General features: G+C 36.2%; 8 protein-coding genes across 16 annotated transcripts in view; 6 read left to right on the forward strand and 2 right to left on the reverse strand.

Annotated features, from left to right (window-relative positions):
- The first annotated feature begins 11,806 nt into the window (after positions 1–11,806).
- On the forward strand, positions 11,807–13,234 carry LOC121795141 (NDR1/HIN1-like protein 6). Of its 2 annotated transcripts, XM_042193597.1 has the most exons (3): positions 11,807–12,396; positions 12,860–12,952; positions 13,043–13,234. In XM_042193597.1, the coding sequence occupies exons 1-3, from the start codon at positions 11,839–11,841 to the stop codon at positions 13,103–13,105; spliced, it is 714 nt and encodes a 237-aa protein (XP_042049531.1). In that variant the 5' UTR covers positions 11,807–11,838; the 3' UTR covers positions 13,106–13,234. The 2 variants fall into 2 exon arrangements, with proteins under 2 accessions (XP_042049531.1, XP_042049532.1); XM_042193598.1 differs by lacking the exon at positions 12,860–12,952.
- Positions 13,235–13,726: 492 nt separating this feature from the next.
- Positions 13,727–15,261, forward strand: LOC121795121 (purine permease 3-like). The gene is made up of 2 exons (XM_042193568.1): positions 13,727–14,564; positions 14,754–15,261. Exons 1-2 carry the CDS (start codon positions 13,890–13,892, stop codon positions 15,096–15,098), a joined length of 1,020 nt encoding a protein of 339 aa, XP_042049502.1. The 5' UTR covers positions 13,727–13,889; the 3' UTR covers positions 15,099–15,261.
- A 9,207-nt stretch (positions 15,262–24,468) lies between these two features.
- On the forward strand, positions 24,469–27,458 carry LOC121795112. The gene is made up of 6 exons (XM_042193558.1): positions 24,469–24,796; positions 24,875–25,007; positions 25,677–25,780; positions 26,002–26,146; positions 26,237–26,377; positions 26,471–27,458. Exons 1-6 carry the CDS (start codon positions 24,756–24,758, stop codon positions 27,254–27,256), a joined length of 1,350 nt encoding a protein of 449 aa, XP_042049492.1. The 5' UTR covers positions 24,469–24,755; the 3' UTR covers positions 27,257–27,458.
- A 5,679-nt stretch (positions 27,459–33,137) lies between these two features.
- Positions 33,138–36,756, forward strand: LOC121795098 (protein ROLLING AND ERECT LEAF 2-like). The gene is made up of 4 exons (XM_042193543.1): positions 33,138–34,383; positions 34,544–34,719; positions 35,347–35,570; positions 35,755–36,756. Exons 1-4 carry the CDS (start codon positions 33,393–33,395, stop codon positions 36,545–36,547), a joined length of 2,184 nt encoding a protein of 727 aa, XP_042049477.1. The 5' UTR covers positions 33,138–33,392; the 3' UTR covers positions 36,548–36,756.
- A 1,010-nt stretch (positions 36,757–37,766) lies between these two features.
- LOC121795140 lies at positions 37,767–40,202 on the forward strand. Of its 2 annotated transcripts, XM_042193596.1 has the most exons (3): positions 37,771–38,424; positions 39,196–39,267; positions 39,985–40,202. In XM_042193596.1, the coding sequence occupies exons 1-3, from the start codon at positions 37,825–37,827 to the stop codon at positions 40,000–40,002; spliced, it is 690 nt and encodes a 229-aa protein (XP_042049530.1). In that variant the 5' UTR covers positions 37,771–37,824; the 3' UTR covers positions 40,003–40,202. The 2 variants fall into 2 exon arrangements, with proteins under 2 accessions (XP_042049529.1, XP_042049530.1); XM_042193595.1 differs by lacking the exon at positions 39,985–40,202 and having other exon boundaries at positions 37,767–38,424; positions 39,196–39,360.
- Positions 40,203–47,671: 7,469 nt separating this feature from the next.
- On the reverse strand, positions 47,672–49,254 carry LOC121795138. 2 transcript variants are annotated; one of them, XM_042193593.1, is made up of 2 exons: positions 48,936–49,254; positions 47,672–48,405 (listed from the first exon to the last, which is right to left on the reverse strand). In XM_042193593.1, exons 1-2 carry the CDS (start codon positions 49,141–49,143, stop codon positions 47,852–47,854), a joined length of 762 nt encoding a protein of 253 aa, XP_042049527.1. In that variant the 5' UTR covers positions 49,144–49,254; the 3' UTR covers positions 47,672–47,851. The 2 variants fall into 2 exon arrangements, with proteins under 2 accessions (XP_042049527.1, XP_042049526.1); XM_042193592.1 differs by having other exon boundaries at positions 47,672–48,411; positions 48,936–49,243.
- Positions 49,255–50,947: 1,693 nt separating this feature from the next.
- Positions 50,948–51,742, forward strand: LOC121796620 (transcription repressor OFP14-like; the record flags this gene model as incomplete). Its single annotated transcript, XM_042195433.1, has 1 exon — positions 50,948–51,742. A coding segment is annotated over one exon (705 nt), but the record flags the coding sequence as incomplete, so codon positions are not given.
- A 17,326-nt stretch (positions 51,743–69,068) lies between these two features.
- The window catches only part of LOC121795089 (regulator of telomere elongation helicase 1 homolog), a 12,360-nt gene continuing 9,935 nt past the window's right edge, over positions 69,069–71,493 (reverse strand). The window contains exons 18-24 of one of the 6 annotated variants that reach the window (XM_042193527.1): positions 71,361–71,418; positions 71,163–71,268; positions 70,861–70,925; positions 70,211–70,753; positions 69,977–70,122; positions 69,735–69,820; positions 69,069–69,560 (exon numbers count right to left, since the gene is read on the reverse strand). In XM_042193527.1, coding sequence (XP_042049461.1) covers positions 69,736–69,820; positions 69,977–70,122; positions 70,211–70,753; positions 70,861–70,925; positions 71,163–71,268; positions 71,361–71,418 — 1,003 coding nt within the window. In that variant the 3' untranslated portion in view covers positions 69,069–69,560; position 69,735. Of the gene's footprint in view, positions 69,821–69,976; positions 70,123–70,210; positions 70,754–70,860; positions 70,926–71,162; positions 71,269–71,360; positions 71,419–71,493 lie in introns of those variants that run through there. The other 5 variants (XM_042193529.1, XM_042193528.1, XM_042193525.1 and 2 more) reach the window with 5 other exon arrangements.

Genomic DNA, 71,493 nt, shown 5'->3' on the forward strand with positions numbered 1-71,493 from the left:
GGAGTAGATTTAATTTTCCAAGTTGCTTTGATGCTTCGTCTTTTGTAGCTTTTCAGATATGTTCTTTGCTTTATTTTCCATGTTGATTTGGTGAAGAAGATGAAGTTGTTAAAAAGTTTTTACTTTATCGTACACTTTGCAAGGGACTGACAGTCCCCCGTTTATTCTGTTTGTCTATTTATGGAAAGTCTAGTTAAGTTGATCAAGTAGATTGTTTAAGCTTAGCAAGTTGATCAATTTAGAACCTTAGTTAAGTTTAATTTTTCTTAAGTCAAGTAGTTAACTTAACCCACCCCTAGAAAGCGTGGCCGCAGCCATCCCCAAGTCGTGTCATGTAAACAAATGTCAAACGCGTCATCTCTGTGGGATCAATCCTTACTTCCGTATACTAGTTAATAGTATTGTGGGTTAAGGTTTTGAAAACACACTTTTAGCTTTCCACTGGATCCACTCACCGGCATTTTGCAGGTAGCAGGCACGTATAGGCCGGCCGGATCAGTTTGACAATCCAACTTGAGCAAGCCACAACGATAAACTAAGAAGATGAAGAGAGAACAATTGAGAGAAAAATACGAGTTTTCAGAGATGCATGTTTGATAGCAGTTGGAAGAGATGCGCACTTCAGATCTATAACCATCCCACACTCTTCACACTCATACATCATTCCATTTGTGTAATATCCACAAAGGCAGCACCGATGCAAGGACCGATCCTTGTCGCTTTCATACAATGTCAACTTATGATTTTTATCATCTGAAAATGAGCACTCACCATATTGAGAGGTGGATGATAATGTGTTGGGCAACATACAGCAAATCAGGTGGATAAAATATTTGCAATCACCACATTGGTAATATGGAGAAGAAGATATAGGTGTTACGCACACATTACATATCTTCATCTCTTCATCTTCATCATCGTCTTCCTCGTGATGATTCAGTACTAATGTTTTTCCCTTGCCCTCATCATCATCTAGCGACACCAAACTCAACGGATGTTTGTGATAATATGAATAACATGCGGTTGTGTCTGCCATCTTTATGGTTCTTGGAATTGTAAGAATATTTATATTCTTATGTGTCCTATGTATCTACTGGTTTAAAATTAAAGTTCAAGTTCATAATATTAAAAGCTAAAAGGGATTCTAATATTAAAGGCGACACCGTGATGGATCGGTTTCGATTAAAGAATTAGAATCGAGTATATTGATAACCCTCCTCTCTTGCCTCATAATTATAATAATATATAAATGTGTATTTATATGTGTGTAGATGTACACGAAAATGACACATGCAAATATATATATGGATTCATTATCAACATATATAATATATATATATATATATATATATATATATAGGGTAGTGATCTATGGAAAATACCCCTTAACCAAATAACTAGAGAACAAATCATAGCCACAAGATCAAAAAAATCAAGGGCTAGTATTAATTTTCGAATTTAAGGAGATATTAGTTCTCTCAATCACAAATTTACTCCACAATAACAAGGCGGGGGTATAATTGTCATTGCAGCCAATTTACGTCATTGAAGGAGAAGTAGAAGAAGAGCAGCTCATGGTGTTCAACCATGGCGAACAGAAGTCCTCAGCCCTACTAACCTAGAATCAACAATTGTTCTTCCTCTTCTTCCTATTCGTCACACTCCGATTCCACCCAATCCAAAATTCCAAAAGCTTCTAATCAAATCTACTCCAACAAAACCTCCAGCTCTAGTTCAAAAACTGGTGAATTCAGCTACAGGATTGAAAATAGTTATTATGACGACGACCGCGCTTGCCTAAAATGTAGTACGCAAAGGACGGTGACGTTGAGCGAGATCACGCGGGAGAAGGTGCAGTGCGCGGAAGGGGAAGGAGACGGCGGCACAGCCCAGTCATGGAGGGCGGCGGCGGCGGAGGGGCCGATGAGGGATGATTTGAGCTTCAGGAGTATGTGGAGGTCTGATTGTTGTGCATTTGTGAAAATCGATGAGAAAATGATAAAGATTAGGAAAACCAGGAACATTTTTCATGTTCTAGCGTGGTAGAGATATTTGGACGGATACGAAATGAAATGCAATTGGGAGTAATAATTTATACTCTATTCTTGTTTATAGATTTTCCTATAATGAATGATGATGGAAATGGAATTGTGGCATTTTGGTTCAGAGGTGGCCGCATTTGGAACTGTTTACTGAGATTCTTCTTCTAAACATGTCTAAAGAGTGATGTGTATTGTGAACAATAGTGAAGTAAAATCAGAATAAGAGTGATGTGTATTGTGAACAAGAGTGAAGTAAAATCAGAGTAAGAGTGATGTGTTTTGTGAACAAGATTGGTGTGTTTTGTGAACAAGAGTGAAGTAAAATCAGAGTAAGAGTGATGTGTTTTGTGAACAAGAGTGAAGTAAAATCAGAGAGTGAAGTAAAATCAGAGTAAGAGTGATGTGTTTTGTGAACAAGAGTGAAGTAAAATCAGAGTAAGATTGATGTGTTTTGTGAACAAGAGTGAAGTAAAATCAGAGTAAGAGTGATGTGTTTTGTTAACAAGAGTGAAGTAAAATCAGAGTAAGAGTGATGTGTTTTGTGAACAAGAGTGAAGTAAAATCAGAATAAGAGTGATGTGTTTTGTGAACAAGAGTGAAGTAAAATCAGAATAAGAGTGATGTGTTTTGTGAACAAGAGTGAAGTAAAATCATAATAAGAGTGATGTGTTTGTGAACAAGAGTGAAGTAAAATCAGAATAAGAGTGATGTGTTTTGTGAACAAGAGTGAGGTAAAATCAGAGTAACAGTGATGTGTTTTGTGAACAAGAGTGAAGTAAAATCAGAATAAGAGTGATTTGTTTTGTGAACAAGAGTGAAGTAAAATCAGAATAAGAGTGATGTGTTTTGTGAACAAGAGTGAAGTAAAATCAAAATAAGAGTGATATGTTTTATTGACTCGAATATTTTTTTATTCAACATCCAGACCTCGTTTAACTTTAATAATATATGCTCTTTACTGATTTCATTACTTGGTCAGTAATTAAATTATCTATTGTGTTTTTACAAAACTCAAAGAGATAAACATTAAAGCTTTAACATAAGAATTACTCCTATCTACACAAAATCAACGATAACCAATAATGTTTGAGGCTAAGCGTGGAGACAATATACACTCAAATTTTAAAATTAGATCAAGCTTGTAATTATCATTTAAGATTATAATAAGTGATCGTCCTATATAATTCAAATTGAAATTTATGATTATTGTTTGTGTGTAAACTGTATAATCCACCTATCACGATTTGTGCTAATTAAAACCCAAATGCAACAATCCCCTACTATATCGAATCCCAGGGTAAGACGAGGAGGTTGCATCCCCATCGATCAAGCTCATTCCCTCGAGCGCCTGCCACTTGTTGAGCACCTGAGGCAAGGTCATGTCGTAATCAATACCATACATGTCTTCGGGATCAGCAGGCTCGGATGGCTTCCACAGCTCCGCCAGAGAGGAAAGCTCATTCCGCCGCCAACGACGTCTCTGCCGCCCCCGCCGCAGCCGCGGTCGCCGCCGCATTTGTACAGGAAGCGGAGGGGGAGGGACGGAGCCAATGTTCAGATGCTCGAGAGGGAGATTGCCATTTTAGACGTGAGGGAGAGAACAAACCGTGTAATTTGATCCCAGATTTAAATTTCATAATGTAATTTACGAAAATACCCTTTGCCTATTTTATATTATTAAAATAAATAATATTTGTTCCATTAAGATGTGTGGTTGAGATTTGTTCTCTAGTTATACACTTAAGATTAGTTATATCTTGATCACTACCCTATATATATATATTAATGTATGTGTGCGTACATAAAAGTGTGCATGTGGTGTGGCGATTATATATATGAGTACATTGAATTGTAATGGATTTATGTGTATATAAGCATAAGTCACTAAATTAATAAACGGAAAAGTGGCGGTTAATTTGATAAGAAGTAATAGTTATTCAAACTAATAGCAGTTAATGATACTAATCGATACACCTTTTGGACAAGAAATCGATTGGTCATTTTTAAAGTAATAAATGAATCGTCACATTCATTCCCATGCAGTACGTGTGCATCTATAAAAGCCTCATGCAGGCAGATGAAAATACACTCGAAACAATTTGCATGCTCTCGGCAATTGTTTATACATATATATATTTACGGTATTTATATACATATAAATTAAAGTTTAGATTCTTTATCCATTAAAAGAATCGGTAAAGGCTTGAGGTCAAAGAGGGGATATTATCAATTATGGAGGATCCAGTCGAAGTTAGGCCGAACATCAATTGGTGGATTTCAACCTCTACATCAAAATAAGAAAGCATGGATGGAGGTTTGTGATTTTATCTCCACTTTATAGTATAAATGTTGTGGTTGAATTAATTCAAATTTAGACATAGATTTCATTATCGAGATCATTAAAGCATTGATATATGGCTTACAGGCATCCCATTGAATTGGGTCACATCACTTTGATCATCTATACTCCTGAAATCAACAAGTCATGTAATTCAGTAAATCATGCTTTGGTTAAGGTTATCGATATGGAGGGAGGGAGGGAGAATATAAAAATTAAAGTCGACTTACAAAACGTCTTGTGTTGTTGTGTCGGTGGTGGATGTAGCACACTTGAGATGTGCAACGTATCTGCAGTCACCACAGAAATAGAACCAACATGTCGCGTCAAAATCTTTATCACAAACATCACACTTGTATCTGTATCTGCGATGTTTCATTGGGAAACAAAAGGCTAGAGAAAGCGGGTGGTGGTGTTGGTGGCGATCTTGCGAGACAAGGATAGGCAACGAAGCACAAGTCGCGTGCAACCAGTATTCGCAGGTGTCCACGTCTTGATCAATGCCACAACCATCACACACATAAATTGAAAAGCTTGCTTCCTCATCAGTGTCGTTGGATGGATGTGACTCGGGTGTTGCAGCTCTACTCTCTCCTCCGACAACCCTGAATTTGTACATTCCACATTAATGTGGAAATCACAATCACCACACCTATACCCTACCTTGCTATCCATTGTGACTTCACAAAGATTACACATGTTATCTGGAAGTTGCCGATAATCAAATAGGTTAAGAGGATGCATAAGGTGAGAGGGATCCGAAAGTATTCGAGGTAACTCTCCCCATCTTTTATGGAGGATAACTCGAACACTACCACTACTATTACATTGATGTTGCTTGCAAGCATATGCTAACTCCCAATTACTTGCAACATTACCACACACGTAACATTCTAAACTCTCCCTATCATAATGTTTGGTGAGAAACAAAGGATGTTCATGAAAAAAATAAATTAAAGACTTCTCCATATTAAGAAAGACGAAATAAGTAACATAAATAGTCGAGAGCTATATATATGGGGAGAAAACTGTGTAAATGTTTGAATGAATATTTGGCCATGAGCACCACAATATATATTAGCTCAAAAAGAATATGTAAAAGGTAGATTGACATGAAAGCAAAGAACCCTTACACGTATATATATTCTTCACATAACATTTTGTGGACCCTCTATTACTTTAAATATTTTCCATTTCTTTTAAATTTATTGAATGCAATACCTTTTAGATATTAAAAAAAACCTTCGATACGATTTTAGATTTAAATAATTTTAACACAAACTTATGATTGTACAATTGTGATGTAATCAAACCAATAGGTGACAGATAGAATTTATAGTTCGCATATAAGAAGGATATATACTTGTACTCCCTCCATCCATGAATAGGAGTCCCGTTTACTATTTTGCACTTGTTTTATAAAAATGATAAATAGTTAAAGTGTAGAAATAGTAAAGTAAGAGAGAGAATAATGTAGACGAGACTCCTATTCGTGGACGGAGGGAGTATATAATTATGTCACGATATTGTTGCACCATAAAATGTTTAAAACTTTTCAAAATTATTTAAATGGGATATTTGTGTGTGCACATGTAATGCACATAATTTGTAATTTTGAGACTTGTGTTGTTTAGTTGAATGAATATGGTATGTGACTGTAACAAGTTAGAACCACTGTATGGTATATACACATGCAATTGTCTATATTACAAAAGAAATATACTTAGATTTATAGTAAAGCAAATATATTATCTCTTTTAAAGTATAAAATAGATATGTATCTATTCTTACTAAAGTTAATAGTGGGCCTTATATAAATTAATCTCCCAACCAAAGTTAAGTATCTTGATATTGATTCAGATTTGAAAAGTTAAGAGATATATAAATTAATCTCCCAACCAAAGTTAAGTATCTTGATATTGATTCAGATTTGAAAAGTTAAGAGATATATAAATTAATCTCCCAACCAAAGTTAAGTATCTCGATATTGATTCAGATTTGAAAAGTTAAGAGAGACTGCGAGTATATATTTTATTCGATACAAACTCTTTTCAGACTTCAAGTATATATTTTATTCGATACAAATTTAGGGATTTTGGGGCGATGAGAAATATTATACATCAAACAAGAAATGGTCGAAAAATAAACGCTGTGCAATTGAACACTATTTTTGTGTGTAAATAAACGTACATTTTTTACATTGAACATCAAATACTATACGGAATTGGAATTGGAATTGTTGAAATTGAAATGGAAGGAATTGATATGAGAATTGATATGTTTGGTAAAATGGGAATTGATATGAAATTAAATTGACGTGTTTGATGAATATACACACAGTGCACACACTACACACATTTCTCATATTTCACACACTACACATATTTCACACACTACACACCATTTCACACACTACACACATTTCACACACTACATACCATTTCACACACTACACACATTTCACATTTTTCACACTACACACATTTCACACAATACACAAACTACACACATTTCACACACTATACACATTTCACATATTTCACACACTACACACATTTCACATATTTCATACATTTCACACACTATACACATTTCACATATTTCGCACACTACACACATTTCACATATTTAATACATTTCACACACTTCATACATTTCACTTAGAGCATCTCCAATGCACGGATGTCCCATTCGGACATCCACTAGGACTTCCCAAAAACACCTCATGCCACGTCACTAGGACTTCTCATCCCACTGCCACGTCACTAGGACATCTCCTTCACAATCCGCTCTTCCCATCGCCCTTCCTACTAGGACTTCCCGCAATAAAAAAAATCACAATTATTTATAAACGTAACGGAATTATAATTTTGACACGGAATACGGGAAAATTGCGAATGCTTCATTAAAAAAAATTACATAAAAAAAAGAAAAAAATTACATAATAAAAAAGAAAAAAAATTACATAATAAAAATAACATAATACGGGAAATTTAGACTCGGCTCACTCCGCGTTGTCCTCGTCGCCTGTGCCGCCCTCGCCCTCGCCCTCGCCCGTGCCGCCCTCGCCCTCACCCCCGTCGTCCCCGCCGCTAATCTCGGCGCCATCATCTCCAATGGGTGGCATCCCCAAATCGCGCCGACATCCATCGATGACATCCTTCAACATCCTTTTGTACACAGGATCTGTTGTGCTATGCCACCTATGCATGGTCCGGACCAAACTAGTCGTTATCTGCGCGCGGGCGAGACGATCGTACTCTTCTGGGGGAGCAGGGGCCTCCGATTGGACCTCGAATGACCCGCTACCGCTGCTGCTTCCCCTAGCCTTTTGCCCAATCGGACGACGACGCCGGCGGGAGTCTGATTGAGGTAGCGGGGACACTTCCTCGATTTCCGGGAGCTCGTGCGAACCAGCACTGCTGCTGTATTCACCGGAAGCGTTGATCTTCATCCGCTTCTGCCAGCCCAATTTGACACCCCCCACAAAACTTTTGGGAATCCTTCACCACGAGATAGGCCTCCCAGTCGAAATCTTTGAACTTCAAGGATCTGTCGGGGTACTGCGCCAAGGCACGGTTCTTAACATCCTCCTCGGACATACCGCTGGTTGCCTGGCGGAGATTGTTTTGGTAGAGGCCGGCAAATCGACTAAGCTTAGGCCTCAACCGCTCCCACTGTTTCCGGCATTGTTCGGGCACGCGACACTTCGCCCCAGCCGGTTTGTGTGTGAGGTAGGCTTCAGCGACGCGATGCCACAGTCTGTCAATATGCTGGTTAGCACCGACATAGGGATCCTCGACTATTGAAACCCAAGCCTTCGAAAGCGCGACGTTTTCCCACACGCTCCAGACCGTCCTCTTTCCCGTCTCCTCATCATCTTCCTCCTCAGCCACCGTTCGCGACGAAGAGCCCGTGGCTTTCCCCTTGCCCTTGCCCCTACCCCTTGCTGCTGTCCCCACATCATCGGGAGTCTCCCTGACTGGAGATAGCCCCAACTCCTCAAAAGAGAAAGTATCCACGCCGGTGAACTGATTCTCCGGAACAAAACTGGAGGGGGTATCAGTAGACAACATATCGATAACCGGTCGATAGACATCGTCCGCTAGTGGTTCAGGGCCCCTGCCACCCCCTCCCCCAGGCATGGTCTGCATCATCCCAGGCATCATCCCACCCATCCCCATCATATTTGGGGTCATGCCCCCCATCCCCATCCCCATCCCCATCCCCATCCCCATCCCCATCATATTTGGGGTCATGCCCCCCATCCCCGCTGCCCTGGGCATCATACCACCCATACCACTCATCCCACTCATCCAATTGTACATATTGCAGTAAGGGGACATCATACCACTCATCCCACCCATCCCACCCATCCTACCCATTCCACCCATCCCCGACATTGCCGGAACCGTTGTCGCATTTCCGCTAGAGTTTCCATCCAGTTCGGCGGGAAACGCCGGAGTCTGCGACTCGCTCGTGGCGGGGGAGTTCCTGTCGTTCTCCATTAAGTAGAAATGAAATTTGTAGTAAAAGAAGAGAGAAACTTGTTAACACAAGTGGTGCGAATGAAATGAAATTCAACGAGCTGTATATATAGAGTTTTAAAAAAAATTAAATACCGGACATCCGACCCACGCCACAATGGCGGACGTCCGCCCGCCCGCCCGTCGCCCGCACGTCCGAGGACATCCGACGTCCTTACGGGACGTCCGTATCCGAGTTGAAACGCCACAATGGCGGACGTCCCGGTCGCCCGTCGCGGATGTCTGACCGGACGTCCGCCATTGGAGATGCACACATTTCACACATTTCACACACTTCACACATTTCACACATTTCACACATTTCACACACTACACACATTTCACACACTACACACATTTCACATATTTCACACACTACACACATTGCACAGATTTCACACACTACACACATTTCACATAATACACACACTTCACACATTTCACACACTTCACAAATTTCACACACTACACACGCCACACATTTGAACTGTGTAGTGTGTGAAATATGTGAAATGTGTGTAGTGTGTGAAGTGTGTGAAATATTTGTAGTGTGTGTAGTGTGTGAAATATTTTTAGTGTGTGTAGTGAGTGAAGTGTGTGTAGTGCGTGAAATGTGTGAAGTATATGAAATGTGTGAAGTGTGTGAAATATATGAAATGCGTGTAGTGTGTGAAATATGTGTAGTGTGTGAAATGTGTGTAGTTTGTGTAGTGTGTGAAATGTGTGTAGTGTGTGAAAAATATGAAATGTGTGTAGTGTGTGAAATGTGTGAAGTGTGTGTAGTGTGTGAAATGTGTGTAGTGTGTGAAATGTGTGTAGTGTGTGAAATGTGTGAAGTGTGTGAAATATTTAAAATGTGTGTAGTGTGTGAAATATGTGCAATATGTGAAATGTGTGTTGTGTGTGTAGTGTGTGAAATGTGTGTAGTGTGTGAAGTGTATGTAGTGTGTGAAATGTGTGAAAAATGTGAAATGTGTGTAGTGTGTGTAGTGTGTGAAATATGTGAAGTGTGTAGTGTGTGAAATATGTGAAATGTGTGTAGTTTGTGTAGTGTGTGAAGTGTGTGTAGTGTGTGTAGTGTGTGTAGTGTGTGAAATGTGTAAAATATGTGAAATGTGTGTAGTGTGTGAAATGTGTGTAGTGCGTGTAGTGTGTGTGTGTGTGAGAATATTTGGAATTCCACTACTTTTTATATGGAATTCAATTCCAATTCCGTGAATTTTTATAAAACCAAACACTGGATTTAAAATTGAAAGCTTCAATTCCAATTCCACACATCCAATTCCGTGTTCCAAACAGAGCCTACCTCTAGACCAATGCAGTACACATGGAATCATCAATCCAACTTTTTACTCCAAATTGCGAAATACTCCTAATTTTTGAGACTTCGCCTATTTTAATGCTCAGATGATCAGATCCAACCTTAGCCCATATGAAACCCACAATTACTAATCTTATATACTCATTTAGTACGGAGTATAGTTTTAATTATGTTTTCTCTAAATTTTCATATTACGTCCATCCAAAAATATAGGGTAAGTTGTAAATGACATATGTTTTAATGCACAATTGATAAAGTAAGAGAGAGATGAGAGGGAGGGGGAAATGTGGTGAAAGTAGTGTTAGACTATGTTTACAACCACTCAACCCAATCATCTACTTTTTTTAATATTTAATTAATTTCTATCTCCTCCACATCAACTTCCATATCATCAACATTCATCCAACCCAACCACACCATTTTTTATAGTTTATCAATGACCACACAACCAAACCATTATATATTTATTTTTTTATTATTTTTTTATTAATATTATGATTGCATAAAATATTTATTATTGCCCAATAAAATCTATAAAACAAGAAGGATAATATGATGAGAAATGGTGATTTTTTTTATGCAAAACTATAGCAAATGTGGTCTCTATTTATAGAGGATAAAAAATTATGGATTTTTGATATAATTTTTATAATTTTTTTATATAATATATTAAGAATATGTAAATATTAATATATATATATATATATATATATATATCAATGAGATTGTGCCATGTAGCACAATCTCATTGGCTGATGAAATTAAAAGCGGTGGAGACCGGCGGTTGGGGGTTGGCTTGGATAGACCGTGGTCTAGGAGAGAGAGAGGCCACAACTTTTAATTTTTCTTTTTTTTAAAATTAGAGTGATGTGGCGGTCGACCACTATACACCAATAAACATGGTCTTAGTGGATTGTGAGGTCCATATTATTAAGAGTATTTAATTTTTTAAAACTTTTTATATTTAGAAATTGGTCTAATTTTGGTGGACGGCTCAAAATGATAAAACTAGTCTATTTTTGTGAACGGATGTAGTATTAATTTATATTTTTCAAAATCACCCTTATAAATGAATTTTTTTAAAATAATAACAATAAAATAAATGTAAATACGTATATATTTATTTATTAGTAAATAACAATATAGTTTATGTAATTCTAACATCATCCGACAAAAATGTAATTATTTTTAATTTACTATTCATTCATCTCATAAAAATAGTTTTAATTTTTCACCCTTCGCTATAAGGAACAACCCAATAAAGAATGGATAAGGAGCGCAAAAAAATTAAACAATTTGATCACCAATCGTGACTGCAAAAATGGATGTATACTCTATGGTTAATCTTCTTAAATTTACTAGCACAAGCAAAAACAACCAAAATCAAAAGCTCATTCTTTCCTCCCAAAACGCCGTCGTTCACAAACCTTCATCCATGCACAAACACATAACAAACCAAAAAGTAACCTAAAAAATTCCAAAGAATCTGCAGCAAGAAACGAATCTGAACAAGATAAAATCCATACGAAAAACATCACATTCCTTTTCTTTCAATCAAAAACCTCAAAATCAACTATCATAACATCAAAAAAATGAAGAATTCTATCCCAAATGAGGAAATTACAAACATCATCCCACCATTCCTCAACTTGTCAGGATCTAAACATCCCATTCTCCTTCAACAAAGCCCTCTTATTCTTTCTCCTCTTCATCTTCTTGATCCTCTTCATCGTCGGAGTTCCTCTTCTTTGCATCTTCTTCATTTTAAAGCCAAAAATGCCCGATTTCTCCATCCAAAGAGTCGATGTGGAATCCTACAAGCTCGACTCGAGTTCCCAAAACTTCGTCGTTTCATCGGTTTTCTCCCTCAACTTGAAAGCCGACAATCCGAACAAGATCGGATTGAGCTTCGAAGCTTCTAGATTCTATGTCCTGAGCCAGGGATTGGTGGTCGGATTGATCAGGATTCCTCAGTTCCATCAACCTCCGTTGAGCAAAAACGTGAGCGTTCAAACACGAGTATTGTTTGAAAGCGTAAACGTTAGTGAAATTATGGATAGAAATTCAAGAAAATATCAATCTTCCAATGGAGCTTCTGATGATATTAGAATATTAGGCGATGTTGCTGCTCAAGTTCAGATTTTTAACGTCTTATTGCCGAAGATTAAGGTAAAATCGAAGTCCCATCATCATCTTTTAGGTCGAGCTAGCCTCAAAATTTTATTTTGAGAATTTTTTAGTGTAGTATTTCATGATTATAATGTCTTCAATTGTGTTGTTTTACTAGTGTAATTTTGTTAGATTTCAAGATCGATCATGCACTATATAATGATAATTAGGTAAGAAAAAAGTTGGGACCTCGTCATTCAAAATCTTGGCTAGGTCACTGCTTCTTGTATAATATATCAAGATTTTATCTTTGTGTATAATGTCTTCAATTATGTTATTTTTACTAGTGCTGTTTTGTTGGATTTCAAAAGCATGCACTATGATGATAATTAGGTAAGAAAAAGTCAGTTGACCTTGTTCAAAATCCTGGCTACGTCACTGCTTGTTTTGGTAGATGTTAAATTTATCTTTGTGTTATTCTAATTCTAAACACACTCTGTGGAAATATTTTTTGTGTTGTTAGGTTGCTTTGGATTGTGGTATAAATGTTAGTCAGTCGAAGTTGGCAATTAGCAATATTGAAGTGTACAGCATGAGATGGATTCCTAATCAATTGGTAGTGTCATTTCTCAATTTTATGTAGTTTATACGTAATTGGTTGTTAATTTGTTCTTGATTACTAATCAATAATCATTGTTGTTTGCAGTTTTCACTTCCTCTCAACTCACAGGCAGTCTCCAAGAAATGCTCTCTAGCTATATTGATGTAGCTGGATAAATATGAATTGATGCTTAATTAATTCTCTAGCATAGGAGTATTATTTTGTATGTATATATATTGGAATTTTAATTGTTTAAACTAACTGTATATTTTTTTCAAGGCTTACAAAGTAATAAGAATTCGTAGGCTCGACATTTTCATCTATTTATTAAAGTACTACTATAATTTATAGTATTTCACTATTTTTCTATACGTGCATTTCTTAAAACTCATGCAGAAATAAATTGAGATATTTAATCCCGAACCAAAAGAGTTTAAGATTTGAAAACATAAACTTAAAAGTAATGTAAAAGTGGTATGGAAAAAGAGTACCTTTCCATCCACTAGTCAACTCCAATAATTGATCATATTCTTACATACTATCTTAATTTTCTTTGAACATATAGAATTCGATGAAAATCGTATTTCCCTTCGATCAATCGGACAAGATAATAGCCCTTGAGATATGGAGTAATATATGATCATCAACTAAGGCGTACTCATATGGCTGATCATGAGATTAAATAAAATCTCGATAATTTGAAGACATGCTAAAATACATTGTCACGAAATGAGTCATCGAAATAAACGAACAAAGAAATATAAACATGACAACTGAGCGACCTTTCGATCTAAAATCACACGACAAGATAGACTTGCTTTTGGTCTCATAAGTCAAAATAAGAGACTATAGTTTTAAAGAAAATTACAAACCACAAAAAGAAGATATATACTTTGTTCACTAATTCAGAGAGGCAACGGAGGAAACCGAATCCACCACCGCCGCCGCAGCCATGAACATGAAACATATCTTCCTAATCACCAACTGCCTCCTCCTCGCCGTGGGCAACTGCGGCGGCCCCCTCATCATGCGCCTCTACTTCCTCCGCGGCGGCTCCCGCATCTGGTTCTCCAGCTGGCTCGAGACATCGGGCTTCCCCATCATCCTCCTCCCCCTCCTCGCCTCCTACCTCCGCCGCCGCGGCGAAAATCTCCACCACATCAAGCCCCGCCTCTTCGCGGCAGCGGCGGCGATCGGCGTCCTCACCGGGCTGGACGACTACCTCTACGCATACGGCGTCTCGAAGCTGCCCGTCTCCACCACCACGCTGCTGGTGGCAACGCAGCTGGGGTTCACCGCGGCGTTCGCCTTCCTGATCGTGGGGCAGCGCTTCACGGCGTTCTCGGTGAACGCCGTGGTGCTGCTGACGGCGGGCCCCGTGGTGCTGGGGCTCCACGCCAGCAGGGACCGGCCGGAGGGGGAGGGGGACCGGGAGTACTGGGTCGGGTTTTTTATGACGCTGGCGGCGGCGGCGCTGTATGGTTTGATTCTGCCGCTGGTGGAGCTGGCGTACAAGTCCGCGAAGCAGGAGATTACGTACACCTTGGTCATGGAGATGCAATTTGTTATGTGCTTCTTCGCCACCGCGTTTTGCACTGTAGGAATGATCCTCAACAACGATTTTCAGGTCAATGTTAAATATCTCACTTTGATTCAACACGAGTTTTAATAAAAATAAAAAAAAAATGAATAAAGTGGATTACTAAAATGTGACTGTGCGGGGTCCATTTACTAAAAATAGTGAAAATCTTGGTGATTATTTTACGGTTGTTGACTCGATTTCTTGTTGATTCTCGATCTTCGTTTAATTGAGCAGGTGATTTCAAGAGAAGCGAGAGAATACGAACTTGGAGAGGCAAAGTACTATTTGGTGGTTGTTTGGAGTGCCATAGTGTGGCAGTGCTTTTACTTGGGAGCAATTGGTGTGATATTCTACTCATCTTCACTTCTCTCAGCTATAATAATTCATGTCTTATTCCCTCTTACTCAGACTTTAGCTATTGTTTTCTACCATGAAAGCTTCCATGCTGAAAAGGGTGTTGCTTTTTTCTTAGCAATTTGGGGTTTTACATCTTATTTTTGGGGAGAGATTAGATACAACAACAACAACAAGAATATTCCTACCACTCTGGATTATCAAACTCATCATTTGGAAACTTAATTTCCATTTTCCTTGAGATGATTTGTACTAGTAAGTAGTAGTGTTGTACCATTATAGCATTATTTATTTTGTTTTGTTTGCCATTTCTAGTGGTAGACATGAATTAGGGACCTACTATGATGGAAAATTGATGTCTTGGGTTATAGAGACTTTTCTATATCAATTGTTAATTGATTAGTATCATAGATATATATCCATCAGTCAAATCGGGAGTATTCCCTGTAGAAAAGGAAGTTGTATGACTGCATAAAACAAGGTGACTTATTATAAATATAATTATATAAGCGTGACTTATTATAAATATAATTATATAAGCATGATTTAAAGTCCTTTGAAAATAGAATATTAAATTATCATGCACCAAGCTCCATTTTTCCCCATTATCTCAGAAATGTACAAAGCGACGTATTTTGGTAATCGACCAGAATATGATTATACTTCCTTCGTCCACGAAAAACTGTCTCATTTTTTCGTTTTAGTATGTCCAAAAAAATAGTCTTATTTCCATAAATGAAAAGTTTATTTCTCATGCTTTATTCACTTTTTCTCCTTTCTCCTATATTTTACCTACTTTTTCTTCTTCTCTCTTCTATACTTTATCAATTTCTTATTAAAACTCGTGTCGTTCACAAACGGGACTATTTTTTATGGAAGGAAGGAGTATATAGTAATATAAATGAAAGCTTGATATTTTTCATTTTTTATTAATTTGTGTAAATTCAAATATGATTTGGGAGGGAGAAATAAAGATATGAAAGCTATTTATAGGTTTTTCTTCTTGTATTTTTTTCGAACCCATCACTATTTCATTGTGTAAGCCCAAGACTAGGCCCAATTATGGTTCTTGGGCGGATAAATAAAGATATGAAATATATTTATAGGTATTTCTTCTTGTGATTTTTTTCAAACCCATCCCTATTTCATTGTGTAAGCCCAAGACTAGGCCCAATTATAGTTCTTGGGCAATTAATCTAAGTAGGAATTTTTAAAATGAAATAGATTTTAATGTAAAATTAATAAAGTAAGAGAGAAAGAAAAGTATGATAGTAGAAAATGGATCACACCTCAAGAGAGAAAGAAATTATAGTTCTTGAGAAAGAAATTACCTTAAATAGAAAATTTATATTTTAGGGAACGGACTAAAAAGAAAAGAGTTTTTATTTTAAGGGAACGGAGGGAGTAAAAGTTAATTGTTATCTAATTATATCAATTTATCTTTTTTTCAACATTCAATAATTAGGATAAAGCCAATTGCACAACCAGTTGACCTAATTCCATTATTCACCTAAAATTATATCCACCTGCCCAAAAATAGAAAGTTACAAGTTCATGATCATTTGATGTAACATTTCAACTTGTTTTCATCATTTAGTTTGACATCTTCACCTTAATTTCAGGTTACCAAATATTAAGGGAAGACCACAATTCTCTTCATCTATCCCACTTAGAATCATGATCAAATACAAATAATTAAAGACAACTGCAAAATTTACAAATTATTAAGTTCCGAATATATATTTCAAGGATTTGAATTTGTTCAACCATTCCACATAAAACAATAGCACACTCCACAAGAAGCTAGTGAAACTTCTCCTCCAAACCCTACTACAAATTGGAAGATAATTCTAATTATAATTAATTTAAGATGGTACCTTAATATATCCTCTGATTCCTTATTATAAATTATCCCATGTTCAGATAATTATTGTTTCTGCCTGATAATCATCATACAACAGATTTCATTATTTATTGCACGCAAATATTAATAATATTGTTCTCAAACAAGAATATGAATAAAATAAATAAATGATGGCATGCAACATGCATAATTGGACCGCTAAGCTAAATCACGTCCTACTTTCCGGTAAGGCGTAAAGCTAAATGAGTGACATCGTTGTATTCTCAATTCTCATAAAATGTCGAAGACAATGAAAAAGAAAAACCATAATTTAATTAGTAAGGAGATTCCCTTTAATAAATAGACCATGATTTTGAGTCACTTGAATTATATGAATATAAAGAACTATTATCAATAATCATGTTTTAAAAAGTAATTAGATTCAAACAAATCTAGCTAATTTAGTTGCAAAACAAGTTAACATCAAACTTAATAAAGCAGGAATCAATAGCAAAGGCAAATGCTTTATGAATTTTATGATGCATCAGATTTGGCTCGGTTATTGATAAAGTAAACGAATTTGTTATTTTTTAAAATCATTTTTAATTTTAAGTTAAAACCATAATCCAACGTGTATCCTACGGGGATGGATCCTCTGCTGTGGAGGGAGTAGGATGTTGTGCACCAAAACGACGTCGTCCATCCCCTTAATTCCCTAACTCCTTTTTCCTTTACTCTGTTACCCTCATTTCCGTTTCATTTATTTTTTCATTGGTTATACATGATGCCAAACCATTTTAATACTATTATATTTGTACTCTATATTTGGAAAAGGATTCATTAAAAGTTTCAAATTTTTTAACTAGATTACATTGTCATCGTGTGTTTAAACTATTTTATTTTTAGTATTCTTCACATTTAAAAAAGGTTAATTAAAAACTATTTTATTTTTAGTATTCTTCACATTTAAAAAAGGTTAATTAAAAGTTTAAAATTTTCATGATGCTTTTGTTTACTTCTAAAACAAAAACGTAAAGAAATATTTTTAATGATATGCATTTAAAGGGATTATTTATAATTTTTATTTTCCCCACGGAATTTTCATAATATTTTATACAAGTACTCCCTCCGTCCATGAATAAATGTCTCATATATAATAAAATGTGAGCGGAATGAGTTAGTGGAATATACCGCTTACCAAAAAACATAAAAGTGAAATGAAACATTTACTGGCGGACGGACGAAAATGAAAAAATGGAACATTTAATTACGGACGGATAGAGTAGTATTTTAGAAGTACATAAAGGCAAAACAATAAGATGGACTTTAGTAAAGCTTTCTACAACAATGAGTATGAAAAATACTATATCCGTCTCATAAGAATATGCACTTTTTTATTTTTAGTTCGTCCTAAAAGAATATGCACTTTCTAATTTTGAAAACGTTTTTCTCTCTAATGAGATGAACCTCATTCTCCACTAACAATATTTTATTTACTTTTTCTTTCTATATCTCTCTTACTTTGCCAATTTTGCATTAAAATTCGTGTCGAAGCCAAAGTGCATATTTTTTGGGAATGAGGGAGGGAGTATAGAATATTATCAAAATGAAAATTCTTATATTTGCGCATGGAAGCTTTTATAAATTATAAAGCTTATTTAAATAAATAAAAATTGTCATGTATCCTCCTACATTATATCTAATTAAATTCGAAAAAATTATGTGGAAGTGTTACACAAGACATAGATAAATAAAATAAAAAAGAAGTTTTCGGTGCTAAGAACCGACATGTTTGCCTAAGGAAATTAAAAGGAATTTGACGCAATAATAACCTTTTTATTTAAATAATAACTAGAGTTGGAATAAATTATATGGAAGTGCATCACTAAAGGGAATAGAAAATTAAGTCAAAGGAAAAAAGGAAACGGAAATGAAGGGAGTAAAGGAAAAAGAGTTAGGGATTTAAGGGGATGGACGACGTCGTTTTTAGTGCACAGAACCCTCTGCTGTACCTCCTCCACAGCAGAGGATCCAACCCTGTTCCAAATTCCGATCATGGATCAGCGCCGCTACATGAAAATTGAATAGAAATTATTATTTTATTGAATTGAACTATCAAAATAAAGTTGGTATAGTAGTGCTGTGTCCCATTAGAAGGTTCTAGAATGGAATTGGAAGTTACAGTGATGTGGAGAATGTGATGCTACATAATTAAGATATCTAAAAGCATAGAAATTAGAATAATGTCAATGCCATTATTAATCACTAAAATTAAAATGACATGTTAGGTTTTAATCAAAAGTAGATGAACCTAGTTTAGATATACAAAAAAAAAAGTGCACACATGAAATATGTGGACCCAAATTCATATCACCCAACCAATAAATTGTCGATTGAAAATAGATAATACTACACATGTTTACTATAATTAAAAATGTTTATTTAAACGTTTGTAAATATGTATGATTAAAAAAGGGCTTGTCAATTAATGACTCTAGCAATAACTGACCCCCAAATAGCGTAGAGATTCGGGCTCGAATAACGCATAAGTATGTAATGTCACGAGATTAGGGCATAACCCCGTCCCCATTTCCGGCCCCAAGTCCCCTCCACGTCATCATTCCTCTACAGTTGCGGCCCAGGCCCCAACTGCTGTAATCCTGGAGGTTGCGGCCCGGGCCGCAACTAATAAATGACACTATTCACAACTCCAACCTATTTTGAACGTAAAATAAAATACGTTGAGCAATTATAACACGAACAATTCATTTTTAATACAAAAATAATAAATTATAAACTAAAAAATATACAAAAAATTAGAGTAATAAAAAAAATGCAAAAAAAAATAAAAAATTTAAATTCTGCAATACACGTTGCCCTTCTCCATCTCCTTCTTCCTCTTCCTTCTTCTTCCCCCTCTCCCCCTTCTTCTTCTTCTTAAAAATGCAAAAAATAAAAAAAAATTAAAATTGATGAAAAAAACGTCGCCCCTCTCCATCTCCTTCTTCTTCCTCTTCCTCCTTCTTCCCCCTCTCCCCCTTCTTCTTCTTCTTAAAAATGCAAAAAAAAAAAAAATTAAAATCGATGAACAGTAGCGGCCCGTCACCGTGCAACCCCGTCCCGGGCCGGGACGCGGGACGCTCCCCAGGCCGGTCACGCGTCACCGGGACGGGCCTGAGCCGTGCCGCCCTTCCGTGTAATGCATGGGACGGGCCGGGACTCGCGAGATGCGGCCCGGCCCCTTGCGTTACGCATGCTCTTAATTCCCATCAACGAATTAAATCACTTCTTTTCTCGACTTTTTCGTTGGTTGGAACTAATCCTATGATTCGAAGGATTAAGTTTCGTGGGCTTTAAGGTGGAGGTCACGTGATTGTCAACAAATTCATTAAATATCACGTGATCAACATCAATATTCATCAATCAGCAGTCGATTATCAATAGTGATTCCTTTCCACGTTCGAATGTGCTTCTCCCTTAGATTTATTTGCAGATAATAATTAAACAGTAAAAATATAACAATAAATATTCTTCGTTATCACTAGAGCTCAACTTTAGTGACTGATTTTGATTTATATTACTGTGATTTGACCCCTTCCATCTCTAAGAAATAGTTTTATTTATTCTATTTCTTTTTTTACAGCTCGAGAAAATATTTTATTTTACTTTGACAATTAATGTTTAGTTATTTTCACAAAAAAAGAATAATTGGAAAATTTAAAATAGTGCAATATGAAAATGGGACTAGTGCATATTTTTAAGAGGCGAAAAAGTATAAAATATGGAATTAAATATTTTCTTAAAATCATAAAATAATCATGGTTAAGAAGTTAATTAAGTGGACGTGATTCTCTAACTTTACATGTCCCGTTGCCTCTAGAGAACAATAAAGAGAATAAAATAAACATTATAAAAACTGGCTACCTCTCGATCGGCCTCAAAAATGACTAGTACTACTATTATTCTACGTACTAAATAAAATTAGAAAGCTTCTCTTATTTACCTAGAGTCGTGTTTAGCCATTAATAAGTTTAAATACTTTATACTCTTCTTTTGATCAGTGCTTAATTGCTTCCACAAATCCGATTGTATATATCATGTCAATATTTTTTCTATAGAGTAGCATATGGAATCGATAAAGACTAGGATTTTTAAGCACTTTTTTCGCCCAAACTCTTTACTCTTTTATAATAAGTCAATTCTATTGTGTAATAGACCCTCTCAATAAAGAATACTTTATAATTAGTGGGGCTAAATTGGAATTCAGCTAACCCATTATCATGATGCTTATATGTTGGAATCACATATTTTGTTTTATTGCGTATACCAATCAGGAATTGAGTAAATAATATTATTCATGATTAAATTACTATATAGAATGAGAATATGACAATATCACTAAATTCAGTAATGAAATTTATAACATGATACAGAATTTGCATAGCAAGTACACAAAATTCATTTTTGTTTAGCGAATAAATGATCATTTATTTGTAATATAAGTAGTACTTATTATATTTAGTAAAATACCAAATTTAGTTCTTGAAACTATCATGCACAAAAATCCGCAAATATCAATTTCAAATTTTGTGTACATATTTATGATAATAAAGTGGTATTAATAAGAATTTCCTTGTTCCTTGATGCTAATTAATATTGAAATAATGGACTAAATCAAAACAATAGCACCTTAGTTTAGATTTAATAATACACATATATATGGTAGATATGTCATCGTACTTTATCTAAACATATTTCATATTTATTATACCTTCTTCTAGTTTATATATGTTCGATTTTTACATCACTTGTGTTACCACTTCTTTCTCTTCTTATTCATTTTAGTTATAAACTTAAATAAGAATGCAATTCACACGTCTAACACTCGTCTAACATTTAATTATTTTACTACCTCAAACCAATAGTTTTAACTATGCAATGGCATTAACCTACCTAATTCAACTTGAAGAGAATCAACTTAGTTATATCAATACATTGACATAAATACAATAAGCCCTTTCATTTAAAATACTAGTATAAAAAAGAGACAACTGAAAATTTTAAAATCTTACAATCTTCTTGGCCTTTCAAATTGAATGGAAGTACTTCAAATGAATTGAAAAAGAAAGACTAACTTTAATACATTAGAATAGGATGTCCCAAAAATAACATTTGATACAATTGAATTTGAAGAGTAATTTGTCTTTTCACGGATACCAAATGGTGTAAGCTTTTTATCTAAAATATGGTATAGCTACAAACATAATCGTTTCAAATTAAAAGTAAAAAAAATAGAAGAATAATCTATTCATGCAGTTATTGAATTATTGTTGGAGTAAAATACTACTAATTATTTGGCAAATTAAAAAGGTTGACAGCTAAGCATTGGAGTTAAAGAGCGAGAAGAAAAAGAGATTTTCCCAGCTGTACTATGTCAAGCCACAGGGCTGCGCCGCGTGGCAACTCGTGTTTGGTTACTTAGCATGTATAAATTCCCTATTAATTGAATTTATCCTAAAAAACAAACTAGATTCCTTTTAGTAGTCATCCGAATAATCAAAGTGAATCATACTGGCGCTAAGCTAAGTCGTGTTTTGTTTTTTTTTTCTGCGCTAAGCTAAGTCGTTTCCTAACACAATAATAACACGAATTTAAAGTGAAATGATAATAATACGAATCCAACACGACAATTAGATGATAAATATAACAAATGATTCATGACAACGTAATAGTAGAGGTCCTGACGGTAATAGAGGCAAAGTTGAAAAATGAGACAATGATAAACTAATTTTAACTTTAAAAGTTTAATATTACTAGTAGTACTTATTAACGGGTTATCTGAATTCGACTCAAACTCAATCCGAAATTATATGTACTTATCAAGTCAACTTGATAAGGACACGAACACAAAAATACTTGACATTAACCCGTTTATTTCTTATGTGCTTGTATCATATCAAAAATTTTACTGTATCCAAATTGTGAGTATTATCAAATTGTACTCCCTCCCGCCAAAAATATATAGTTACCTTTCACGATATTATGAATTTAAATCTAATATTCATCCGTCCCAAAACACGTTATCCGGCTTTTATTGTTATATCACACTAAAAGTGTTGTACTCTTTTGGGATGAGGAAATTATATTTCAATGAATTTAATAATTCATCCAATAACATAGTAGAAAAATAGAATTTGTCAGAGGATACTCACGTACTCATATGAATTATTCATCTTGTTTATGTTTTGCTTATCTTTCATTTATTTTTATATGTTTATATTTATGGTTGTCTGATAAAATATTTTAGTCATGTAAGTTGTATATGCAGTAGCATCCGTCTGCAAATATTTAATCAACCAACACTTCTGTTTTGGGTGGGCCCATTCAATATATGTAGGATAAAAAATTATATCAAATGAATTGTTATAAATGAAAGTATTCATAAAATGACCACGTGTAACAGTACAATTATAAATGCACTATGTATTATAAATAGTAGTCTAATAATTTGTTGTCAATTTAAAAATGATAATCTTTCCTACTAATTTAATCCCATAAAAAGAAAGTGAAAAACAAGCTATCAAATGTCAATTTCAACCTTAGAATATGGATTAGAACGGATTTTCTGCAGATCTGTCTACTGCGTTTGACTCCGCCACTATTCTTCTCTCTTTAATTTCTTGCCATTTTTATGTTAATTACTAAAAGATTTAATTTAGTTTTCTAACATATTTTATAATTTAATGTAACAATAGCAATAAAATAGATGCACTAACATATGTTGATCATACTATTATTTTCAACTTCAATACTCACCAAACATTATCATCGAGTTAAAGTAAGCTAGCTATATTACGAGTACGATTATTTAGCTATGTTAAGTTATAAAATATCATGTCACATCATCACTTTTTGGATGTTTTATGAGCACGTCTACTTTGTTACAAATTCGATAGTGAAGTTGAGCTACAATTGAAGAAAATAGACCAACAACATCACATTTTTGTATTTTATAGTAATAAATTTTGATAAACGAATATTATACTATATTTTACTCCCTCCGTCCCGCCCTACTTGCACTTATTTCCTTTCTGGGCGTCCCAAGTTATTTGCACTCTTTCCATTTTTAGTAACAATTTATACCTACAGCCGTAATTGTTGACTTTGTCTATCACTCATTCTTTAATCTCCGTGCCCAAAAGGAAATGTGCGAGTAGTGCGGGACGGAGGGAGTACAAAATTGTATGTCATGTGAAATTTACTTCAATTTTAATTTGATCGGCATCTTCCAAAAATATTCCGAAATTCATTTCTTTAAATAAAAGTTGGAATGGTTATATTTCAAATCATAATTATTCGTTCACTTAATATTTAAAACTACTATGTACACTTATTTAATTTTCGCAATCATCTTGCGATGATCCCAATTGAAATTAAGATGACAAATCAAAATATAATAATGTCGTTTTCTCAAAAAACAACAATGTTTTATTGTTATATTAGTACTATTTATCTTTAATTTTGATTATTACGGTATAATTATAAAAACACTATCATTTAAATGTAAATTTTGATGTTAAAAAACAAGAAAATATTGCAATTTGACCGGATCGGAAATCTACAGCAAAACAGTTACAAACCTCCACACTCAGACGTGGCGGAGCTGATTTAAAGCAACCACGACAGCCTGTTCACAACTTTTTCTCTCTCCAACTCCAACTCCAACTCCATATACATACACTATTTTAGCACCAAAATACTCCTCCATTACCGAATTTTGATCTTCTTCCTTGTGTCGATTGGGTGTCCTAAATGCATTTCGGTTGCATGAAAAACCTCTTTTTCCGTTTCCCTTTTCACTCCTAATCCAAATTCCTCTTCTTGCCTTCAATCCTCATTATTCCCTTGAGCTTCCTTTGACAAAAGGAGCTTCTTTTCTTTTCTTCCCACCTCTCCAATCCCCACTATTCCTCCCCAATTTTCAGTTCGCCATTTATAAAAATTACCATTTCTTCCCATCCTTTTCGATCGAGAGCAAAATGTTTGACGGGCTGTTGAAAAGCAAGTTTTTTTCGAAATGGTTAGATCAGTTTTGATGAATGTGTGTGTGTGTTTTGATCTGAAATTTTGGGTTGATTTTGTGTTTTTGGAAATATAGCAAGTCGGATGTTAAGCTGACGCGGACGCGAATCGATATTATTACGAAAAAGAGGAATGCAACGCAAAAATATCTGAGGAATGATGTTGCTGATCTGCTTAGAAATGGAATGGATTCTCACGCCTTTGACAGGGTAAGAAGCTTTGATTTTGTTCCTTAGATCAGATTTTCAAATTTTGTCATTAATTACATTCTGTTTATGCACGATTTTCTTTCCTAAATTAGCCTTTTTTGGCATTTTGTTTCTAAAATTATGTGATTCTGATTATGATTGTGTTTGAAATAGAATCTTGAATGAATTTCTCAAACAAAAATGGCACTTCATGCTGTGAAATTTGTTGTTTTCATGCTGTGATTTTGATCTAAGAGTAAAATAATAGTTTGGTGTATCCTAATCCTTTGCTGGTGATATGTCTATGGATATTAATTGCTTTAGATAATAGAATTAAATGATGCTTTCTGTTTGAGATTTTGGAAAAAGGATGATGAAAGACAGCAAGAGTTAGATAGACACAACACAACACAGCACAACACCCTTAACCTAGTAATTGGTTTTGAGGTTGTTTTTATCCACTTTTTTAGGTCATCCTTGTAGAAAGGTTATTGTTAACTTGTCCACAATTGTAAGTTATGTTTAGGATTAGGACCGTGATGCTTCAAACTTGTCGTTCGGTCATGTTATTTCTTAGTAGTTGTTGGTTGTGAGAGCCTGATGTGACATCATGATGTTTTATCAGCATTTGTTAAACATCCAGATCCACCATTCTTGTGATTGATAGAGCTGTTTTCGATGTTTGTATAGGCCGAAGGGCTTCTTACAGAGATGAACAGGTCTCAGTGTTATCAGTTGTTAGACGAGTACTGTGAACATATCTTGAAGAATCTCCCTGCCATGAACAAACAGGGGTATGGAAACCTTTATTCTTCAGTTATAGATGTTGATTAAGCTTTCCCTTCTAGCTGTTTTCGTGTGACTACTTTCAGCTTCTGAAACCACACTTCTCGATTAGCACTATGTTTTTCGGGATATTTTCTTGTTGGTTTAAGCAGAAAGTTGATTATATCATCACTCTGAATTTCAATTATGAAGCATACCTTGGAACTGAATAGACGTTCATTCTGAACAGGGAATACCCCGAAGAGTGCAGAGAAGCTGCAGCATCGTTGATGTTTGCTGCAGCGAGATTTGCTGATCTACCCGAGCTGAGGGAGCTGAGAACCATGTTTTCTGAGAGATACGGGAAGTCCTTCGATTATTACGTCAACAAACAGGTGATCACGAATGACACATTCGTATAAGATTCAACATTTAACAGTGTTCCTCAACTCTGTAAAGTAAAAATTGGATGTGTTTTGTTTTAGTTGACCGAGAAGCTGAAGCCCGATCCTCCCTCAAAAGAAACGAAACTTCTGTTATTGCACGAAATAGCTGCAGAATCTGGCTTAGATTGGGATGCAAAAGCTCTCAAAAACAAGCTTTTCAATGAGTCTCCATATGCTAAGGTATAACCTGAGTTAATATTCTGCTTAGGTTGGCTGCATCTTATATATTTGTAGCCTAACTATCTCGTTGGTGAATCTTCGACTATGTTGCAGAATCGTGTGAATGGATCTGCTCCAAAGGCCGGGGCAGGATATGAATACGGCCGTGCAAGAGAGTTGAAACCCGAGGGGAAAAAGGAAAGTCCAGTTGATGCAAGAAATGGCCTTAGTCCCCCTGTCAGAACCAACAAAGCAGCAGCGCCTGTCGGGAAGGTTTCCAAGGAAGAGGATGAAGACGAGCCTCTCAAGCCCAGGCGGACTCCTCCTTACACCAAAACCGTACCAAACAAAGCTCTCAGCAGCTCTTCGGACGAGAGTGATTCCAGTAACGACAAGGTTGAAGCAGCCCCGGAGCCAACAGTCGATGAGGTCGTCAGAGGTAATAAGCCGATGGGGAAATCCGTGAGGACAAAGCACACTAAACCTTTGCCGGACCAGGAGGTGGTTCCTGGAGGCGACGAGAAGGAGAAAGTGGTGAATAAAGAAAATGTAGCACAGGGTCGAAGAATCTTGAGATTCTTCGATGGCGGCCGCGGCCAAAGAGACGAAGAAGAGAAGATGATGGGCCGGCTTCTGAGACACTACAGTAGGAAGAAGGGGTCGAATAAACCAGAAGGGAAGCTGCCTCCGACAGATTCAAGAAAAGAGAAGAACCTAAAGGGGCAAGATGGTCCAACCAGAGCATCGTCTCTTCGTGTCGAGCCAGTGGGACCCGTGGAGACTGATCCTAGGAAGCATTCTCGGGCTGCTTCGTTCCACCCGGGCAATGCTCATATGCATCCAAATATGCCTGACTATGACGAATTTGTGGCTCGGCTTGAGGCTTTTAGAAGAAAATGAGGCCTATAATATAGCGTGAGAAGAAGAATTCATTTCATTCTATATAGTTTCAAGATTAAGGTGTTGGTGATATATGTCTTCACCTTGTTCATCACTATGATATTGTCTCATCCCTTGGAAGCAGTACTTATAAGTGTAAATTCATGCATATTCATATTCTTTATGAATATTTGAAGATATAATCTAACATCTTTCAGTATTAGCAATGCGAATTTTATTCTTATCTATTAGCTTCATAATAAAATATGATGTAATGAGTTAATAGAATGTGAAATTCATTTGTTTAAAATATAAACATGAAATAAGATATTTAATGGTGGTTATCTCAAAATAATAATATGTGACATTTAATGAGGGATGATTTGGAGAGTTAATTTTTAGGTGTGATAGCCAATTAAATTACAAAGTTTTAATTTTTGTAAAACTGCCTATCTATATACCAAACTATGCCTTCGTTGTCTGTTGATGCTCAATACGAAGTCGTTTCATTATAATAAGAAAAGAATTGGAAATGAAAGAGATAAAAAAATACTCATCTATACCATAATGATAGATACTTTCATTAGAATAAGAAAAGAATTGGAAATGAAAGAGATAAAAAATACTCATCTATACCATAATGATAGATACTATGGAAAAAAAATTTCTATAATAAGAGAAACCTCATTTTCGGATAGACTAAAGTTCAATTTTAGTCCTTACATTTGCGCTAACATTTTTTTGTCCCATACATTAAGTTTGTAACCTTTTGGTCCTTAACATGTTGTTTTGGTACATTTTGGTCCCAAACAATGACACAAACTTAATGTATGGGACCCGAAAAGAATTTTAACGAAAATGTAAGAGACCAAAATTGGACTTTAGTCCTAGATTATAATTAAGTTATCAAATTGGTCAAACATTTTGACTGTTAATTTTAACAAAAAATGGTTATTTTGGACCAAAATAATATGTTTGGAACCAAAAGGTACCAAAACAATATGTTAGAGACAAAAAAGTCACAAACTTAATGTATGAGACTAAAAAGAATTTTAGGGCAAATGTAAGAGACCAAAATTAGACTTTAGTCTTTCTAATAAGAATATTTCAATAATTTTTTCTTTTGATCTCTCTCCTACTTTATCAATTACGCATGTCATTTTCAAAGTGAACGCGATTTAAAACTCACTCTTAATGATTAAAAATAATTCTTAAAAAATGACTCTTGTTAGCAATAAAAAAATGTTATTTTATTATAAATGATTTACTCCCCTCATTCTATTTAAATGATATTGTTTATCTCATTCTAAACAAAGATGATCACTTTTTTTTTGAAATAAATTATCTTTCTTTATTCTTTTTAAAATATATAATTACATTATTTTTTCTATTTTATTTAATTTTATTCAACAATTTCATCTAAAATTTTGTATTACTTAAAAAAGATCTTATTGAGAGGGACCGCGAGCGTACTATTTAATCGAATTAGAACGATTGTGTCTAAGAAAAGGAAAAAAAAACATTAAACTAAAAGAAATACTAGAAGGGGATAATGTAGATTATTTAATATGTAATTATTTAATTGAGAATAGTTGTTTTAGCCGTCGATGTCAGCTACATGTAGTACTACTCCATAGGACTAAGCAAATTTTTACTTAGATAAGTTTAATATGTTTAATACTACCTGTCTTTTCGTAATTCAATATTTTGTCGTTTGTATGATTGTGAATAATTAACAACTAAGTTGATTATCACTGGAAGGCCGGTTTGTTTTTATCATTTTGACTGAAAATTACAGTTAATTATTTTGTTAACTGAAGTGGAACAACTTGATCAACTAATAACCAAGAAATGTTTTCGAACTCAAAAGAACTAATGTAGCAAAATATAAAAATTATGCAGTTTACAGAAATGTTTTAGGTAAAATCTTATACCGCACTAACATAATTTTAACTTATTAAGATTGAATTTTATAACGTGCCTAAAAAACTTTTACTACTATTTATAATGATAACTAAAATGGATTTGGATATGCTTCATTAAACCATCTTCAACCAATACTCCAAAAATGAGTTTTGATGTAGAAATATTCTCTTACTATACATTAAACTCAAACTCATTTTTGATGTTTTTTTTAAACAACACCAAATATGGTGTTATGCAAAAATTTGAATATGAAACAACACCAAAACCCATACTATTGTACATACGTATTTCACATTAGAGCATCTGCAAGATGTCCCAGAGGACTTCTCAAAAACATCTTCTGTCACGTCATAAGGACCTCCCACTGCACTGCCATATCATAAGGACATCCCACTGCACAATGGCGGACATTCCTAAAGACATCCCGGTGGACATCCACAATAATAAAAATTCACAAATATGTAATTTACGGAATTAAAATTTCGACACGAATACAGGGAAAATGCAACTATTTTATTTAAATAGTAAAAAACATACATAATTATTTTAAAAAAATACAACACAAAGCTTCAACAAACGCATCCACCGTCTCACTCCTCCTCGTCGTCCCCGTGGCCAGTCCCGGCATCACTCTCGGGCATGGGTGGCATCCCCAAATCGCGCCTTATATCGTCGATGACATCCTTCAGCATCAACTTGTATAAGGGATCAGTCACTGCATGCCACTTTTCCATGGTGTCTAACAGGCTCTGCTGCTGTTGCATGCGGGCGAGATGGCTGAGCTCAGGAGTGACCTGAGAAGGGGCGGTCTTTTGCCCAACCGGGCGACGGCGGCGGGAAGACGATTGAGGGCTCGGGAACTCTGCCTCAGCATCGGGGAGGTCGTGGGAATCGGCATGCTGCTGTACTCGCCGGAGGCATTGATCTTCGTCCGCTTCGGCCAGCCAGCTTCAACTCCCGCACTAAACTTGGCGGAAGTCTGCACCACAAGATAGACCTCTCAATATTTGAATTCGCCGAACTTCAAAGAACTGTCGGGGAACTGCTCCATGGACAGAACCTTCACATCCTCGGCGGACAACCCGTTGGTTGCCGTGCGGAGGTTGTTTTGGTAGATGGCAAATTGGCTGAGCTGCCTCCTCAGCCGCTCCACTATTTTCGGCATTGCTCTCCATCGTGAGGCTTCCCACCTGACGGTTTGAATTGGAGGTAGCTTTGGCTAATGCGCCACCACATTCTGTGGATATGCTGGTTAGCCCCAATGTAGGGATCCTCGACTACACCGACCCAGGCCTTCGCCAGCACGACACACTCCGGTATGCTCCAGATGATCCTCTTTCCCTCGCCGGCCTCCTCCCCCCTTCTTGCCCCACCCCACCCTCGTCCCCCGCACGCGAGGACGAGGTAGTGCCCTTGCCCTTCCCTTTGCCTTTCTTCTTCGACCTCCCTACCGCCGGTGGCATCTCAGTGGGAGACTCCCTAACCGGAGATAACCCCAACTCCCCAAAAGAGAAAGTCTCAATGCCAATGAACTGAGTCTCCAGATGAGTACCTTGGGGGAAATCGCTAGACAATAAATCCAAGGGGGTACATATTATAGTACCCGGGCATCATCCCCGGCCATTTGGGGTAGGGGCATCATCAGCGCCATTCCGGGCATCATCTCGGACATCCCTGCAGTACCGCCGGGGTTTCCCCACTTCTAACGGGAAACGTCGGCGTTTGTGACTCGCTCGTGGCGGGAGAATCACTAGCGTGCTCCATTTATCTTCAAAAGAAATGAAAGTAGAGAGAGAAACTCGTTAAAACAAGTGGTGCGAATGAAATAAAGTTCAACGAGCCGTATATATAGATTTTTTTAATTTTTTTTTTAAAAAAAATCGGCATGTCCGTCGTGGCACCGCAATGACGGACGTCCTCGGAAAGCCACGGATTTGCGAAGTCCGCATCCGTCCCTCCCACGCCTAATGGTGGATGTCCCGCCGGACATCGGACGTCCGCCGAGAAATCCGCCATTGCGGATGCTCTTAGAGTGCGTTAAATACTACTGTAAAATTTGAATTTGTTTTATTTATAAACAAATTAATCTATTTTTTATATATATAAAAAATGCTTTAGTTAAGTGTGATATATTTAGCTCCGTCTATTTGACACCAATGGAGCCTCTAAGAGCGTCCACTATGGTTAGGCGCGGCGGTGGGGCGGCGGATTATAGTGGAGAATGAGGATAGCCGCGGGCTGGACGCGGCGAGGGGTGGGAGACGCGGCGGACGCGCGATCGCCGTGTGCGGGGCGATGTCGCGCCGAGGGGTGTATAGCCGCGCCTATAGGCGCGGCGGCTATAGTGCATCGAACCGCCGCGGCGATTTCGCCGGCAACGAGAAATTTGACGTTTTTTCCACCATCCCCTCTATAAATACCACACCCCCTCTACTTATTTTTCACCATTTTCACAAAATCCATCCACTCTCTATCCACACAACTACTCTCTAAAAAAATGAATCGAGGAAACGACGACTCATCCGACTATGAGGAATCGGGATATGACACCAATCCATCACAGCCGTCGGGTTTTGCCGGATATGGCGGGACTCCGTCCCAGTATTGGAATTGGAATCAATCTCCCCCACCATGGGCATCGAGTCCACCCCTTCCTCCATCTCAGCCGTGGAGGTCTTCTCCAACGCCGCCTCCTTTACAGCGGAATCTGAGTCGTTCCGCATTTGGGGATTACAGACCCAACCTAGACGCGCTTCACCAGCCGCGGCCGGGTTCCCCTTTCCGAGAACAACCTTCGCCACGCCGAGAGTGGCCGAAGCGCAGCTGATGTGAAGACCCTGTCGGAGGGCCAATACCGCAAGACGGGCCAGCCGAAGTTCACCTTGTGGGAGGAGTATCTTGTCCTCGCGGATTGTCCGAAATTCAGGTCGATCGTCGCGCAAGAGGTGGGCACAGCTCCTGGCCCGAAGCGCACAAGGCACAACCTTGCCGGGCAATACAGCAGTGGGAGCGGCTCGCACGAGTTCGAGCAGTCCGACGAGCAAGTAGAAGAGCCAGCCGCGACTCACATAAGGCGACGACGGCCCCCGGGACAACAAGCCTCTATCCGCAGCGCCAGAGGGGGTAGAAGTGCCTCCCACATATCGGCGGCCGCGTCCGGATCGCGCTTCCCCCAGTCTGCCCCAATCCCACTGCCCACGGTGCAACCCCACGAGGTATTGGCCAATACCATAGACGTGCAGTTGATGCAACAACTGCAAGACGTATGCAGCAAATACGCAGGGGAAACTGACCCGTACCTCAGGAACGTCTACAAGCGGCTCATCACTCGGATTGAGAGTCGACTGGGGTCTGTTGATAATGCTCCTGGGGAAACCGCGGCCGGCAGCAGCGAGAGAGAAGGAGGAGAAGGAGGAGAAGGAGGAGAAGAAGAAGAAGACGACGACGAGGAAGCCGACTCCGACACCGAGTAGGCGGTGGCGGAATTTTTAGTTGTATTTTATTTTACATATTCGTTGTAACATTTTACCGGTTTGAAATACAACGAATATTCGGCCCTAATAATTACCTAGTTTTCTATTTATTTATAATGCGATTATTTTATTTATAAAATTTTGGGGCTATTGGAGGTGTCCACTATAGTGGCGGAAATAGAATTTTGGGGCTATGGACAACAAAACTGGGGCTATAGACAAAAACTGGGGCGGGGCTATTGGGCGTGTCCACCTTATAGTGGACACCCTAAATCTCTTCTCCGCCGCCGTAACAGGATAATACTACGGCGGAGGCGCCACCGGCCGGAGCTCCAATCACTATCTAATGTTCACCAATTTATTAGCTAAAGAGACTGTTTGTAAGTCTATGACAGAAAGTTACTGCTTTATTCCACGCAGCAACGAATCTTCCTTTTTTTTACTGCATCCAATATTCTGCATTTTCTCCTTTTCCACCGTTTCTGGTAAAAGTGAAGAGTCCAACGTCGTCGTTTCCTGCTCCCCTTGCTCTCGTAATCAAACTAGTGTCATCACATGGATTGCTTCAACATCACTCTTTTCCCAATTTTGATTCGTTCAACTGATAAAAAAGGGGGAAAAAGCTCAAAGAGAGTTGATATGTATCGATAAAACCCTCAATTTCCTCCCCCAATTTCAGCCGTTTTACACAATCCAGTGCTTCCTCTGCGTCACTGTGTGGAATTCTGCGGCGGCAATTCGAATCGCCGACCATAGCAATGGGCTGCACGCAGTCGAAGATCGAGAACGAGGAGACGGTCAACCGATGCAAGGAGCGCAGGCAGCACATGGAGCGCGCCGTTACAGCGAGGAACAAATTCGCCGCCGCACACTCCGCCCACGCCATGTCCTTGAAGAACACCGGCGCCGCCCTCAGTGACTTCGCCCAGGGAGAGGTCACCTACCCCTCCACCCTCGGCGCCGCCGCTTCCGCGTCGCCATCCACCGTGAGTGCCGCTCCGCCTCCTCCTCCTCTCCCTCGCTTCGAGAATTTCGCCCCGCCGCCTCCTCCGCCGGAATTCCCGAACACGTCACCGCTCCAGCGCGCCGCTACCATGCCGGAATTCGTGATCCCCGGACCCGTGAATAATCACACTGATCCGATAATTGAGGAAGAAAACGAAGAGGATGATGAATTGGAGAGTAGCCATAGCTTGAAACGGCGGAGTAAGAGTAGTAAAAGTGCGGGTAGAGGCGGGATCTCACCTCCTGAGGCTGTAGAAGAAGAGGTTTTGCATCAGCAGCGGAAGAATGATCAACGGCCGCCTCCTCCTCCGCCGAATTCTTCGTCTTGGGATTACTTCTTCGAAACCGACAATATTCCGGGGCCGACATTAGCTGATGTGGAGGAGAATAGTGTTGAGAGAGAGGAGATGAAACGGAAGATGCTTGCAGAAAGTGCCAGGAGAAAAGAAATGGAGGCGAAGGCTAAGGCTGCGAAAGCAGAGGCGAATGAGATGGCGAGTGAGCTTCCTCCGCAGCCACCTCCACCAGAAGCTGCAATGGCAGCTGCTATGGCTGGGAAGAGAGCGAAACAAGCTGTTCTTCCGGCTGAGGGGAAGAAGAAGAGTGTGTCTAATGTGAGCCTTGCGCAGATATTTGTCGAGCTTGATGATTGTTTTCTTAAGGCTTCAGAAAGCGCACATGATGTTTCTCGGATGCTAGAGGCTACCCGCTTGCATTATCACTCAAATTTTGCTGATAAAAGAGGTAAATTGAGTGTTTTTGGTACAAGGAAAGGAAAGTTCATACATATTAATGAAGCAAGAGAGTATAGCGATGAATGTTTTCTCACTTAGCAGCTGTGTTTTGGTTGTGAAAGCCCAAATTTGTTCAAGCAAGTATTAAGTATTTGTGTCTTCATTGGCAGGGAATATTAATCATTCAGAAAGAGTGATGCGCGTCATTACTTGGAATCGGTCCTTTAGAGGTTTGGCTAATGCTGATGATCGGGTGGATGACTTTGATTCGGAGGAGCATGAAACTCATGCAACGGTGTTGGACAAGATGCTGGCATGGGAAAAAAAGCTCTATGATGAAGTGAAGGTATCATCATGCTTCCATCTTGTAACTAATTTTCTGTCATTTTTAAGGTATATAGGAGTAGTAATAAAGTTTGTTAATTTTGTTTCTACAAAAAACAAGTACTATCCGTTTTTCCTTTGCTGGCCGAAATTATGTTTCATTTTTTTTTTCTGATTATCAATGCTGAACTTCAACTGGTTTCTCTTGAAGTTGGTCTTTAGGATTCAGTCCTAGGTTTATTATGCCTTTTAAAGGTAGATCAACTGCTATAGAATTCAGCAAGTTGATAAAGTTGTTCAAAAAATAAAACTGGCTGTATCATGGCTTTTGACAATTTTGTTGGGGTTGTTGCCTTTTATCTTCAAGTGGTCATGATGTTATGGTAGTTCAGCTGATTTCGGAAGTTGTTCGTTTAGACACTAAGATGCAGTAGCGGTTGTGTAGCATGGCCTTGTTTTCTTGTCAATGGCATTAAACTTACAGTTGTGACTTCCACATTAAAATTTTTAATGTTAACTGCAGTGATCCGTAAAAGAATTAGGTTGTTGCATTCCTGTAGACAGATAGAAATTAGCAGAATATATTTTTATTTTTTAAGTTTTATCTAATCTGGATTGTTATGTTGTTTTTTTGTTTGGTGATTTACAGGCAGGAGAACAGATGAAACTTGAACATCAAAAGAAGGTGGCCTCATTGAACAAGTTGAAGAAACGTAGCTCAAACACAGATGCGTTGGAGAGAATGAAAGCTGCAGTTAGCCATCTGCATACGAGATATATAGTCGACATGCAGTCCATGGATTCCACTGTTTCTGAAATTAATCGTCTGCGTGACGAACAACTCTATCCAAAACTCGTTTCCCTTGTTGATGCGTGAGTTCTCGAGCTTTTCTAACAATCTCTTTCTGTCCATGCTCATTTGTTGTGAGTGTATTCTTGAAATTGTTCTTGTATATATGACTATGATAGGTTATTTCTAAATTCTCTCATCAAAATACTGTGTTTTTTGTGTGACTATTCGATGTTCCTTTTCTAACTATGTGAATTGTTTCTCCAGAATGGCTATTATGTGGGAGACAATCAGAATACACAATGAGAACCAATCCAAGATTGTTCAAGCATTGAAGTATCTCGACATCTCCCAAGCTCCAAAAGAAACAACCGAACACCACCATGAGCGCACACGCCAGCTAGGCGGTGTGGTTCAGGAATGGTTTACAAATTTCAGTGAACTCATGGGCCAGCAAAAAGAATATATCAGAGCACTCAACCATTGGTTGAAGCTAAACCTCGTTCCAATCGACACAAACTTGAAGGAGAAGGTCTCATCACCCGGTCGACCTCAAAAACCCCAGATCCAGACACTCCTCCAAGCCTGGCAAGAATATCTAGACAAGCTCCCCGACGAGCCAGCAAGGCAGACTATCAACAACTTTGCAGCCATTATAAAGACCATATGGCAGTATCAAGTGGAGGAGCTCGACTATAAAAACAGGTGTGCAGAAGCAAGAAAGGAACTCATCAGAAAAACCCGAGATTTTGAGAGTTGGTACAACAAGCAAATGCAGAAGAGATCACCTGCTGATGACATGGATCCAGAGAGGCAGATGAATCAGAGTCATATTGCTGATAGGCAGCTCGCGGTTGAAACTGCAAAACAGAAACTGGAGGACGCGGAAGAGTCTTATCAGAAGCAATGTGTTCAAGTTAGAGATAAGTCCCTTATGAATCTGAAGAGCCATTTGCCCGAACTCTTTAGGGCGCTGTCCGATTTTTCTCTCGTCTCCTCGGACATGTACAGTCATTTGAGGGCCATCGCGCATTCGCAAAGCAGGAATGAGGTATCTTAATGAGGACTCGTCTTTTACCTTCTGCACATGTAATTTTCCCATATGTATTATACAAATAATTTACCACTTTGATGTGTTTTGTTGTGAAATGGTGACAAGAATTGTTGAATCCTATTTATTTTTACTCCTGTGTGTATATGGCCAAGAGATGGGATCGTGAGATGATTCATTCATATATGTAATGTATGTTGCTAATTTATTTGCTGCAAGGGAACTTGTGTCTGTTTTTTTATTAATTATTTGTTTTTTTGTTTAAACCGTAATATAACCAATTTGTTTTTCTCTGTTTCTGTTTAACAATAAGCTGGGCTATTAGTATTATGGAGTTTTTGATACTTATGTTTGAAATGTTTAAAATAATAAATTACTTCTCAATTTATATAGTGAGTACTATACAAGAGAGACTGATACCCATGATTGCATTATTTATTTATTTTTATATATATTAATGTTAAATTCAAGAATATTTTTAAATATTTTAGTTGACATTATTAAGTTTATTAATGTAAAAATCAAAGCTCTATTCATTTTTTCCTTTGAATTTAAATAAATACTCTTTTGCTCATATTTAAAATGTTCATATTTCATTTTTAGTTTATCTCATTCATAATTTATTTTTTATATTTGAAAATAAATCGGATGGAGAAAATAAGAAAAATGATTCAAACTTTTTTTTGGTTTAAAACAAAGGTGTAGAATCCGCCTTATGGCGGAATTCGACTATTCGACTAATCCTGCTTGATCGGGCTTGCGAAAAGTCTCCCAGCGGGTGGCGGGGTTCGAACCTGTGACCTCAAGCTTCGCGCTGCCAACTGCGCTGCGACCGGGCTTGCGGATTAAGGCTGAAAGTCTTCCCTTAAGCTTCGCGCTGCCAACTGCGCTGCGACCGGGCTTGCGGATTAAGGCCGAAAGTCTTCCAGTGGGTGACGGAGTTTGAACCTATGACCTCAAGGTCACCACAGCTTCGCATTACCAACTGCGCTGCGACCCGTTGGTAAAATGATTCAAACTTTAATTTGTGTAATTGAACACATTCTATCTGAAGTCGTATTGCTTAAGGATTAGCGCCAATGATTGGCTCGACAGTCTAAACGCGACAATATATACACGCATTCAACACTTCACGGAACCGCACCGATCTACAGAACACCCGTGTGGACCCCACCCATCACCTATTTGGCTATTTCTTCTTCGTTACTCTAATTTATATTAGTATTATATACGTATGGGTATGTGTAATGTCTCCATTTGTGTGTGTATAGAACACACACACAATCATGACAGCGAAGAAGCACTCTGCTGCGGCGTCGTTTCAGCAGCCTCTCCTCGCCGACGACCTCTTAGCTCCGCAGCCGCAATCGACGCAATACGTCGTCGTTCTCCCCCAATATCCCCTGCCTAACCGCCCCCGCCTCCTCCGCAACGCTTGCCGGCGATGCATCTTCTGCCTCGCAATCTTCCTCCTCTTCCTCGTCGCCGCCGCCTACCTCCTCTGGCCGTCCGACCCCGGCCTCTCCGTCGTCCGCTTCCGCCTCGATCGCCTCAAGTTCCACACCAGCCCCACAGTCTCGCTCGACGCGACCTTAGACCTGACGGTTAAGATTCAGAATCAGGATTTGTACTCGTTGGATTACGATTCGCTGGTCGTTGCGATCGGGTACAGGGGGAAGCAGCTCGGATATGTGACGTCGGATCGCGGATCCGTGAAGGCGCGTGAGACCACGTACGTGAACGCCACGCTCCGGCTCGATGGCGTGGAGATTCTGACGGACGTGGTTTTGTTGCTTGAGGATTTGGCGAGAGGCGCGGTTGTGTTTGATACGACGTCGGATATCAGCGGTCGCCTCGGAGTTTTCTTCTTTGACCTGCCTCTCGAGGTAAATCATACTAGTACTCAATTAACTTGAAATTGCACATGAATCTCTGCGTTTGTTGACCAATTGAGGTTTGTTTCGATAAGAATTTGATGCACACTGCCGTTCTTATTGGAGTTCGATTAGCGCATCAAAGCAATTCTCGAACTATCGAAAATGCTAACTGTCGATCTTCGAATATCAAAATGTTATTAGGCAAATAAGAATTTGTGTATACAATGTCATGTGATAGAATGAGTGTAATTTGAAGATAAATGTTTCGGCAATTGTAGTAATTCCTGGATACAGAACTACAGACCTGTGATAAATTCATTTTTTGCTAAGAAGATTGAAAAATGTAGTACTCCAGTATAAACAAAGGAACAAAGACATTAGATTTGAAGGTTGAATTGTTTTAATGAATTCATAAAAAGGTGTGTGTGTGTGTTACAGTTACAACTTACAAGTAGCTGATTGTAGAATGGTCTTGATTTTCTCAAAAGAGGAATATTGGAGTACATGATTAGATATGCTTACCATCTTCCTCTGTACCGTTGCAAACAAAATATTGGAATAGTATAAACAAAGGAACTTATAATATGGGATTTGAAGGTTTACTTGTATTGATTGATTTATAAGAAGCCTTTGCTTTGATTGTGTATGTGTGTGTGTGTGTGTCTTACAGTTACAGGTAGCTGATTGTAGCATGCTCTTGATTTCTCACGCTAGGAAATAGGAATATTGTTATACTACTTGATTGGATATGCTTACTATCTTCCTCTATATCTGGTGCAGGCAAAAATACAATGTGAAGTTCTTGTAAATACACGAAACCAAACAGTTACTCGTCAAAGCTGTTACCCTGAGGTAAGCTTTTCCATGGAGATTTTGCTTGAGTTTTCTACAGCACCACCAATTATGATAGCAGCAGTAGGATTCTAGTAGATGAAAAGTTTTTACCCTTACAATTTACCACTGCATAAAATTAAGTAAACTTATTGTTTCCATAATGCCAATCAATTATTCCCTTGGTTACTATAGCTGTATAGTCGCCGGGAGCTTTCTCCTAAACTGAAGCAGATTTTCATGTCTGGCAATATTTCGGTGCCAGTCTCTAATCATTGCAACTATATTGATGCGTAGTGATGGTAGTAAACTCAATCCGAGAATATGTTAAATGCATCCAAGAAAGCCCTTTGAGTTAGATTCCATCCTCTGTTTCTATAAAGAAGGTAGGAGTATCAATCACAGTATAGGCACCAGGGGCTCTCTCCTCTCATAAACCAAAGCAGATTTGCATGTTTGGTAGTAATATTTTCGAGTCAAGCTCTAATCCGTCCAACTATTTAGATGTATAATGATAGTACTAAAATCAATCCAAAAATGTTAATGTATTAAAGAAAGCCCTTTGAGTGGGATTCCATCCTCTTAAACCTGTAAAGGAGATATTAATCGCAGTAATTGTTAGTCGGGGACTCGAGGAATAGGGGTAGCAGATATGGTAACATATATTGTGACCCTGAAAGAATTTGGAAAATAATCTGTAGTCTTCAGTGATTTCTAATCCTCAAAAATGTTGAACAGGTCGCGGAAGTGAGATAGATTTGGACAGTTTACGGAATGTGGGAACAGATAGAATCCACAGGTCGCGGAAGTGAGATATATTTGTATACACTCATTATTCATACTTGTATTGTATCATTCAAATTTTGTATCATGAAATGAACCATAAACAGATGCATCCAATTATCTCCATTCTGATCATTAGCTTGGAGTGAAAAATACCATTTCTTTGCTATAAAGTTTGTGCAGAATTTGAATATCAGTAGCAAATGGGAATTCTTGGCTTTTCTTATAGTTTTAAATGAGAAATAGTTTGATTGTGAAAATGACGATGATGGGGTTTTATGCAGAGGGTATGCAATATTTTCAAGAAAATCAATTCACCAAATTATTGGCATTGGGAGTAATTGAAAACCTTAATGACTATCAATCGTAGTGTCTATTGACGATGGAAATTGCGGATAATCAGAGGTGACAAAATCAGCAGCACAATTAAAATTGGTTCAATATTTAAGGAAATAACAGAAAGATATGAAGAAAATAAAGCATAGAAGTAAAAGTGTTATCCATTTTATTGACGTCAAAATCATGGTAAGGGAGATAAAAGGCCTGCTCAATTAATAGGGATGGTATGTAATATTAATATTAATATTATTATTATTTACACATTGGAGTAATAGGAGTACTTATTAATTTGTCATTATCCAACCAGGTCACTTTATGCATACATGCTATTTTTGAAGGAGTATGGATAAATTTTTATATCACGATAAACGAGTCAACTTTGGAAATAAATGATAGACAGCAAATTTTCCAGCACATAAATGAGATGAGTTGTCCACACTCTGACTCAATCAAGAACTCGAGTAAAATCACATCTAGTCAACTAAATATTTCTGTATAATTTTAGTGCAAAATGCAATTTTAAATTACTCTGTTATTTGCATATAAAAATGTAGATACATCTGAATTCACATAGGCAATAAGAATATAAGTACACAGACAAACTAATACTCCTATTCATTACAACATTTCATGACAAAAAGTCAAACAATACAATATTTTCTCCCTTTGTTCACCTAAATATCCCGTTATTTTTTTCACACAAATTGAGCACTTAGCTATTGCCTACATTTATAAACAACAACCTATTTATATAGAAAATTGAAGATATGATACAAATAAACTGATAAGAGCAAATATATTTATTCTCCTTGTACACATGTTTTATTTATAGAATCACTCAAAAAAAAACTGGTCATGCTCAAAGCTAATTTTTGAGACATGAGAAGCATTACTTATCTAGCTGTCTAAGTTTGGACATATACACTAATAAACACAAGATTTATTGAATACCAAAGATCATTCTATGTAGCTACAATATAACTGGCCATAAAAGATTATTTTTTTCAAATTTTAATAACAAAAATATATTAAATTAATGGCCTTATTTAATATTTCTACTTATTCTATAGAGATATGATTTGACTTCAAGTGTAGAGTATAGTAGTCATAAGAAAAATTATGAATTTTAGATGAATTACATGTTTAACTCTATTACTAACAAATGAATCAATTTTTTATTTGAATCGAAAGTATAAAAAGCCAATTAATTATAGTTGAATAGCATCACCAATTTTTAATTGACTCGAAAGTATGAAAAGCCAAATTATGGCTAAAAAGCATCATCCTATCCTTTATATAGACAAACAAGAAAAAGGGCACATTCCTATCTTCACACTATAGTCTACTACATATACATATATATATATATTCCCCACTCACAACTGTAACATATTCTTCTCCCCCACAACACACACACACACACACACACTATTCAAGAATGGATGAAGAGTGGGCAAGCCAAGAGAATGCCTGCTGGCTCAGAAGCCAGTCGAGCCTGAAATACGACCGGTTCGTGTCTTCTGAGCCTCCTGTAAGAAGAAGATCAAAAGCTCCCATTTGGAGACAGATTTGGATGAAGTTCAAGAAAGAGAAGAAGAGAATTTTCAATTGTTCTAACTCAACAAGGTTCACTTATGATCCACTTTCTTACTCCAAAAACTTTGATCAAGGCCCTCTTTGGGACCATCCCGACGATCTTTCTAGATCCTTCTCGGCTCGTTTTGCTGTTCCATCAAGAATCTTTGATAATCCTGGATTCTTGGTTTAGTTTTTATCTTGTTTTTAATTGAAATTAAAAAAAAATGGAACTATATTTTCTTTTTTTTTTGTTTATACTATAGTTAGTAGCCATGCTGCTTTTGGATGTAACTATAAAGATGAATGAGAGATCTTGGCAATTTTGATCTTTGTTTACAATTTTTTGTATTTCTTGATTACTAATTGGAACTATGCCTACTTTTTATGATTGTGTTGATGTTGATGCAATGTTAAAACTTTTAGATAAAAGAGGTTTGAAATGAATCATCAAAATTAATTTTGCTTAATTGGGACGTGGAGAACTTTTTAGCAGTAAATTGTAATTTCAGAGATTGGGATTTTGCCTTTTTTTCTTTTTTTTTTTACTTCAGAAGAAGAATGTGTTTTTTAAAATTATTATTATTATTTTTTATTTTTTTTATTTTATCAAAAGCACCCGTAGTGGGCGGAGGGTTTAGGCCGAACCCCAACCCGTGTTTTTTAAAATTATTTTAACTAGGGTGGCATGCTTGAGAGTTGACTAAATATTATACACACTCTAAAATAAGATAAAAGAGATAGTTGTCACAGCTATCTGTATTAATTAAAACTCAATTATAAGATTGTTAAATATTGCTCATATTAATAGTTATTTCTTTTTTTTTAAATGTCAATAATGGTTCTCATTTATCCCGAACTATTAGGTGGAGCAAAGGTGTTTTACCAACATATATTAATAGTTATTTTCCATCCTAAGGATTGAGGAAATTATATTAAAAATTATGTAGGAGAATCTTAAACAGAATTATTTTTGTTTAAAATGATATGTCATATATATATAGGGTTGCGTTAAAGATAGAACCATTCTTAAGTGTAGAACCTAGAACTCTACATATTTTATTCATCGGATGAGGAAAAAATGACGGTGAAGATTAAAAATCATACATATTAGACTATGTTTTCACGACATTCCGGACTCAACATATGAAAAAACTCACATGTTGATGGAAGAATGAATGAAACGAAGAAGAGTCCATGCATGCTTTATTTTTTCGCTTCTCTGCATTCACCTATTAATAATAGTTTTGGTTGTAATGGGAAGTTGCTGTGCAAATTAACACCATTGGATTAAAAGATCTAACGACCTCCGTTTGGCATTTGTTCTACGTTTAAGAATGGTTCTACGTTTAAGAGTGGTTCTATCTTGATCACAATCCTATAATCCTATATATATATATATATATATATATATATATATATATATAATATACTAGGAAGGCCTAAATTTCATAGGGATCGATCTGCAAAATCTGATGCAACGATTGACTAATCTTTTGCTTAGACTGGATTAATAAAATGGAAAATTTGTATTATTATTATTATTATTATTATTATTATTATTATTATTATTATTATTATCATTGGATACCCTTTTGTTGAATTAATTAATAAGTTGGTTATTCCATATGAGAATTTGAATAAGTTGGTTCGTTGTCTATTGATATTCCAATTCAAATTTTAGTTTATTTTGTTGGGAGTTGGTGAAGTTTTTAATACCACATGGAATCTGGTTAATTCTTTTTAGTAATTGAGAATCATTAAAAATTGAGTTTTAATTTGTAAGCTGTTGCCAGTCTTTAATCTTGAATGCTAGAGTATGTATTTACATTTGTATTTTGTATTAGTTTTTTATTTGAGCCAATAATATAAATATTGTGATTTTGCATACACCCATAATAGTGTTAAGGAAATTATGGGGTGTAATGCCATCTCAATCCAGATGTTTTCTTTCTGGAGCTTAATTAATTTTACTACGAGGCATTTTGGATAACATCGAAGGGAAAAATCATAAATGTGTATATATCCCTAAATACATTTCTATTTTTGTCTACATCTTAATTAATACTATCCATGTGGGACTCAAGAAAATAAGAAGAATCATAAATCATCACTAAGTATTTTCATTAAATAATATTGGAAATTTGATTTCTTCTTTCCAAAACTTTTAATTCCAATAACATATTAGGATAAGAATGAATTCAACATTATTGTATAACATGTTGGAATATCCTTATAACATTATGTTATTGTTAGTATTATAATTTCATTGTCCTAAAATATCCTTTTTGGGATATCCTACCCTTACCAAAATACTATTCTTATATTCTGTGCTTGGAATAAAGTTTGTAGCTTAGTGATAAAACTTGCACAAAAAATTGGTTGTATAATTAATATTAGGTCGGCCAACATTCTAGTTGGCCCCTCCTCTATACATAGCCTCTCAATTCTATTCCATCCATTCAAAAATTATCATTACAAATGCACTAAATTGTAATTTGATGAACTAGTTCACAATATTTCGATGAACATTATTATTAGGTCACAATTAATACATACTACTATACAAATGGAAGTATAACAACATCCAACCATAACTCATGGTGAATTCATGGCTAAAGATCACGAGTTTGAATTCCACCAATACTTTTTAGATTAATTTATGATAACGAATCGTGAGTCCGCACGTTCTTTGCCACTTTATAACTTTAAATTCTTCGCCTACTTTTTGGGTTGCAAGTTTCCAATCAACTATGAGGGTAGATGAATGCTATGCATATCAATATAAATTTTGTTTTAAATAGTAGTAAAATTCACCCATATCTGTGGCATTTACATAATCACAGATCATATTTAAAATTAATCAAGACTTTTCTTTATCAAGTACCACTGGTGTGTCATTGTCCAAAAACCAAGAGAGGGAATTAGTTGCATATTCTGTAAAATTAATTCCTTGATTCTTGGTAGATATTTTCATCCACTCTCAACTAACTGTAATGATGTCAAAAAAATGTCTCAAAACATTGTGATCAAACACTAATTTTGGCTCAACATACCAAATTCTCACCACAATTTAGTATTTTGTGAACTGTCCTGGATTGGGTGAAAATAAGGGTAGGATTTTATGTATTACCCAAAGTTTAAGAAAAATAGGGATTTGATCCTCTTAATGAGAGTTTAGACAAAATTTCACCCCTAATTTCCTGTATAATTCGAATAAATTATGAGTTGAAATATTCTAATCCACAGTTGGTGTTCAACATTTTATCTTATAACCGTCTCAATTACTTTACTACTTTTATAAATGAACCTCATTTTATTATTAAAATTATATGTATATTAGCATTTATATTCTACTAACTTTTTTCACAACTTTTAACTTTTCTTTATGTTTTATCAGAGCTGAATCCAAGTAAGACTATTAATCGCGGACGGAGGAAGTATAATCTAAAAAGGATGCACTGATTACCACCTATAGGCTAAAGTAAGGATTGGAACGACAATTTTGTGCATCAAATAGGAGAATTAGGCCACAAATGGGCCAAATCCAAGAAAATGTGGAGGAAAATTAGTGAGTGAAATTAGTGCGCCACAAACTAGAGGGCCCAAACTAAACACGAATGAATTTATGTCGAATCAAATCGACTAGTCTCAAATCAATGATATCATCATAAAGAGTGAAAAAGGCTAAGGTCATCCACAATGCTGTCTCCATACCGTCTCTTAACTACTATTTGAGCACTATTTGAGGGTCACACTGTCCTTTTTTCCTCCATCCATTAACTAAGGGACGGAACCTGCAATGCTCCGTCTCTATACCGTCCCTTAATTACTATTCATTCAATTTTATTTTTTTATTTTTTTCCAACAAATTCAATTAAAAAAACAAACTTCATTAAAAATAAAATAACATCACAACATAAAAAAACAACTTAAAATCCTAAAAAAATAAAAATGACATAATTTAAAATACAATTTTATAGAGACAACCAAAAATGAGTTAGTCCCACATCGAAAGTGGAACATAAACATTCAAGGATGTCTCTATAAAAGAGAGAAACCAAGAATGAGTTTGTCCCACTTTCAACCAAGAATGAGTTTGTCCCACATCGAAAGTGGAACATAAAACATTCAAGGATGTCTCTATAAAAGAGAGACAACCAAGAATGAGTTTCTCTCACTTTCAACCAAGAATGAGTTTGTCCCACATCGAAAGTGGTACATAAAACATTCAAGGATGTCTCTATAAAAGAGAGACAACCAAGAATGAGTTTGTCCCACATTGAAAGTGGAACATAAAACATTCAAGGATGTCTCTATACAAGAGAGACAACCAAGAATGAGTTTGTCCCACATCGAAAGTGGAACATAAAACATTCAAGGATGTCTCTATAAAAGAGAGACAACCAAGAATGAGTTTCATAAATTCGCAAGCCCATCAAATATATATGGGCTATCACGAATTTCTTGTATTCATTTATTTGTAAAAATTGTTTTTAAATATAAAAATAATTTTTATAAATAAAAAGTAATTTTTTTTAAAAATTTGATTTTTATAAAAAAAATTGAATTATTGCGTCAGCGTGACGACGCCCACTCGCGGGCCAGCGAGTGGGCGTCACGCACGCATGGGGACGAGCCACGTGTCCCTGGCGCGTGGCGGGACATCTCGTCCCGTGTCTCGCCGAGACGGGCTACGGGACGAGACGGGCGTGGGCTAGGGACGGGATGTACGCTGCAATGCGTCCCGCGGGGGACCCGTCTCTCCGAGACGAGATGCGAGCCCGGCGCGGGACGCGTTGTGGATGGTCTAAGCCTCGTGATATGGATATTAAATAGCAACAAATATTCCCAATAAACTATACCACTCCATCCGTCCCACTTAAGATGATCATATTCTTGAGTGACACGAGATTTTAGGAAGAGTTGTCAAGTGGAATAAAGTAGAAAGGAAATAGGTAATTGAATATTTTAATGAGGAGAGATGAGAGAAGATGTTATTTCTAAAATTGGAAAGTGAACATCTTGATTGAAACAAACAAAGAAGGAAAGTTGGTCATCTTGAATGAGACGGAGGGAGTATTAACTAGTACTCATCCGTTCCATATTAATAGAAACATTTTTATTATTTTTAAAAATTCCAAATTAATTGAATAATTTCTATTTTTGGCAAAAAGTAACTATTTCTCTTACTTTATTCTCTTTTACTTTGTTCACTATCCACTTACCACACTATTCTTAAACTTCGTGCCTAAAATAAGCGTCTCTATTAATAAGGGACGGAGGGAGTATTAACAAACGGTTTTGTAATAAAATTTATATACTCCCTCCCTTGCATAAACATATTTGCACTTTTCATTTTCGTTCGTCCCATAAAAATATGAGCATTTTCATTTATGGAAAGTTGTCCACAACTCAAGACCCATTTACATCAATTTATTTACAACTTATATCACCACGACCTAACATTACAACTCAATAAACATTAATAATAATGTGGATTCCACTATCCACCAACATTACTTTAACTATCTTTGTTCGTGCATTAATTTCCATGTCATTTTAAATGCGCATATTTTGTTGGGATGGAAGTTGTATATAAAAATAAACCTTGCCCCTATCTTCTTGGACCGAAGTCACTCTGGTGGGATATTCACATGGATGAGAAAAGATTGCATTCCATTTGATAAAGCTTGTTTGCCGGAAAAGTGAGGAACCCCCTTAGATATGATACAAAACAAAACGGATCTTATTCTATCTTTGATCAAATATTTCTTTACGAAAAATACATTTGCTCTAATGTGATAATCGCGTAATTTATCGAACATGATATCAAAGTTTTGAATATATACACACAAGGACACCAAGGAAAGAGTGAACTTGGTTGATGAGATGAGAAATCCAAGAATCAATGCATGAGAGAGAGGCCGCATATAACAATCGCCAAATACAAGCTGCAGTCTACGAAGATTGCACGAACTGTCTGATGCAAGATAATCCCCCACTCCAACACCTTCACAGCTCCATCCCAATTCACATCTTTCTCGAATTCCACCTCTTGCTCGGCCTCCCTCCAGAATGATAGGAGCGCCAATGTGGCTGCTGCAATCAACAGATCACTCAGCAGCACTGCGTACAGAGGCCTAGAGGCAATCAGGCTCTCCGACTTCACTACTATGAATATGGGGTCAATGTGAGACAGGAGCACGAGGATTGCTATCGCCAAGGAGCAGAATAAGCGCGTCTTCTCTGAGGATATGATGCTTTGGTTTATGTCCTTTGGTGTGATGGAGATGAGATGATACTCCAATGGCTTCCTGGGAAGCTTTGCTTTCTGTGAGGCGCGTTTGGGTGTGGCGACCAGCGCTGATGATGATCTGTTTCTTCTGTTACGAAGGGATGCAGCTGTGTTTTGTTTGGAGAAATCCTCATCGTTGTCGGTGTTTGGCACATCATCATCATCTTCACCTTGAAGAACAATTGGAAACACTCAGTTTCAGTCATTCAACAGTTTGTGAGACTCAAATCAACCATTCAATACAACAATTATGCCATGTAGTAAATCGCATTTGAGAAACTACTACGACATGATATACTTATGGAAATTGCACTTTATTTATGATTTTTCAAATGCTCGATCGATCTCACATGAATTACAGATCGCCATATAACAAACAAAATCTGGTGAGGAAACACAAAATAGAACGTATTGATATAACGCAGCTAATTGATGAACTCAGAAACATTAATCTACTACGACATGCATCATTTCCGAATATAGCACTTCATTTATGATTTTCCAAATTCTCAATCGATCTCATGTGAATTTCAGATCACCATATCACAAACACAATTAGGAGAGAAACACAAAACAGAGCCTAATGATTTTTACCATGCAAATTGCGACGACATCAAACGAAATTGAAGCATGAATTGATGCGGAAAACCTAAAATTGAGGATTGATTGAATTGAATTTGGTGATCGTACTCACCGTGTGCGCGATCGAGGATCAAATAGGGCGGTGAAGGTTCCGATGAGGAGCGCGAGTGCTTGGGCAAATCATTTGTGCGAATATCAGAAAATGAAGTTGATTTGGATATGCTTGGGTCTAGATTGGGGATCCGACCCGTTATCAACGCCATGCGATCCATCTCTCGTGATTTTATCTTCTCCCTCCTCGCCTGTCTCTCCGTCTCCATCTCTCTGTGTTTGAGCTCTGCAAATCGAGCAATGAAATTAAATCGATGGCTTTTATATTGGTTCAGCGTGAGCAATAAAAATATTTTTTAAATTGTTTATTTTTTTGTGAACTTATTTGTGAAGTTGGATTGTTATTTGATGTTATAATCATTTTAAATGATTATGAAGATAAAAGAAATAAGAAAAGAGAAAATAATTATAAAAATGCTGAAAATATGTGATAGGTATGACATGATGAAATATATAAAAGGATAAGATAGTAAGTAATACTTTTATCTGACTTTACCCGTGCATTTGTTACGCACGCTAGTCTCAGTGAATGATTTGTCGAAAACTCATCTTGAATTTCATCTATGAATTTAACATGCCATTTTGGTGGGTTATAATAACAGGTATGAGCGTTGGATCCATACAGTGAGATGAAATTACTAATTGTCGTCTATTTTCCTTATTTTAAGGTTACGTATACAATATTGATATCATAATATTTTATGTTTTACACTAAACATGAATTAAAGGTAAATTGGATTTTTAATTAACCTATCAAATACACCAATTGCAAACCATAATACAATGTTCATTATCCTACCTAAACATAGAGACTCTATTAAATAAGCCCATAATATTGAAACAGAGTATTGAAAATGAATTTTCAAATTTGTCATTTTCTAGTAAAACCCAATACATAACTAGGCCCAATATAACCAAGCTAGAGACCTACCATGAGCCCAACATGCGTCAGTATATTGATTGATTTCATTTTATAAGTCCTTTTGAAAAAAATATTATAATTATATTCCATACGAATATTTAACTAAATCAATTTTATTTCCTCTAATCTTAAGAATCTTTAAAAAATATATATATTATCAAAATAATTATTTCCAATGTATCGAGATTGGACTAAAATAAATACGATGTATGTATGTATTATTAATATTATTATTGAATGTCAAAAATAAAACAACAGCTAAAAATCATTCCCCATTAGTAGTCAACTACCAATTAAATGTTAGCAGTTTGGCACAAAAAATTAAGAGAGTCAATAATGTCAATGCGTTTTAAATCACCAACGTTTTACAACTTTTGCAGTCAAACACTGAAAACTGAATTAGAGTTAAAAATGATGAGAGAAGACTGCAATTAGTAATTGACCAAGTAATTAGAATAAGAATAAATAAATCAAATCATAGGTACTTAAGTTTTGATTTTTTTAAAACTCCATACTGCATTTTAATAAATAAATCAAATCATAGCAATAACGAGATTTGCATTTAAAATATCCATACGAGTATCTAATAGGCTGGTAGAAATAAATAAACTTATGAATTATAATAGTAGTATATTATTCTTCTTTCAAATAATGGACATTATTTTTGATATCCAGTGAGTAGATGCGGATATTAATAACCATTAAAAACATATAAAATCAGATTTTATAAAATTTTGGTAAGAGAGTATATTTATTAAATGAAAATAGAAAGAGGGCAAAAAGATTTAATTAGAAACCATAATTGTAGCTCTTTTATTCACACCTAATTAAAACTCAGCAACCTCAGAGTAACTTGGTAAATTATTGCAAATCCTCAAACAATATAATAGATATTTATAATTGAAAACAGTAAATATTCTCATTTCAATTACTTATCTATCCATATTTATTGTGCAATAACAAAACGGCTATTATTAATTCACAATTAAATGCCGCTGCAAAATTATCATTTTTTTGCTCTAAAAAAATCACACTATAAGTATGAGGCCTCTCTGCTTCTAAACAGTTACATAACCATTTAAATTGTGATTTTTTCAGGGTTAAAGAAGAAAAAGATGCCAAAGGCAAATCAAATCCCTAAATCGCTGCAAGAGTGCCTCTCAAAACTCAAAATCTCAAACAAACAGTTTCCACAGCGCCGGCGGCAAATACTTCCTGGTGGCGCCGGCGGCAAGGAGAAGGAAGACGACAGCGTAACGCTCTCTGATATCGACAAATTCCTATTCGAGAATTTCCGATCGCTCTACCGAGAGGAGTACGAAGAAGGAATCTCGAGGAAAACCGCGTTTCTGCACGAATCGCCGCGGCTGCACGAGCCGCCGCCGCCGGAGAACCTCTGCGGATCGGCGCGGTTCTTCGTCGAGTGCGGGTCGGCGAGCTCGCGGATCACGGATGAGCCATTCTCGTCTGTCTCTTCCTCGTCGACGGCGGCGGCTGACGGTGCGTTGGCGCCGGAGGATTTCATCGCGCTGATGACTTATTCGCCGGATCCGTACGATGATTTCCGGCGGTCGATGCAGGAGATGGTGGAGGTGAGGATGGAGCATAATCGGAATGTGGATTGGAAGTTTCTGGAAGAGCTGTTGTTTTGTTATTTGGATCTGAACAATAAGAAGTCTTATCGGTTTATTCTGCGAGCTTTCGTCGATGTGATCGTGCTTTTGCGAGAGAAATCCGGCAAATCGCCGGCAAATAAGCCGTTGCTGAGCGGCGGAGGTCGGGGAGGGAAGATGTGAGGCATGCATGAAATGAGTCAAATTGTGATTTCTATAATTTTATTCTCCTCTTTTTTTTCATTGTGACTATTTAAGATAATTGTTTTTATATAATACTACTACTATGATTGTAACGTGGTGTCTTTGTACTTTTAAATTCGTAAATAGAATATTATGTTATTAGTTATGTATAACATAAAATGCTTTCTTATTGTAATGCTTTAATCTATTGAAATGACATACCTATATATATAATGCAAACTAGACTCATATACTATTAATTATGAAGTGTTCCTTTATTGTTTCCTTTTCTGAGACATGGTAGAAACTGGATTCTAGTGCAAGACCTTTCAATCTTTTTGATTTTGTACATCAAATCTTAAATTTCTCTGAAATTGGATCTGAGATTCCTAATTAAAAATGAATCGAAAACTGAGAAGCATATTAAGACGGAAGTAGTCGTGATGTCGCCCGAAATCGTTTCATATGGATGAAAGCAGACCTTCGGTCGTGTTCTATAAGCACGACTTCAAAAGCCAGATGCCTAAAACGGCTAGTTATATGCAGACATTAGACGTGGGTAGTGACTGGTTATGCATAGAACTCGAAAGTTTGAAATGGTAATATCAAATATGCACCATGTCCATCGATCGCGATCGCGTCACTAAGACATGCTTATTGTACATAAGACAACTAGGATTCAGTTTGGTCAAAAATGTTCGTCGTGTGCAAAATGGAAAAAAGTTATGAAAGTTCATATATTTAGCGGCTAATACCCTATTTCAAAATGTGAACGGTATATAATATTTTTTTTGAATTGCAAGGAATTAATAATGGTAGAATTGTAAACAGGTTAGGTAGAACAACCGTAATTAAATTGCTTTTGTGTTGCTTTCTGAAGTCAATTTTCTTATATATTGTCTTACAGATAAGTAGTCAATAATAGTTGAAGCAAACATTCATGCCTCTTATCTTATTAATTAGGGATGACAATAAATAAAGGATTTATATATGGGCACTTAAAAAAATTATTAGCACAACAATCTAGTCTAGAGAAACTTCACCATCAGAGTCGATGTGATCGAGTTTTAAGTCTAATGTTCCCTTAGGTTCGGCCGAAAACATCATGATCACAGATCACAGCACAGGTCACTCACCCACGATATTTTTTAAAGAAGAATTTTAAGAATTTCTTAACTTTACATTATGAAATTACAATACACCTCATTATATAACACACAAAAAATAACCCTTCTCTTTATCTTTCTTATCCGTTCACTTCAGACTGCAAACAATTACACAGTAAATTCCCAATATTATTTTATGAATTTGAACACTAACCACAATTGGTGTGCAACTGTCTTGCAACACTTTTAACCACCCTACATAAATCAAATTTAATTTGAGATTTGTGTCGTCCCCTACTCTTATCACATATTGGATAAAACATAAATGAGCATTCATAAAGAGATTATAATTAATAGTAGGTCTACATATTAGTTGCCATTAACATTGTTGAACCTACCGCGAGCAACGTCTCTTTCCATTCTTCTTCATAATTTATGCCAAAATGTATGCGTTGCTATATTTTTTGTATTCATATATGTTTTGAATGTGTATCCGATAAGATTTATTTTATTTGATAAAATTACTAAACTATACTAATGCCATTTATGATTTTTGTGGTTCAGAAGAATTTCAATATATGCGGAGTACATTTTATTAAATAATTTTATTTATTTTTTTGGTGTGTATGATATTTATTTCTTGTTTTTTTGTGGCGATAGATAATAGACTCGGGGGAAATTGAAATTAAATTCCATCTATTAATTCTGTTTATGGAAGATTCTTTGTTATTTAAATATATAGAATATATATATATGCCACTTGTCCACGCGAACCTTTAATTTGTTTATATATTTTTCAGTTTTAAGTAAAATAACTCATATATATATTATATATATATATATATATGGGTAATAATTTCACTATACAAGTATTAATGCTAATGACGTGTGTATAATATATATAAGTTAACTTGCTTTATTGATTAATCGTTTTTATGCAATTATTTCATATGCAGATAATTTATACCATACAAATCATAATAACCTGCATAGTTCTACATGACAACAATTTCGGTTCAGGTATATAACAAAATCTTAAATATATAAAATTAGTTAGCTAGTTTTGTACATATTCAAACCAAGTAGCGACTCTTTTTCCAATTAAAAATCTTTTAGGAGTCTTAAATACATGATACTATATGATTATTTTTTCCATATATACGACTCTTTTTCCAAATATATATAGATTTCTCGACGTCTTAATAAAGTTTTTACTAAATTAATTATTTTAATACATATAATACTCTGTAATGCTCTGATTCCAAACCAAATTCTTATTGGAGTTGGAGCGATTCTCCTTTTAAACGTATAATACTATATATATATATATATACATATTCGTTCATAGCTCTTAATTATAGTTTGAAAATTTGCAAAGATATACAGCAAGATACAAGCGACGATATAAGCATGATGAGCGACAAAATTCAACAAAATTTCACAAATAAAATCTGTATAGAACCACCAACGTTGAGCCAGAAATTTGGCTACGACGCCAATTGTGTTCATAATATTTGTTTCATGGTATGTTGCATTATTAATTCTCTACTTTTTCTCGTTTGCTTTCTATCTATAAAACCATGCACTAAAATTAGATAATTAGGGTTTCATTGTTATATTTTACATGTTTCTTTGAAATTGATTAGTGCATAGTTGGTGATATTAGCAAACAATTTTAATTTAATGTCAAATTTGTGATTGATTAGTGCATATGTAGCCACATCCACTCAAAGATTGATGACAATATATGTAACATCAAGTGCCTAGAACCGGATTGCAGAAAACCCCTAATTCGAATGTCGGTCGATGATCCCATCTTTGCTCTTCGTCTGATTGTCTGTGCCAATCATATGTTTCAACTTACAAAAGTTGTTATTGCCCTTATCGGGATTGCTCTGAGCTGATTCTCAACGAATGCAACGTGGCGACCGAAAAATGTGTTTGCCCCGCATGCAAGAGGCTCTTTTGCTACGCATGTAGGGCTCCATGGCACGCGGGGTTAAGGTGCAGGGAGGCCTCCCAAGTAATGGATGAAAACGACGTTCGATTCGGTCTTTTGCTTAAGCAAATGCAGTGGACAAGATGCCCTAAATGTGACCATGCTATAGAACGTACTGAGGGTTGCCAATTTGTTATGTGTAGGAATTTTATTACCACTTTAATTATAGCTTAAATTAAGAGAATAATTATTATTAAAATCATAAGTTTTTATTGAATTCTCATCCGTCTCATAATTTTTCTATTTTGTCTTTCTTTCCTGTGCCATGCAGATGTCGGACATTATTTTGCTATTTATGTGGTTCACAACAATGTCAACATATACGAATTCGGAATCACATTATTACAATTATGTATATAATTATTACTCTGTCTTGTATGTTGATATTTTATCTTGTGGGGTTCGGAGGAAATGGAAAGTAAAATTCTATCGAATATTTTTGTTTTTGGTATATTCTTTGTTATTAATAACATTAATAATATATAATAATTTGCTTTACAAATTGACTGTTTTGAAGTAATATTTCATATGTAGATTAATTTTATTACACAAATGATATGGATCGTAATTATACATAAACAATAAATAAAAAATGCTAATATAACTAATTAATTTTGCAATTAATCTAAAGCAATTATGCATGTCCAAGATAATACTAGTACTAATTTTATTAATTAAGAATATTCTATATTTACAATAATAACAAATTAATAGAACTCAAGTTGAAGGAGAAGAAGGAAATGGACTGATGGAGACAGGCATATAATGAATTAATTAGACAACATTGACATTGGTAATAAAAATATTTTTAAATTTTATTGTTACTACTCAAATAGAAATTCAAGTAAAAAGACAATCATACAGATTCAGCCTCGAAACAACTAATTTATCCAAGTAAACCACCAAATATAATCTAGAGTTTGCTGATCGAGATGAAATAATTTTTTTGAATTTTTTAAAATTTTCACATTCTACTTTACCAAACAATTATTGTTTCCATGAAAAGAGCATATTTCATTGAAATTAAAATACAAGCAAAACTTACAACTTTAATTTTTGGGAAATATCTGAAGTTAATATTATGGCACATTTTGGGATGATAGTATGATACTGAGTTTTAATTTACAATTAATAAATATGAGAGAGAGGGAGAGAAAGTAAAGTGGAGAATGAACAAGTCTCATTAGTGAGAAAAATTTATCAAAAACAGAAGTACTATTTATTTTTATGGGATGGGCCAAAATGCAAAATTAATTATCTATTTTTATGGGACCGAGTGAGTATTATTTTTTATTAATAAAAGAAGTATTCTTTAAGTTTAAAGATTAATAAAATGTGTAAATATAAATTTGATAAATATCTAAATTGTAGTCAATAAATCAAAATCTTTGATTAGGACTCTTTCCAACCAAGGCGACTCTTTTTCCAATTCGAAATCTTTTAGGAGTATATGATTCTTTTTTCCAAATATGTGACTCTTTTATCCAAATACACATTGATTTCTCGACGCCTTAGTAAAGTTTTTGCTAAATTAATAGGCGTACTATTTGAATACATAAAATACTTTGTAATGGTCTGATACCAAACCGAATGCTTATTGGAATCGGAGCGTTTCTCTTTTTAAATGTTTAATGGTATATACTTAGATGCATAGGCGTTCATAGCTCTTAACTAAAGTTTGTCAATTTGCAGAGAAATACAAGTGTCATGAGCAACGAAATACAACAAGATACAAGCGGCAATACAAGCGCCAGGAGCGACGAAATATGGCACGCTGCAAGCGACGATATACAACAAACTTTCACGTGTGAAATATGTATAGAACCAGCGATGTTGAGCGAGAAATTCGGCCACGATGCCAATTGTGTTCATAATATTTGTTTCATGGTACGTTGTATTATTACTTTTCTACTTTTTTTTATTTGTTTGCTTTCAATCTAAAAAACCCTACACCTAAATAGAAAATTAGGGTTTCATTATATTTTACGTTTCTTTAAAATTGATTGATGCATCGTTGGTAAAAAAGCGACCAATTTTAATTTAATGTCAAACTTTGTGATTGAATAGTGCATAGGTAGCCACATCCAATCAAAGATTGATGACAACATATGTACCATCAAGTGACAGAAATTGGATTGCAGAAAAACCCTAATTCCCATGGAATGTCGGCCGATGATCCCATCTTCACTCTCGTAAAGTGGTCCGATTGTTTGTGCCAATCAACCGTTTCAACTTACACAAGTTGTTATTGCCCTTATTCTCTGAGCTGATTCTTAATGAGTGCAATGTGGCAACCACAAAATGTGTTTGCCCCGCTTGCAAGAGGCTCGTTTGCTACGCATGTAGGGCTCCATGGCACGCATGGTTTAGGTGCAGCGAGGCATCCCAAGTAATGGATGAGAACGACATTCTATTCAGTGTTTTACTTGAGTAGATGAAGTGGAAAAGATGCCCTAAATGGGGTCACGCGGTACAACGCAATAAGGGTTGTCAAATTGTTACGTGCAGGTATTTTTAACTACGTACTATGTTTTGTCTCATTTACTATTACTATCACTGGAATGTGATCAAATACAAACTCTAAATATTGTACAAACTCCAAACTATGATCTGGACCGTTAGAAAATATCAACAGATAATAAAATAGTAGCAACAAAAAATGTCAACACAATGTCAACGATTGATGCTGTGTTGATATTGTGTTGACTCTGTGTTGAAATTTTCTATTGCTATTATTTTGTCATTTGTTGATATTTTTAACGGTTCAGATCATAGTTTGGAGTTTGTACAATATATGAGTTTGCATTTTATCACTACCCTACTATTACCACTTTAATTATAACTTTTCATTGACTTCTTATTTGTCCCGTAATTTTTCTATTTTGTGTTTCTTTCTCGTGCCATGCAGATGTCGGACAAAGTTTTGCTATGCATGTGGTTCACAAACTTGTCGACATGTGCAAGAGAATACCGTTGTTGGACTTATGTGTATAATATTAATGATTGGTCTATTCATCTTTTCTCTTGTGAAATTAGCCGAAAGACTCAGAACACATTCAAATTGAAATTCCATCGGTTATTTTTGTTTTTGGAAGATTCTCTATTATTAATATATACAATTGATTTGTTTCATATTTTTTCGATTTTAAGTAAATCGTCTCATACGGATAATAAGTCCACTATACAAATAATAATAATAATAATAATAATAATAATAATAATAATAATAATAATATAATATGAATATATTAAGTTGCTTTACAAATTGACTGTTTTGAAGTAATATTTCATATGTAGATTAAGTTTATTACACAAATGATATCGATCGTAATTGTACCTAAGAACAATACGTAACAAAATCCTAATATATTTAATTAATTAACTTTGCAATAAATCTAAAGCAATTATGCATGTCTATGATACTCCGTCCCTTAAAATTTGGCATCATTTGACTCGGCACAGGTTTTAAGAAATGTAATAGAAAGTGAGTTGAAAATTTTAGTTGCATATGGGTCCTACTTTTATATATTAGTTTTAAAATAAAATGTGATTGAGAATGAATTAGTGGAATGTAGGGTCCACTACAAAAATGGTAAAAGTGAAAGGTGACAAATTTTTAGGAACGGACAAAAAAGGAAATAGGTGACAAATTTTCAGGGACGGATGGAGTACTAATTTTTATAATAAAATCTTTATATTATCAGAATATTCAATATTTAAAATAATAACAAATTAATAGAATTCAAATTGAAGGAGAAGGAGATGGAGACAGACATATATTGAATTAATCAGACAACATTGACTTTTGGTAATAAAAATATCTTTAAATTTTATTTATATTTTTTAACTAAATGAACTAAAACTCAAATAGAAATTCAAGTAAGAACACAATTATGCTGATTCAGCCTCGAAACAACTCATTTCTCCAAGTAAACCACCAGATACAACCTAGAACTTACAAGTTTCACATTCTACTTTACCAAACAATTATTGTTGCCATGAAAAGAGCATATTTAATTGTAATTAAAATATAAGCAAAACTTACAACTTCAATTTCTGGGAAATCTCTAAATTTAATATTAATACATATTTTGCATATTTAATTGTAATTAAAATATAAGCAAAACTTACAACTTCAATTTCTGGGAAATCTCTAAATTTAATATTAATGCATATCTTGAGATGATACGAGTTTTAATTCACAATTGATAAGTATGAGATAGTAAATAGAAAGTAAAAGTGATTGAAATACAACAATGAAACAAACCCTAATTATCTAATTTCAGTGTAGGGTTTTATAGACTTAAAACAGACAAATCAAAAAAAGTAAAAAAATAACAATGCCCTTACACAAGCCCGATTGCCTATCAACTGTTTCAACTTACACAAGTTGCTATTGTCTTTATCGGGACTGCTCTGAGCTGATTCTTAATGAGTGCGAATTGGCAACCACAAAATGTGCTTGCCCTGCTTGCAAGAGGCTCGTTTGCTACGCGTGTAGGGTTTCATGGCACGTCGGGTTTAGGTACAGCGAGGCATCCCAAGTAATGGATGAAAATGACGTTCAATTTGGTCTTTTGCTTGAGGAGATGGAGTGGAAAAGATGCCCTAAGTGTGGTCATGCAATAGAACACATTCAGGGTTGTCGATTTGTTATGTGCATGTATTTTTAACTACTATCTTTTGTCTAATTCACTATTACTATTACCACTTTAATCATAACTTTTCATTGACTTCTGATTTGTCTCATAATTTTTCTATTTTGTGTTTCTTTCCCATGCCATGCAGATGTCGGACAAACTTTTGCTATGTACGTGGTTCACAAGATTGTGAACATGTGCGTCAGAATGCCATTGCTACAGTTATATTTGTAATATTTATGATAACTTTATCGATCTTTAATATTGTGTGGGTCGGAACAGATTGAAATTAAAATTCCATCGATTATTTTGTTTTTGGAAGATTCTTTGTTATTAACATATACTATTGATTTGTTTCATATTTTTTAATTTTTAAGTAAATCGTCTCATGGATAATAAGTTCACTATACACATAGTAATAATGCTGATATATATAGTATATAATAGTATAGACTAGTTTGCTTTACTAATAGACTGTTTTGAAGTAATTATTTCATATGTAGACTAGTATTATTACACAAATGATAACGATCGTAATTGTACATGAAGCGATATATAACAAAATCCTGTATAATGCAATAAATCTAAAGCAATTATGCATATCTGTGATAATACTATTATTTTAATTTTACAATAAAATGTTCATATTTTTAAGAATATTGGATATTTACAAAATAACAAATTAATATAATTCAAATTGTAGGAGGAGGAGATTGAGACAGAGGTATATTGAATTAGTGAGACAACATTGACATTGGTAATTTAAATATTTTTAAATTTTATTGTTTTTTTAAATAATGAACTAAAAGTTAGTTCGATCTAAAATTCAAGTAAGAACACAATTATACTTATTCAGCATCGAAACAACTCATTTCTCCCTGCAGTAAACCACCAAAAACAATCTAGAGTTAGCTGATAAAGATTAAATGAAATTTTTAATTTTAAAATATCGCTTTCGACTTTACAAAATGATTATTGTTGCCATGAAAATAGTACTCCATATTTTATTGAAATTAAAATATAAGCAAAACTTACAACTTCAACATCTGGGAAATCTCTGAATTTAACATTAGGGCACATTTAATTTTGGGATGATTCGAGTTTTAATTCACAATTAATAAGTATGAAATGGATAGAAAGTAAAAATTAATTGTTAGTGGAGAATGAGTCACTTTCGTTATAGAGAAAAAATTAACCAAAAATAGAAGTGTTTATTTTTATGGAACGGACCAAAATAGCAAAAAGTTGTTTAAAATTTTATGGGATGAATTGAGTAATATATTTTGCTAATAAAAGGAGTATTCTTTAAGTTCACGAATAAAAATGTGTAAATATAAATTTGATAAATATCTAGATTGTAGTCAAATCTTTGATTAGGATTTAGGACTCTTTCTAACCAAGGCGATCGAAATCTTTTAGGAGACTTGCCTTATGATTATTTTTTTCCAAATATGTGACTCTTTATCCAAATATACATCGATTTCTCGACGCTTTGTAAAGTTTATTCTAAAGTAATTATTTTAATACATATAATACTTGGGTAGTGGTCTGATACCAAACCGAATTCTTATTGGAATTGGGGCGATTCTCTTTTTGAACGTATATTGCTATATATTGAGATACATAGTCTCTCATAGCTCTTAGGTTTGTAAATTTCGACGAAATTCAGCAACGTATATATACATAGAAGCGTCATGAGCAACGAAATACAACAAGATACAAGCAACAATACAAGCGTAATGAGCAACGATACAAGCGTCATGAGCGACGAAATACAACAAAATTTCACGTGTGAAATCTGTATAGAACCAGCGATGTTGAGCCAGAAATTCAGGCACAATGCCTATTGTGTTCATAATATTTGTTTCATGGTATGTCTCGTTATTAATTTTTCTACTTTGTATTCGTTTGTGTTCGAAATAGAATTTGGGTGTCCCAAGGATGTTGGGAAGAGAATTATGGAGTCCCAATCTGTTGGAAAGAGGAGATAACATTTATAATGTAGAATTCCAAGTAGTCTAGTCCCTAGATGCATTGATATCTTTTGCCCTATAAATACCATTGTACATTGTATCCTCAAAACACAATTCAGTGAATAAACTTCTCTTTCAAACTCAATATTCAAATACTCCCTCTGTCCCATTAGAAATGCAACGTTTTCCTTTTTGGGACGTCCCACTAAAAATGCAACATTTCCTTAAAAGGAAAAAATCAGGAAATTTTAATTACTAATTAGGGCTCACTAATTAAGTTCATTAAGCATTAAAAAATAAAAAAAACCCTATCAGACCCTACCCTACCTACTCTACAATCACTTTTCGTCTACCCTCATTTCTCCCAGGCGATGGCTTAATTTCTCCGCCGCCAGGCCTCCGACGACCCCGCGCCGCCAGGCCTCCGACGATGACAAAGCTTCCCGCTTTCCCATGCGCCTCCGTAGACAGGAACACTTCATGATGTCTGATTCACCTTTCTCGCCGCTTGATTTCCCGTTCGCCTCCAGAATTCCACTCTTCACTCACTGATTCCCGATTTTCTAACCTTCGTCGCCCAATTATCCCTCTTCGTTGTCTGATTCGCCGCGTTAGGGTTCATCCGCTGCTCAAACTGTGGAAATGTTGCTCCAAGGTTTTATCTTGATACAGATCTTTGTTCTCAGTTTTCGAGATCTTGTTAATTGCTTTGGGTTCGTTTATTTTTGTATGCTAATAATATGCGATCGATTTTATTATCCTAATTTGAATAGCAAGGCTGGTTTATTGAGTGTGAGGCGCCATAATTTTAAGACTTAGCCGCCAACTTTGAAAATTAGACTTCGAAATTTTATAAATGTGGTTGTTCTAATTACTTTGGCATTTGTTTTGTTTATCATTTTTTATTGTGCTTATTATAATAATTTTTTAGAACATTATTTAGAAATGTGGAATCAAAATTACGAATATGAAACGCTTAAGTACGGACGGCAAATTTGGCAACCAAATATCAAATTTATTCAAGTCAACAAAATAGAATTAATAAATCAAGTCAATATATTCACTTTTTCTCTCTCCTTTAAAACATCCACCAATTTTTTCCCTCTTTAATCATTCAAACTTTTCTCTTTCTTACTTTTCTCTCTTCTTTAATCACTCACCTACTTTATTCTCTCTCCACTTAAATTCACTAAACCATCTTGCATAAAATCTTGTGCCCAAAAGGAAACGTTGCATATTTATCGGGACGGAGGGAGTATTTAACATGGTATCGGAGCAATGTTTCGATCCTAGTTTTTTTTTAATCCAAAATCAGAAAATACCTTTTTTTATTCTTGAACTCAGAATTTTTCTTCATCACCGTTCGGTACCTTTCCAGCCCTCCAGCCAAGATCCAACAATATACAGCTCTTTTTTTCCAATCTCAAACCTGCCAACCAAAATCAAGTGAGATCCAATTCAAATGGCCAAATCAATTGAATCAGTTTCAATAGGATTCAAACTCGATGGGAAAAACTTCCTTATTTGGTCCAAACTCATGCTTGTTGTCGTCGGCAGCCGAGAGAAACTGGACCATCTTGAGGGGGACGCCATTCCTCCCAAGTCCGACGATCCAAAATTCAAAGAATGACAGGCCGCCGACTACACGGTGTTCTCATGGCTGATCCAAAACATGGAGCTCCGGCTCGTCATGCAGTTTGCCCAACATCAGACGGCCAAGGCCATGTGGAAGAGCTTGGTCACAACCTTCGGTGTGAGGGCTGATCGAGTCCAAATCTATGATCTCGAAATGACAAGACGATTCAAGGAGATAACACACTAGAGTTCTACTGGGGAGAACTCCGAAAGCACTGGATCAATTTTGATGCGAGAAAACCATATCCTTACACCTGTTGTGACAAGGGAATCGAAATTTACATGAAGGAGACGAATATTCAAAGGTTACATCAGTTTCTCGGTGGCCTCAACGACAAATACGACAGCCTCCGGAGAGAAATCCTCAAGCTTGGGGATGATACAACAACCGAAGAAGCTTTTGGCATCATCAAACAAGAAGAAGGGCGTACCGCAGTTTGGAAACCATCGGTCACACCGACCGTCGAATCAGGGGAAGCCGGAATCGGGGCCGGCTTTGGAGCTCGATTCCGACAGCCACCGCTACCTACTCAGAACAGACCATCAGCCCCACCACACGTTCGCAATCAGCAGCCACCACAGCCACACGGTTACCCCCAAAATCGTTCATCAAAAATCGACAAATCAAAGCTTTATTGCACACACTGTGGTATGAACAAACACACAATAAAGACGTGCTTCAAGCGGATTGGGTATCCAGAGTGGTGGGAGGACGGCCACAAATTGAATCGGGATGGAACGGCCAAAGGAAAATCGGCGGTGGGGCGAGAGGAGATTCTTGGAGTCGCCGCCATGGCGGGCAACTAAAAGGCTGCCTACGCCGTCGACGACACTAAAATGACGACCGGACTGCCTATCAGAGGAGGGTGGTGGCCAGCAGCGGAGAGCGAAGGCGAAGCGGCGGCGGCGACAGAGATAGCGAAGGCACGATGCGGGAGTGCAAATGAAGGTGCATGGTTTGGGATTTTAATTCCAAACCCTCAACTTTCCCCTTTATTACCTATTGCACCCCAAATTTTTCCCCCAACCCCCACAGAATATATAAAATTCCAAAACCCACCCCATTCACTTAATATCTATCATACTGACCCATAAACTCTCCAAAGTTCCGAAACCGACCCCAAAAATATATTGAATTATGTTTTAGGCAATTAAACTTGTTCTAACGATCCATCTATGGCTCGACTATGTCATGTGCAGTCTACGGGGGGTAAGAAAGATAGATGATGGATTTTTTATTGTGGTGCTACTGACACAATGACATATGATTTGACAGATTTATGTAACTTCACCACATCACGACGAAAATATGTTGAAACTGCTAGCGGGGAACTGGCTCGAGTAGAGGGGGCTGGCACTATTCGAATTTCTCCATCTCTAACTTTATCACATTGTCTCTATGTCCCGTCTCTATGCCAGAAATGATGTCTGTCAGCCATGTAACAAAGGAACTTGATTGCACCCTTCTGATGCATCCTACATTTTGTGTTCTACAGGGTACTCGGACGGGGGCGATTATTGGGCGTGGCACTGAGAGCCATGGGTTATACTACGTGGATGAGATAGCTCAACCGGGCAGAGTATTGTTGACTCAAGGAACTTCAGAACGGGAAACAATGTTATGGCATAGGCGGTTAGGGCATTCATCTCCGGGTTATTTGAAAGTTTTATAGTCTTATTTCGACTTCGACATTTAATTGCGAGACTTGTATTTTGGCTAAGAGTCACAGACAATCTTTTCCTTCTACTGATACTAGAGTTGAATCTATGTTTTCATTAATCCATTCTGATGTGTGGGGTCCGTCTCCTATTACTGGGGGACATTGGTTTCGTTATTTTGTCTTGTTCATTGATGATTGCACTAGAATGACATGGGTCTATTTTTTAAAAAATAAGTCTAATGTCTTTTCTAAGTTTGTTGATTTCTACGCCATGATTCTAACCCAATTCCAAACAAAGATCCAAATTCTTAGGTCAGATAACGGTGGGGAATTTGTGAACTCAAAAATGAAAGTTTTTTGTGCTGAAAAGGGTTTATTACATCAAACATCTTGTGCCTATACACCTGAACAAAATGGGGTAGCTGAACGGAAAAATAGAGTTGTGCTGGAAATGACTAGGGCTCTTCTCCTTGATTCAAAAGTTCTGGAATATTTTTGGTTAGAAGCTGTAGCTACTTCCATTTATATTCTCAATCGCCTTCCTACCCGCATCCTTAACATGAGGTCTCCTCTTCAAGCCTTATCTTCTTTAACTACGGTTCCATTTGCTCTATCTCTGACACCCCGTGTTTTTGGATGTTCAGTGTTCGTACATATTCCAAAACATGACCGTACCAAACTATTTCCGTATGCTCTTAAATGTGTGTTTATAGGTTATGGCATAAACCAGAAAGGATATCGATGTTACGACCCCAACAGCCGACAAGTCATTACCACAATGAACTGTCAATTCTTGGAAGATGAATTCTTTTATGATTCCCAACTTACAAGTCAGGGGGGTGAAAATACGATTGACTTCCTAAGTTGGTCACCTATGCCATACACAACGAATCCCACTAAGAATCCAACTGAGCCGGCCAATCCTGCCCCTGAGCAAGCCTTGGAAGCTATACAACCCATGGAGCCCGGTGACCCGCCAATAACCCGTCTGACACCTGAGGTAATCAATACTGCAATAGAAATTCCTGTTATTACTAACAACTCTCCTGATTGCTTCCCAGTAGATGGAGATACTGGACAATACATTCTACCACGACGGATTAATCATGGTATCCCACCTAGAAGATATTCGCCAGAAAGGGGAGGAAAAGCAAGATATTCAGTAGGGAATATAGCCAGGGCAAACTTGACAAAAATGGCTAGGGCTTTTGAAGAAGCACTATATGAGGAAGAAGAAATTCCCTAATCAGTCGAAGAAGCCATGAAGAGTAAAAAATGGAGAGAAGTGATGCAAATAGAATTGAAAGCACTGGCAAGGAACCATACTTGGGAAAAATGTCGGCTCCCTGAAGGGAAACGTGGAGTGGGGTGCAGATGGATATTCACAATCAAACGAAGATCAGATGGATCCATTGATAGGTACAAAGCTCGACTTGTTGCCAAAAGATACACTCAGACCTATGGAGTAGATTATTCAGAGACTTTTTCCCCTGTAGCCAAAATGGATACAGTTCGAGTATTGCTCTCCGTTGCAGTAAACAAAGATTGGCCTCTACATCAATTCGACGTTACAAATGCCTTTCTACATGGAGAGTTGAAGAAAGAAGTCTATATGGAGAGCCCCCTGGTTTCGAAGGAGATTTCAAAAAAGGAGAAGTATGTCAACTGAAGAAGACACTGTACGGACTGAAACAATCTCCAAGAGCATGGTTCGGTAGATTCAGTGAGGCGATGAAGAAATATGATTATCAACAGAACAATGCAGATCACACATTATTCCTGAAAAGGAAAGGAGATAAGATTACCTGTCTATTAATTTATGTTGACGATATGACCATAACAGGAAATGATGATGAAGAGATTGGTCAACTCAAGAAAAACCCGGCAACCGAATTTGAGATGAAGGATCTAGGAGCTCTAAAATACTTTCTTGGAGTGGAAGTATTAAGATCAAGGAAAGAGATCTTCATCAACCAGAGGAAATATATCCTTGATTTATTGGCTGAAATAGGAATGATGGATTGTAAACCAGCAGAAACACCTATCATCGTCAACCATGGATTACAAATCGAAGAAGGTGCCCAAATGACAGATCGAGAAAGGTACCAAAGGCTTGTTGGGAAGCTAATCTATTTATCTCATACTAGACCTGATATTGCATACGCAGTCGGTATAGTAAGGCAATTTATGCACCAACCTCAACACAAGCATCTTGAAGCAGCACTAAGGATTGTGAGGTATCTGAAATGAACATTTGATCACGGGATTATGTTAAAAAAGAATGATCATTTAGAAATCCATGGGTACACAGATGCAGACTGGGCAGGGAATCTCGTTGATAGAAGATCAACTTCTGGCTACTTTACATTTGTAGGCGGAAACTTGGTCACCTGGAAGAGTAAGAAACAGAAAGTTGTGGCACTCTCAAGTGCAGAGGCAGAATTCAGAGGAATTAGGAATGGATTGACAGAAGTATTGTGGCTAAGAAGACTAATGGAAGAATTAGCATTGTCACCACAGAAAACATGTCAGCTCTTCTGCGATAACAAGGTTGCCATCAGTATATCAGAAAATCCAGTTCAACATGATCGAACAAAACACGTTGAAGTAGACAAACACTTCATCAAGGAAAAAATTGAGGCAGGAATTGTGGAATTTCCATTTGTTCGATCAAAAGATCAACTAGCAGACATATTGACAAAGGCAGTTAGTGCAAGAGATTTCTTAGTTGCACTTGGCAAGTTAAGTATCGGAAATCCCGTTACTTAACTTGAGGGGGAGTGTTGGAAATAGAATTTGGGTGTCCCAAGGATGTTGGGAAGAGAATTATGGAGTCTCAATATGTTGGAAAGAGGAGAGAGTATTTATAATGTAGAATTCCAAGTAGTCTAGTCCCTAGATGCATTGATATCTTTTGCCCTATAAATACCATTGTACATTGTATCCTCAAAACACAATTCAATGAATAAACTTCTCTTTCAAACTCAATATTCAAATATTCAACAGTTTGCTTTCAATCTATAAAACCTACACTAAAATTAGATAATTTGGGTTTCATTGTTATATTTTACGTTTCTTTAAAATTGATTAGTACATAGTTGGTGATATTAGCGACCAATTTGATTATAATTAATGTCAAACTTTGTGACTGAATAGTGCATAGGTAGCCACATCCAATCAAAGATTGATGACAACATATATACCATCATGTGCCCAGAACCAAACTGCGGGAAAACCCTAACTCGTATGGAATGCCGGCCGATGATCCCGTCTTCGCTCTTCGTAAAGTGGTCCGATTATTTGTGCCGATCATCTGTTTCAACTTACACAAGCCGTTATTTCCCTTATCGGGACTGCTCTGAGCTGATTCTTAATGAGTGCAACGTGGCAACTACAAAATGTGCTTGCCCCGCTTGCAAGAGGCTCGTTTGCTACGCGTGTAGGGTTCCATGGCACGCAGGGTTTAGGTGCAGCGAGGCATCCCAAGTAATGGATGAAAACGACGTTCACTTCGGTGTTTGCTTGAGCAGATGCAGTGGAAAAGATTCCCTAAGTGTGGTCACGCAATAGAACACATTAAGGGTTGTCGAATGTGCATGTATTTTTAACTACTATGTTTTGTCCAATTCACTATCACTATTACCACTTTAATTATTACTTTCCGTTTGACTTCTAATCTGTCTCGTAATTTTTCTATTTTGTGTTTCTTTCACGTGCCATGCAGATGCGGACAATTTTTGTTATGTATGTGGTTCAAAAGATTGTTGACATTGCACCAGATTGCCTTTGCTAAAGTTATGTGTCTAATATTTGCGATAGGTATATTCATCAAATTTTTTATGAGGGCCGTCGGAAAACATTGAAATTAAAATTCCATGCATTGCTTTTGTTTTTGGAAAATTTCTTGTTATTAATATATGATTTGTTTCATATTTTTTTCAATTTAAAGTAAATCGTCTCATATGGATTACAACTAAGTTCACTATACAAATAATAAGAAGAATGATGTATATCATAATGATTTAAGTAATTGACTGTTACGAAGTGTTTATTTCATATGTAGACTAAGAATATTATTAAGAATACTGATATTTACAAAATAATAAATTAATAGAATTATATTCAAATTGAGGGAGAAGGAGATTAAGACAGATTATTGAATTTGTGCGACAACATTGGCATTGGTAATTTAAATATTTCTTAATTTATTGTTATTTTTTTAATAATGAACTAAAAGTTAGTTCGATCTAAAATTCAAGTAAGAACACAATTATACTTATTCAGCATCGAAACAACTCATTTCTCCAAGTAAACCACCAAATACAATCTAGAGTTAGCTGATCAAGAGATGAAATTATATTTTGAATTTCTTAAAATATTCACATTCGACTTTACAAAATGATAATTGTTGCCATGAAAAGAGTATATATTATTGAAAAAAAAATATAAGCAAAACTTACTTCAATTTCTAGGAAATATTTAAATTTAATTTAGATTCGATCAAAAATCAAAATTTGAGGGTACTTGGTATATTTCAAATTTTCAACTACTCCCTTCATCCGCCATTCAAAGTTCCAATTTGACTAAGCTAAAAACATCTTTTAGTTAACAAGAAATTAGGCTTAATAAAAGGTTAACTTACGAATTAAGCTTAACCTGTAACTGAGATGTCGAAGCTCACACCCCCATAGATTTTCTTTTGCATCTCTAGTTTTGAAACACCACAATTGCCAGCGTCGTTGCCAATGTACAAGTCTCAGTTTCTCCTCAAAACTACGCGATGGGTCCCTCACTCATGTTCTTTCTTTCTCAGCCACTTGTACTCGTCTCTGAAATAATACTATGGGGGCAGCCAATTTCGCTTGGTATAGGCCATGATGACCTAGTGCCGTGTCTGCAGATGGAGACGCGAGCACAAAAATGTCGTCACATGCACAGCAGTAAGGCGATTCCTGGCTCTGTTATTTTCAAGAACTAGCTTTGTACATCTATTAATAACTAGTGAGGAAAGAAATAGTTCAGTGCAAAGTAGCATAATCCTTTTCAGCAGCAGGAAATAGTTACTCACTTTAAAAACCAGCTGCATCGCATGTAGTGGAAATCATGATTTCCTCATATAGAGATCGATATTTCGCGGGAACATAGTCCTTGAAACTGTCAAAGATCGAGAAATTAGATACGATAATATTAACTAAAGGGGTGCACTGGATCAATTTTTTAAAGTCATAGTAGTGATATTGAGAGCGACATCATAATTGTGGAATGGTGATTATGAAGAAATAAAACGACGTTCTAATAAATAATTCATACCTGTGAAGAAGAGGGAGCCTGTCAGGAAGACAAAACAATCTAGCAATTGACTCCAGAGCATGGCTAATTTTCATTGTATTAGACTTGAGTGCTTTCATTGAGCCGACAAATTCTTTATATTCTGAATCAGTAAGCTTTTCTCGAACCTGCTAATTACCAATTGTTAGGTGCAATGTTGTAAACATGTAAAATATATATACTGAAATAATGTAGACAAAACTCAAGATACTTCACCTCAATGAGAAAAGCTGATCCCTTGGTCTCAATGTTGTTTTTATTTACAGTCTCCGACACAGCATCCTTATGTTTAGCGATGTCCGGTTTGACATCGCGAAACAGCATCCTTATATCCGGTTTGACAGTACTTTCACCAACCAATGCTTCTGTTTCTTGAGGATTGAGGTCACGGACATTTTCTGGAAACTGCAAATGCTCTTTCTTCACCATATTGCTGAAATGGTTAGACTTTTGTTCATGTGTTGACTGAGTAGGCCCAGTTATAAGCAACTTTTGCTTTTTCAGTAAAATAGGTGTAGCCAGGTCAACAGCTTTTTCATCATAATCCTGTTTGCTTCTCCCATCAATGGCCAAAGACTCTTTCCCAGAGCTTGAAAGGACACTTGAACACTTCATCTTTAAGTCCCGAAGTAGCTTGCCTGATGCTAGAGTTGAGCGATTGGCAGGAAGTATTTCTCTCATATGGATAGAAATACCGCCTCTTTTGACTTTTTCAGCAGTTGATGATGAGTCCAATGAGCTAGTTGAATTGAATGCTGTCTTCAGGTTCAATGATAAAACCATTACAAATACAATCAGGGGATTCATAATTGTAAAATATAGTACTAATATACTTTAAGTAATTTAAAGCAGCAAATCGAGATTACCTGGAGCTTTTCCAGGTTAATCTTCTCCAAAGACAAGGGACTGCTCTGTGAAACTCGAGCAGGTTCTGCAGCAAAACATGTATGGTTACTAAATCCGTACTATGCAGAGAGAAATATATATGGCTACTAAACTATCTCTTGTCATTCTATCTATTTTATAATGAATTTATTGCTAGAAAAATATGTATGCTTACAGTTTTCACATAAATAAGAACTTGAGATTGTTGTATGGATAGGAGCACAAGAAATAAGTGACACGTTCAAAAGCACATAAAATTTTGAAAAATAAAATAAAAAATCACCTTGATTGTCATTCTGTACAGATTCCAGCTTTGGAGGGCGATATGTTTTAATATCTCGAAAAAATCGAGTAAGTGTGTATACTACATCACCAAATTTGGAGTGACACTGCAAATACAAAGTGCAAAGGCTTACATAATAGTAGCATTAACAAAAAATAAAGAAATGAAAGAAAATGAAGTATGGCAGACAAACCGTACTTTGACATGGGGTCGTATCCATGAAGATATCTGAGACTGGCGATTAGAATGCGAGAACCTATTTATAACAAAGGAAATAAATAATGAAGCATTTCCAGTCTGTCTCTAAACATGTGTTTATGAGACATACAAC

Source organism: Salvia splendens, chromosome 3 (genome assembly GCF_004379255.2).
Source record: "Salvia splendens isolate huo1 chromosome 3, SspV2, whole genome shotgun sequence".
Lineage (NCBI taxonomy): Eukaryota > Viridiplantae > Streptophyta > Magnoliopsida > Lamiales > Lamiaceae > Salvia > Salvia splendens.

Excerpts from the sequence above, each read along its gene's own strand:
- LOC121795141 (XM_042193597.1), top strand. The coding sequence starts at position 11,839 with ATGAGGAAATTACAAACATCATCCCACCATTCCTCAACTTGTCAGGAT. Across the intron at positions 12,397-12,859 it reads TCTTATTGCCGAAGATTAAG|GTTGCTTTGGATTGTGGTAT; the intron begins GTAAAATCGAAG and ends TTGTGTTGTTAG. Across the intron at positions 12,953-13,042 it reads GATGGATTCCTAATCAATTG|TTTTCACTTCCTCTCAACTC; the intron begins GTAGTGTCATTT and ends TGTTGTTTGCAG.
- LOC121795121 (XM_042193568.1), top strand. The coding sequence starts at position 13,890 with ATGAACATGAAACATATCTTCCTAATCACCAACTGCCTCCTCCTCGCC. Across the intron at positions 14,565-14,753 it reads TCCTCAACAACGATTTTCAG|GTGATTTCAAGAGAAGCGAG; the intron begins GTCAATGTTAAA and ends TTAATTGAGCAG.
- LOC121795112 (XM_042193558.1), top strand. The coding sequence starts at position 24,756 with ATGTTTGACGGGCTGTTGAAAAGCAAGTTTTTTTCGAAATG. Across the intron at positions 24,797-24,874 it reads AGCAAGTTTTTTTCGAAATG|CAAGTCGGATGTTAAGCTGA; the intron begins GTTAGATCAGTT and ends TTGGAAATATAG. Across the intron at positions 26,147-26,236 it reads ATTATTACGTCAACAAACAG|TTGACCGAGAAGCTGAAGCC; the intron begins GTGATCACGAAT and ends GTTTTGTTTTAG.
- LOC121795098 (XM_042193543.1), top strand. The coding sequence starts at position 33,393 with ATGGGCTGCACGCAGTCGAAGATCGAGAACGAGGAGACGGTCAACCGA. Across the intron at positions 34,720-35,346 it reads AGCTCTATGATGAAGTGAAG|GCAGGAGAACAGATGAAACT; the intron begins GTATCATCATGC and ends GGTGATTTACAG. Across the intron at positions 35,571-35,754 it reads CTCGTTTCCCTTGTTGATGC|AATGGCTATTATGTGGGAGA; the intron begins GTGAGTTCTCGA and ends TTGTTTCTCCAG.
- LOC121795140 (XM_042193595.1), top strand. The coding sequence starts at position 37,825 with ATGACAGCGAAGAAGCACTCTGCTGCGGCGTCGTTTCAGCAGCCTCTC. Across the intron at positions 38,425-39,195 it reads TCTTTGACCTGCCTCTCGAG|GCAAAAATACAATGTGAAGT; the intron begins GTAAATCATACT and ends TATCTGGTGCAG.
- LOC121795138 (XM_042193592.1), bottom strand. The coding sequence starts at position 49,143 with ATGGAGACGGAGAGACAGGCGAGGAGGGAGAAGATAAAATCACGAGAG. Across the intron at positions 48,412-48,935 it reads GATCCTCGATCGCGCACACG|GTGAAGATGATGATGATGTG; the intron begins GTGAGTACGATC and ends TTGTTCTTCAAG.